Source organism: Nelumbo nucifera, chromosome 5 (assembly GCF_055504915.1).
Source record: "Nelumbo nucifera cultivar China Antique chromosome 5, China Antique-T2T, whole genome shotgun sequence".
Lineage (NCBI taxonomy): Eukaryota > Viridiplantae > Streptophyta > Magnoliopsida > Proteales > Nelumbonaceae > Nelumbo > Nelumbo nucifera.
Genome location: NC_142653.1, coordinates 41,118,916 through 41,191,004, shown reverse-complemented (window position 1 = coordinate 41,191,004; position 72,089 = coordinate 41,118,916). Strand labels below are relative to the sequence as shown.

Here is a 72,089-nt window from a genome sequence, read left to right as displayed (position 1 = left end):
TATAGTATCAACTCAGAAACTATAAGCCTACTTCCAAGTGTACATCATTGTCGTCTTCACTGATCAACCTCTCCGCTAACCGAAGCCAACTGGTTAACCATTTGATTGGTTGAGCTAAAACAAGACGGGATCCGTTTAGGCACACAAGTAAACATGTAATAGCTGTGTGAGAGTAAACATGTAATAGCTGTGTGACATATGTCCCAGTTAATGTGCCTTTCATCCAAACGTTTTTGTTCTGTTAGACAAAAATTATCTATTATCTTATTATCTTTGTCAAAATAATTAAAAATAAAAACAATGAAAAAAAAAAACCTAAACGTGTTAAGAGTTGGGACTCATTTATGTTTTCTTTTTTTATTGTTTTTTATTTTTAATTATTTTGACAAAAATTTGCATCATAAGACTTTATTACAATTGACAAGCCTTTATCATGTTAATTTGACAAAAAACCTTTAGCATGTTAATTTGCAAGGATAGTATAAGAATGGTGAAGAAAATCAAAGCAAGGCTGGATCGTCAGGAGACCCAAAATTAGTCTCATGTAGTAAATTGGTATTAATTAAAAGCATTGATTCATTCATCCAATCAAATTTTCATGTCAACTATGTTGTACCTTTTTATATTTTCTCTCAAATAAATCCTCTTAATTAGTAGAGATTTCTGGTGAGGGTATTTGATAATGTTTTCAACTTGTCTTTGATCGGAATGGTTGAACCGTTTAAAGTGTTACTTAATCCCTTTTTCAGTTCTAGTATTTTGAAAACAAAAAATTGACAAAATCCATTAACCCATTTGACCCCGTTACTTGGTCATGAGTTATATACTATATGTATATCTAAATTTTAGAGTCCATAACTTTGCACTCAATTGTCTAATTGGGTTATTTTAGTTAATGTTTTGAGATCTATACATTCTAAAGATCCTAAGGAACATAGCCTTGCTAATTTTGCTGAAAAAACCTTTTTTAACCTCAAATCCCAATTTCTAGCATTTCTTCATTTAGAAAATAAAAAATTGAAAAAAAAATAAAAGTTAAGACTAAAATAAAAAATAAGTCAGTTCAGCCATAGACCATAGTGGACTGACTTCATGCCATATCATGCTGTGTCAATGCCCATGGGTCGTGCTTGTATGGTCCATTTTGTCATGTCATGCGATACTAGCCTGTAGGCTTCAAAACCCAAGCCTGGAATGGTCCACTCTAAGAAATAGGCATCTCGGTCCAGCCAGTTATGTGCAGCATGTGAAACCACACGCCACTTTAAACATTTCAAAATTCCAAAACTAGTGCCTGATGATTAATAATAATAAAATAGTGCCATTAATAACAAATAATAGATTTTGTTCACTTCTATATATACTATATTATATATTATTCTTTCTAAACCTGATGATTAATAAGAAGTCAGTTTTGTTGTTGTTGTAGTAAAATTTTACTAGACATGGTAACCGTGGTTAACAATAGAGCTGCTCATGGTTTGCTTTAACTGAATTAGTAGCATCGGTTTTTGAAAATCCGCTAACCGAAGCCAACTGGTTAACCATTTGATTGGTTGAGCTAACCACCAGTTTATTAGTTCATCAGTTTTTTGGTTTTTTTATATTTATATTTAATAAATAAATGTATATTCATTTATAATATACATAAATATATATAATATATGAATATATATTTATTAATCGGTGAATTCAATTAATCGCCTATCTTTTATATGAATTAACTAAAATCAAACCGATAATCAAAGTTTTCAGCTTGATCCGGTTTTTCATGATCACCCCTAGTTAACAACATTTGACTAGAGTGTATATTTTTGAGAGTTCAAAATACTCAATTATCGCATTTTGAAGTTCAGGGTACTTATATATCGCTACCCCAAAGTACATGGTAATTGTATGTAATCTACCCAAAAGATAGGAATTGTAGAGGTTTCAATAAATTTTGTAAGATATTTCTACCGAATGGGTTACGTGGCAATTGTTTTTCCACCTAAAGTTGTGTGTGGAGATGAAGTAGTGAATGGCCATGTATGATAGATCCACCGACATCTTGTCTTATTTGTTGGTTGGATTTTTTTTCAACTTAACAAGGACAAGGATGTATTATTGTCTGTGTATGCTTAAAGGAATCTTCAACAAAGTGCTCTAGTTGCCCCAATAATCCTAAGCTATAAGCCATTTGTATATGTCTTGGACATATATAATATAACCTTGCATGAAAACCATTTTGTTTTTTTTTTTTATATTTGAGTTAGGAGTAACAGGATTCACAATAATAATGGGTGGGTTTAACAATAAATGCTGTTAGGTAGGTATTATTTCAGCAATTCCCCTTTCTTATTTTTTCCTAGGCATCTAGAACCGTAAAAGTTGACTTTGGTTTTTGTTCATGCTTAGCATTTGGAAAAGGTTTATAAAGCTTTCACTAATGGTTAGGTATTTTTTCACTATTACGCTGATTTGATGTCTAATGGCGCCTAATTGTCATAAACGATTATAATTATTACCCTTTTCGATTTTACAAACAAATAAAATACAATCATCGAATTAAAAAACATAAATAGAACCAATCGCATACTAAGTTCAAGAATGATATCTAGATTAATATAACTTTTAAAACCATCCAAGATATTTGTTAGAGTCACGCATCATTAATTGATTGTCTATTTTGTTTGTTATTTCGTCCAAAGGTTACACTGTAGAGTATACAAATGATGAATGAGACTCATCATGGGAGATCTAGGTGGTGATATCTCAACTATCGAAGTGAGTCTTCATGCGCACCGATGCTAATCCAATTGACCCTCTTAAACTTTCAAATTCTAACACTTTCCCCCCTCCGTTAACATTCGTTCATGTGTTTGTTAAAAATTTCTAGATCCCCAAATTATCCTTCTTAATTTGTCGGACTATTTTGCCCTTTCTCTTATATATTTGTATACTCTTTACATACATTTCTTTCTTTTTATTCTATCAATCAAATGAGCAAAACAAAAATCAGTTTATCCTCTATTTGAAAACACTTAAAATAATAATTTATTCGAATATGAATTAATTTTAAGTGATGGGTATATATGTGGCCAACCGTTAATTCATAATAGTCCTGAGGGCTTCGACAACATGACAGTTATAACTCAATTAGGAAAAAGAGAAAGCTATTTTGACATTTACACAAGAAGGCTAAAGTATGGATGAGAATTTGGAAAAAAATCTTCATAAAACAACTACCTTTCTGAGTAAAAGTTATAGAACAAATATGATTGTTCTTTGTGTTGAATCTTTCTAAGAAGTTTGTTCTTGAAGTTTCTCTCCTGCAAATCCATTTTGGTTGTAAAGATTCTACAGATGCACCTTCATCACCATCTTGCAATTTGCAAATGATTACTTAATTTTTGCAAAAAGTATTATTCCATCTTGCCTTGAAATTATAGATATTCTGTAAAAATTTGTTGGCGCCTCTGTACAACTCAACGTCCCCAATTGTGTGCCGACTGAGATGTAGTTGCCCGAGGCATAGCTGGTTGGGTTATGCCTTGGCATCCCCAGTCTTGTCACGACCGAGGTGTAGTTGGCTGAGGCATAGCCATATGGGTTATGCCTCAGCATCCCCGCTCTGGTGCCGACCGAGGTGTAGTTGCCCGAGATCTTTCGTTTCCCGAGTTCTCAACCATGGGACGCTTAGTTTCCGGTCTTAGGAGCCTTTGGGGCCCTTCTAGGGCTAGCCGTTTCCCAGCTAGCTCGAACGTTAAGCTGGAGGAAGTGCGGAGTTTCTCAACCGCCCTCAGGCCTAGGTTGGTGGGGGCTTTCTTCCTCCACGTTTAGGCTCAGCCGTTGTCAATTGAGTTGGGTAGCTTAGTCGGTGATACGCTACTGAGCTGGGCGTAATGGGCTCAACCATTCAGGGACAACCGGAGTCAACTCATTTGTAGGTGCGGCTCACCATGTGTATGTGTAGTGTGTGCGGTGGGCTTGTGCGCGCCTTGGGGTCAGAGCTGTAGCTTAAAAGGAAGGAAACTTTTATTACTTGCAAGTCTACTAGTAGTACATCCTGAGATTTCCCGAGTTCCAACTCCTCAATATTGGTCTGCCATCCTGGTCTTCAAGCCTGTAGGTGCTGGGCCCAGGACCATGGTGACTCTATACGGCCCTTTCCAATTTGGTCCAAGCTTTCCTTCTCCGGGCGCGGGTACTATGACTTTGTAGAGGATGAGGTCGCCATCCTCTACTGTTGTGCAACCATCCTGACATATGCTCAGACCCGGGCTTCCTTGATCATGTCTTATTCGGCGCGGAGGTCCTCGTCGTTCTGGTCTCCATCGAAGAGCTCGGTCTGGAGGGTTGGAGAACCTATCTCTACAGGAACCATAACCTTGGCCCCATAGGTCAAGATAAAGAGGGTCTCACTAGTGGTTGCCCACGGAGTAGTCCTGTATTCCCAAAGTATGCTCGGCAGTTCCTCAGCCCACCTCCCCTTGGCTTGGTCTAGCCAAGTCTTCAGGCCATGCAACAAGGTTCGGTTGGTTAACTCGGTTTGCCCATTGCTCTAGGGTAGGTGTACAGCCGTGGTCCGATGATCAATCTTTAGGTCGGAGCAGAGGGCTTCAAACTCTCGGTCGGTGAACTGTGTCTTGTTATCTGTGATGAGGATCCATGGAATACTGAATCGGCAGACAATACTTTGCCAGAAAAAATTTCAAGCATTATGCGCAGTAATGCATGCTAGATCTTTGGCTTCTACCCATTTGGTGAAGTAATCCACCGCCACCAAAAGGAACTTCTTCTATGAAATTGCAGTGGGAAAGGGGCCGAGGATGTTCATCCCCCATTGCGTGAATGACCACGGGCAGGTAAATGGCTTCAGGGGAACTACAAGCTTGTGGTGAAGATTAGAGTGTCGCTAGCAACTATCGCATCTCCAAACCAATTGAGTCGCATCCTATTTCATCATCGGCTAGAAATAACCTTGCCGGAGTGCCTTGTGTGCAAGCGTGCGTGCACCAGGATGGTCTCCGCAAATGCCTTTGTGGATCTCCTTGAGGACGTAGTCTGCCTCGAATAGGGAGAGGCATTTCAGGTAGGGGAGAGTATGTGACCAGCAATAGAGTTGACCCTTGATAAGGCAATACCGGGCCGATGTGTGTTGGAGTTTCTTTGCTTCTGTCCAATCTTTTGGAAGTGTGCCTTTGCAGAGGTACGGTGTTATAGGGTCCACCCAGAATGGGTAATGTTGTACCAGGAGGACGAGGAGAGTTATCTACGTGATGTTCGACTGGGCCAGGGTGTCCAAGTGTGCTGATTTGCCAAGGTCAGTTCTTAGGGAGCTGGCCATCATGGACATTCTCATCTCAAATTGTCTATGGATCTGGTTAACTACTAGTTGAGAGTCACTGAAGGCTTCTATTCTCTAAGCTCCCTGGTCTAGGGCGAGGCGCAGCCCGGCAATCATAACCTCATACTCAACCTCGTTGTTGGATGCTTTAAACTCGAACCTGAGGGCATGCACTAATATCGTGTCATCCGGGCCGAGGAGAATAAGATCGGCTTTGTTGCCTTGTTGATTGGATGAGTCATCCATGTGTAGGGTCCATATTTGCGACGGCGGGGTAGGATCCTCGGTGGTGAATGCACATTCGGCAATGAAGTCAGCTAGGGACTGAGCTTTGATCACAGGCCAGGGTGCATACTCAATGTCGAACTCACTAAACTCCATGCTCCATTTGATCAAGCGGCCATATGCTTCCGGCCTTTGGAGGACCAGCCTAAGCAGCTGGTTAGTGAGCACTCGAATAGTGTGGGCCTGAAAGTATGGTCTGAGCTTTATTGCTGAGGTGAACAAAGCCAGAGCTATTTTCTCCAAATTAGAGTATCGGGTTTTTGCGCCACCAAGGACTCTACTGGTATAGTAAATTGGCTTCTATACCCGGTCTTCCTCCTTAACTAATACTGAGTTGACGACCTCATCCCTGACTGAGAGGTAAAGCAATAGCTCATCCCCTGGGCTCGGCTTGGTGAAGAGAGGCAGCGAACTTAGGTACTGCTTTAGTTCTTGAAAGGACTATTCACATTCCTTGGTCCATTGGAAGTCCTACGGTCGTTTGAGGGCTTTGAAGAAGGGCAGACACCGGTCCACAAATTTGGACATGAACCAGCTAAGGGCAAATGTTCTACCGGTGAGCCGTTGTTTATCTTTGTCGGTTCGAGGGGATTGCATGTCCAGGATGGCCTATATTTTCTCTGGGTTTGCCTCAATCCCCCTTTGTGTCCCCATGAACCCCAGGAATTGACCAGAGCCGACACCGAAAGCACATTTCGGCAAGGTGCTACTCGGCCTTCTTGCTCTTCACTAGCATGTTATCGACGTACGCTTCTACATTTTGGCAGAGTTGATCTTTGAACACCTCATTCACCAGCCTTTGGTAAGTTGCGCTGGCGTTCTTGAGGCCAAAGGGCATGACCTTGTAGCAATACAAACCACGATCGATGATAAAGGCTATTTTCTCCTGGTCATCGGGATGCATTCGAATTTGATTGTACCCTGAGAAGGCATCCATAAAGGTTAGGAGTTCAAGGCCCGCTGTTGCATCAACAAGTTGGTCGATAATTGGTAAAGGAAAGTTGTATTTGGGGTAGGGCTTGTTTAGGTCAGTGAAGTCGATGCATATTCTCCACTTCCTGTTGGCTTTTTTCACCATTACTACATTGGCCAGCCAGTCAAGATACTTGACATCCCGAATGAATCCGGCATCGAGTAGCTTTTGTACTTCGTCTGCAATCACCTTCCACCATTCTGTTGCGAAATTCCTCTTCCTCTACTTGACAAGTCAGTTGGGGGGTCAACATTCAAACGGTGTGTGATGACTTCGGGGTTGATCTCCGACATATCTGCTGTCGTCAGGCAAATACATCGGCGTGGTCTCTTAGTAGCTATACAAGTTCTTCCCATAGGTGGTCATTTAAGAGCGAGCCGACCTGGACTCTCCTCTCGGGGTCTCCTTCATTAAGTGGTACATGGATGATGTCTTCGACAGGTTGAACACGACGTGTCCTCACCTCATCTCGGAAGTCATAAGCTTCTGTCATTCTGTGGCCGGACGTGGTCCTCACCAGGAGAGTAGGTAGAACTGCCACGCAATTATTTGATCTCCATGTTTTACCCCTATATCATATTTGATCGGGAACTTCATAGCAAGATGGAATGTGGAGACTACAGCTTGCAGAGCATTAAGGGTTAGCCTACCAAGGATGGCATTTTACGAAGAGGGGCAACGAACCATAGTGAAGTCCACCATGGTCGTCGTAGTAACGTCACCATCTTCAATCAGTAAGGGAAGAGTTATTCTCCCAATGGGTAGGAGGGACTCCCCAGAGAAGCCCATTAGGGGACTGTTGATGGGGGTGAGGCGCTTTTTGTCCATTCCAAGCTTTTCAAGCGCATCCTCGAAGAGTACATCAGTAGAGCTACCCGTGTCAACCAGGACCCGTCTTATCTCGAAGTTGGTCACCTTGGTCGTGATGACCAAGGCGATGTCATGTGGGGTCTGAACCCCCCAGAGATCATCATCGGTGAATGTGATGATCTGGCCGCGCATCTTCTTGTGCTCCGATTGTCGATCTTGCACAGTCGTGCATACTTCTTGCGCCCTGAGCTACTCTCCCCTCCTGCGGCGATTCCACCTGATATGATGTGAATCACACCAACAGGGGGAGCTCGGGGTGGCGATCAAGCATCCTCCGTGCGCTATTCTTCCTGTGTCGAGTTCTTGCTCTTAACAAATCCGTCGAGGTATCCGTGCCTAATTAGATCTTCAATGTGGTTGCGCAAGTCGAAGAAGTTCTCGATGTCGTGGCCATGATCTCTATGGAACTCGCAATATTTGTTGTGATTCCTCTTGTTGCTTTGCGTTTTCATCTTCTCGGGCCAATGAACATAGTTACGGTCACAGATTTGCCTCAACACTTCAGACCATGGCAAATTGAGCAGTGTGAAGTTCCGATAGGTTGGCAGGGGTGTCTGTGGTTTGTGGTCGGGTCGGCGGTCTTGCCTCTTATAATCTCCTCCTCTTGTCGGGACTCTCTTCCTCAGCCCGTAGTTGTGTCTGTGCTTCTTCTGCAAAGATATACTTCTGTGCATGGCTTGTCAGTGTAGCTAGGGTTTGTGTAGGGTGTTTGGAGATGGAAAAGTTGAATGGGGATAGGCGGAGGCCATGCTAGATAGAGGTGACAGCCACGTACTGGTTCAGGTTCCTAACCTATAGAGCTTCCTTATTGAATTTGGCCAGGTAGTCCTTGAGGGACTCTTTTTTCCTCTATCACACCTGCATGAGGCTGGCTGAGGTCTTCTAATGCTTTTGACTCATTGTGAATTGAGCGCAAAACTGGGTCTCTAGTTGCTCCCACGACGCTATTGAGTGTGGGGGCAAAGAGGAATACCAAATTAGGGCTGGACCTGCGAGAGTGGCCACTAAGGTGTTGCACATCAAGCCCTCGAAGGATCCGTGCAACATTAACTGAGCCTTTAATTCTTCGACATGGTCGGCGGGATCAGTGTTTCCATCGCATTTGTCAAGCGGGGGTTCCCGACATCCTGTGGGAGGTACCTCGTCCACAATTTCTTGGGTGAAGGGTGACTCCTTGGCCATGGGCACGAGTGGTGGCACCGACCGATCTTCAACTCGTGTCGTGCTTCCAAGCTGCGCACTAACTCCTCTAAGCGCTGGCAGAGTTGTTGAATCTTGTCATCCCTTTGGTCTAAAGCCACAATGTGCGTCGCCCTTTCCCTCTTGGGGCGCACTACACAGTCCTTCACGGAGCTGGACTCGGCAACGGAGACCATGTGAAGTGGCGTCAGTCTGTCGAGCCTCTCTTTAGCCAGGATCCACGGATGGAGGGGGCCGACCTTCTTGTTGTATCTTGCTTTTCTTGCTTGGGCCGTGCTATGCCCTTATCTGCTCGGCACACTTTGGGGTCCTCGAGATGAGGACCATCCTTCGTGCATGTCTTGCTAGGGGGTGCTATGGGTCCAAGGTTCTCCGTCATTTTGAAGATCTTGTCAATTTTTTCTTGCATTACTCGGAATTGCTCAGGATCAATCGCAGTTGGGGGCTATGGAATTTCTTGATGTGGAGAACTGCAGTGGCGAGACTCCCAAGATGGGGATCGGCCTGTTGAACGCTCGGACTGGTTCTTGGGCATCTTGGTCTCTTTCTTGATTGCACGGTAAGAAAAGATTTTTGGGGTGGCTTTTTGTACTTTCCCACAAACGGCGCCAATCTAATGCTGCTCAATCCGAGGTGGTGCACAAACTGAGGAGAGCAACCAAATAGTCCTTCCTGACAGGGTGAGGCCGAGCTACAAGGATGAGACCGTGCTTCAAGACCTGTGATCAAGAAAGAAATCAGAGGCCCAAGGAGTTATCTCTGGGTAAGTACTCCGACAGTCAAGTCAGAGTGCACTGCTATTTTGATTGCAACACAAAATTGTTTGCACTAGTATAAAAATGCATGGGAGTGCAAATGAAAACAATGCATATTTTGATTTAATTTTGTTTTGCACTTTATTTTATTCAGCTTCACATCTTATTTTACTTTATTTGAACTACAATCAAAGAAAATAAGGTAAATTTTGAAAAAAAAATCAGAATTTTCACCCAAATCATTTGCATTGCTATAACTTTGCATCAATACAAATTTATTTGCCTTGCAACCAAACACCACCTTAGGAACAGAAACAAAAGTAATCAACTAAAATAGTTTATGAAATAGGACAAAGGGCATGCGTCCAACCACTCATTTGAAGAGACCAAACCCCACTGGGCAAGGAGATGAGAAAGCCTATTCAAGTCTCGTTTAACAAAGAACAAAGAAACTGAAAGAACTTGGGCAAGGTTTAGATAGTCAAGTAACAAAAATATTATTTACGACACTGCCCTTCCTGTTGTCAATACAAATTTCATGCGTAAATTTGGAGCACAAAAGTTAATGTGGATAAATTCAAAGGAATTGAATTTTTTTTTTCAGAAATTTAAATGGGATACAGACTCACTTTTTCTTGGCAAAGAAAACCCTTTGATTCTCTTGCCCTGGACGAAAGCCGAAACTGTGACTAGAACTTGCAATTATGAGAAGCAAGCAACGCCCAACCTTGTGTCAATGAAAATTTACTCATGCTCAATCAATGATTAGAACGTAAACAGCTGAAACAATGTTCTTGCTTGTAGAATTGACAGAAGCCCTTTGAATCATGGGAATTTCACGAGTTGATGTGGCACGAAGTTGTAGCAATTTCGGTGCTTCGGCAATTCAAGAGTTGGGGCCTTTCTTCTTTTTTCCTTGATCCTAGTGCAGCGCATTTCCTCTCCTTTTTCAAGAACAACGGAAGCAGTAGTTGAAAGGGGGGAGCCGAATGGGAGTTTCCTCTTGTTTTCTCCTCTAATTATAGAGGCTCACCCATAGACGATGAGTTGGTTTGAAATATTTGAATTGACTTGAATGGTTTCAATTCAATTCATCACCATTTAATGTTAATTGAAATGGGGGCACTAAATTGACATATCGGTGATCATTTTGTTGACCTAATTAAGGTAATTAAGTCATTTAATTGAAGTTAATTTCAATTCCTAACTATACTTGGAACGAAATGCCATTTGGCACATGGTTGGTTCTACACATAAAAGGAAATCCAATTGATTAATTGTAACATTCCTTCTTAACTTAGATTAAATTGGATGCCATTGAGATCCGATAATTCAATTTAAATGCTCTTCTCTAGACTGAAATGGCAATTGAATCAATCTCCCTTAATTATGGGGCCATGTTCAACTAATTGGGAAATCATTTATGAAGAAGCCACTTGTTAGCAAGGTGTAATAACACCTCATGGGTAATGTGGTCGGTCAAGATCCAACCAGAATTTCTTCCCCCCTCTTTTTGTTTATTATTTATTTTCTTGAATTCATGTTGGGCTCAATGCGATGGAGGGTTTTAGTGGGACCCAATGTATGGGGCCCTCTATCGTACTAGCCCAAGGTGTTGGAGCCCAACACCTTATTTTTGTGCCAAAGATACGTTGGTCCCTCGAGCAAGGAGTGCCTTTTTATAGCCAAAGATACGTATCCTGGCCAGAGGTACACGTGATAGAGTCCCATTTCCTTGTGGAATCATCTTTCCTTACTCCTCCTTATCTGTAATTGTGCTCATCCCTATGACGTGTAGTTGACATGGCTGGAAGGATAAGACGGGGGCCACAATAATAGTATAGCCAGGCCGACGTGGCAAAGCCTGGATGACATGGCAGGGCAATAGCTAGGCAGCCACGTGTCTCGCAGGACCAGCTCAACCATGAACCGAACACCACTCCCCCAGTTCTGAAGTCGAGGAATGAAGTAGTCCAATTCGTTCTCCAGCTGAAGAACTTCAAGTTGATGTCTGGATGGGCATCTGGCCCTTTTGGTGTTCCCCGGTGACTGTCGCAATCTTGAGAACCAGGCAATATGGAGAATGGTCGAGGAATCTTCCCATTGTTGGCTGCAGAACTCTAAAAGCTCTGACTTCGGAATTCGAACGACTCCCCGAAATGTTGTGCGGTTGTGTAGCTTGGTGAAGGGCCAAAGTGTCAAACTGAGCTTCCGAGTCCATCCTGTTGGGGCCGAGGAATGACTTTGGTTCCAAGTGGAAGTCAAGCTTTGGTGCAGTGGTGATGCTCGGCCATGGTGCATCGAGATTTGGAGTTGGATCCGTATTTCGGATTTGGGTTTTGTGTCATGCTCGGCTTTGATATGCCGACCTTCTGAAATCGAGGCTTAGCTCGACCGTATGCCGAGGAAAGGCCTTTTGTTGATGGTTGGAGGCCGAGCTCTGGAATTGAGGTTGTGATGTTTGGCCACGGGGTGCCGGGCTGCGAAGACGGGTTCCTTCGGGGTTTCTGTGCTGTGAAACTAAAGTCATCATGATTCGCCCATGCCATGTTAGTCGTTGTCGAGGAGTCTTTCGCTCGTCGGCTATAGAACTTAAATGAGAACCGATGTTTCGGTTCCCAAACCACTCCCTAGTTCTGCTATCGAGGAGGGGAGTCCTCGGCTAGACTACTGCATGGCCTTCTAGCCTTAAGCAACCTATCCGAGGACTTGAGTGTCCTAGCCGAGGGTTTACGTCGAAAGTTGGACCGGTACTGTGGCTCTCCGCGTCAAAGGTTGGACCGGTAGTGTAGTTGAACTGGTGCAATTAAAAGGCGTAACTGCTGCTTGAGGAGGATGCCACATCGGTTTTCAAGGCTTCCCGTCATACGTTATTGGTCTTCCAAGGCTTTGTTAGAGGTGCTTCATCTGCACCATTGATCTCTTCTCGATCCGCCTCCTGATGGTTATAAAAGGGAAGATAGTGGAGAGCTCGACAACTAACACGACAGATAGCTTGGTGGTCTTCGCTCCTTAGCTCTTGTGAATTGCCCAATATGTACTTTTCATCTCAATAGTCCTCTTCCTCTTCTAGGTCCTTCAGTAGTTCCGGTTCCAGCTTTTCTTACGGCTCGAACTACGAGCCTTAGCAGAGAGATTTTGTGGCTGCCGAAGTTGAGGAGGCTGAGGATGGTCCCTTCGAGATGGAAGCAGAGCTTTCTCTATGGGTAGGTCATCGATTTGGCACAATGTCCTGCGTCTTGGCGCCCGGGGGTATGGCTCGGATCCGAGCAATGTATGCCATTCCCGCGGAATACCAAATGAGGTGTCCACTTCCAGGGGAGATGGCCACTGATTCTTAGCTCACTGAACTATGTGTTTATGAGCACAGTTTGGAGGCTGGACTGAGGTTCCAGTTGAGCGAGGGGTTCACCGAGGTGCTAAATGAAGGGATAGGATATCCATCACATGGACTTCCAAATCTTGCGGAATAAGGGGCGAATTTCAAAAATTTTCCTCTCCCTTCAACTGGGAATCGTATTCCCTATTTTTGAAAAACATATTTTTCAAGGATCAATCTTGAACCATTAACCAAATCAGATATGAACCAAAAGAAGTTGGAGGGAGGATTACCTGATACGAAGAAATAATATCCCCCAATGGAGGTGTTTACGCCCAAGGAAGGATCCAAACTGCTCCCACTGAAAATGGCACAATGCAGGATGGAGCAGAATCAACAATGTTTTTCAAAAGAACTTGACCCTTTGCAAGAATCAACTGGATGGCTTGTGAGTACAACTCCAATCAATCTTTTCCCAAAAGATTGATATCAAGATCAGATCTTGATTTCTCCCAAGAACTGGAGATCGAACTGGAGATAATGGCGGCGACAGGAAGGAGGCGGCAAGAGAGATTTCATAGGGTGCAGAATTCTCCCTTCTTGTGATTTCTGCTCTGAAGACAAGAGTTTTGGGTTGCATGTCTAAAGGCTGCCGCCCCTTCCTCCTTTTATAGATTTAAAGGGATCAGCTCCTAATCCTCTTAGGAACTGCTGATCCAAATTATATTTGGATTAGAAGTCCCTTTAAGTGATAAGGGAAAACCCTTATCTTATCTGCAGATCAGATCAACCATCTCCAAATCTAATTAGGAGGCTTCCAGATCTAAATCTTATTTAGATCTTGGACTCTCTAAGTGGATAGGGTCTAGGCCCAATCCTATGAGCTAATCCACATCAGAATTTGCCCCTTTTAATTGACTGATCAAATCAGCCCAGTTCAAAATGGGCTTAAGGCCCAATTAAGGTTATGTACTCACTTAGTCTTCCAAACAGTTGCCCAGTTGGGCTTCTTTGTATGGCGTGGGACCCAAACATTGATCTACACATCAGCCACATGGGTTCAGCCCAGCCATTGTTACAAGGCCTGGCCGAATACACTGTTATGGACAGTGCACCACTTGAAACCCATCTTATGGGCTCTATGGGCCCAACACTTACCCTAAGTGGTCCCAGGGCCAAGCCACCTTGTAACACCCAAGGATAGTGGACAGATGCAAGATTAGCCCATCAGGTATTATCCTCAATGGTTTTACACTTAACCTCTCAGCCCATAATGATCATACACTGCCCGACAAGAGAGGACCTCTCCCTCGGCTGCAAGGAACAGTGTTGCACTCTCTGCTTACATGGATCTCGGGAATTAAAACCTTTTGCAAATCATTTTGAAACCATAAAATATATATATAAATATATTTTGCAAAAACAAATCTCAACGATTGAAATTGGTTGCCGGCAGTCTTGGTTTCCATCAGAGAAAGTGCATCCCCGATCATTACCATTGTCCGACAAAGGGGCTGATCCTGTCACTATGATCACCACTTAGATGAATTCTCGGACTGTCCCAATATACCCAGGTTTTGACCCCCGCTAAGGATCTTACTGATTGGTATATCAAAGACAGCCCAATTCGACACCTTGTGCAATAACATAATCGAGTCTAGGGGTCAGGTGTAACTTTCGAGTTTTGCCCATCAATCTCCAATGTCCAGGGCAATACTGGAAATCTGGTCCAGTTCAAAGATTCAATTAATCATACATTGTATGTGCCTAGGGTCTCACCCTGGCAGCTGAGACAGGCCACCCCAACCGACTTGGTGGCACCACAGTGTCAGCCTTGTCAGGATAGATCTCCCCAGACCGACCCACTGGCTGCGAACATTCTAAACAAATACGAGTCTCGTTAAGTGTCCAGTTTAAGGGTATTACACAGAAATATACCAAGGGAACATGAATCAAATATGCACTTTTATTCATTTACAATAAAAGGTCGGACGAAGGGGGCCGACCTTCTTGTTGTATCCTGCTTTTCTTGGTTGGACCGCGCTATGCCCTTGTCTGCTTGGTGCGATTTGGGGTCCTCGAGATGAGGACCATCCTTTGTGCACGTCTTTCTAGGTGGTGCTACGGGTCCTAGGTTCTCCATCATTTCGAAGATCTTGTCAATTTTTTCTTGCATTACTTGGAATTGTTCAAGATCAATCGCGGTTGGGGGCTGTGGAATTTCTTGATGCGGAGAACTACGGTGGCGAGACTCCCGAGATGGGGATCGGCCTGTTGAACGCTCGGACTGGTTCTTGGGCATCTTGATGGCTTGCTTGATTCCGCGGTAAGAAAAGATTTTCAGGGTGGCTTTTTTGTACTTTCCCACGGACGACACCAATCTGATGCTGCTCAATCCGAGGTGGTGCACAAACTGAGGAGAGCAACCAGATAGTCCTTCCTGACAGGGCGAGGCTGAGCTACAAGGATGAGGCCGTGCTTCAAGACCTGTGATCAAGAAAGAAGTCAGAGGCCCGAGGAGTTATCCCTGGGTAAGTACTCCGACACTCAAGTCAATAAGAGGTGGTGGGTGGTCGGGCCGAGCTATGAGGATGGTGGTCTGAGATACGTAACAGTATTGGTCTCAAAAGTAGGATCCCTTACCTCAAGCATGGAGTGCCTTTTTATAGCTGAAGATCCGTATCCTAGCCGGATTGAGCTTTCGGGGTTGTCGGGGTGAGGTTAGCTGCCAAGGTACTCGAGATAGAGTCTCATTCCCTAGCGGAGTCACAATAATAGTATAGCTCCTCGAGCATGGAGTACCTTACTCCTCCTTATCTATAATAGTGCTCATCCGCATGATGTGTAGTTGACGTGGCTGGAAGGATAAGACGGGGGGCCACAGTAATAGTATAGCTCAGTCGAGCTAGGCCGACATGGCCTAATTAGGATGACATGGCAGGGCGATAGCTGGGCGGCCACGTGTCTCATAGGACCAGCTCAGCCATGACTTGAACATCTTTAATCATCAATAATCACTTGGAAACCCCAAATCAAGGGAAAGAAGAAGAAAACTGTATGTTGGTGGCCATGCAATTTGCAAGTGCTACAGTGCTTCCTAGGGCCTTGAAAGTCACTACAGAACTAGATGTGTTCGAGATCATATCTAGAGCTGGCCTTGATGCGTACCTCTCGGCTTCAGAGATTGCCTTGCACCTTCACATTGAAAACCCAGATGCAACAACCATGCTCGACTGCGTCATGTCTCTACTAACGAGCTACTATGTTCTGAAATGCTCTCTCGTCAACCGGGACAATGACCAAGTTGAAAGGCGTTATGGCTTGGCTCCTGTCTGCATTTTTTTCACTAACAACCAGGATGGAATGTCGCTTCAACCCCTGCTTCTACTAATTCAGGACAAGTTGATCATCATGGGGACTGATCAAGAGATCATAACAGATATGAACTTTGTGATCATAAACTTGCTTTATTAGGTGTTATACAATGTATTCCCTTATCTCCAATCAGCATGATGTACATTATGACATTTATTGTAAATGAATAAAGTACATATTTGATTCATGTTATTATGGTGTGTTTCTGTGTAATACGCTTAAACAGGACACATATGAGACTCGTGTTAGTTCAGAATCTTCAAAACCGTTGGATAGATCTGGGAAAATTTATCCTACCAAGGCTGAAACTGATGTATCACCAAGTTGGTTGGGGTGACTTGTCTCAGCTGCCAGGGTGAGGTTGCAAATCCCATAGGGCTACAAGGTCATAAATCTGACAAGGCTGCATGGCATTCATCCGACAAGGCTATGAAGTCGTGGATCCTATAGGGTTGAAAATGACAAACTCAACCTCCTTTTGAGAGAAAACCCAACAAATAATACTATTGTCAACCCATTTTAGGGTCATTTACTAAGACACCCCCTATATTTTAACTGATGTGTTTACTGAGACCAGCCCTTTAGTTTGCCTCGATTACTAAGATATCCATTATAGTTTTAGTTTGTAATTGCATTAGTTATTAATGATTCTTTTAGATGAAAGTCAAAAACCATGCTAGAAGCTCCCAAAGTTCCTAAAGCAGCATCAACAGCAAATGGGTATATATGTGGCCAACCGTTAATTCATAATAGTCCTGAGGGCTTCGACAACATGACAATTATAACTCAATTAGGAAAAAGAGAAAGCTATTTTGACATTTACATAGCCAAGTGTAAAATCCTCACAAGAATGCTAAAGTATGGGTGAGAATTTGGAAAAAAATCTTCATAAAACAACCTTTCTGAGTAAAAGTTATAGAACATATATGATTGTTCTTTGTGTTGAATCTTTCTAAGAAGTTTGTTCTTGAAGTTTCTCTCCTGCAAATCCATTTTGGTTGTAAAGATTCTACAGATGCACCTTCATCACCATCTTGCAATTTGCAAATGATTACTTAAGTTTTGCAAAAAGTACTATTCCATCTTGCCTTTAAATTATAGATATTCTATAAAAATTTGTTGGTGCCTCTGTACAATGTCCAAATTTTTCTGAATCTACGCTCAAATCAGAGTATTTAGATTTACCTAATTCATATGAATTAAAATATCTATGGAATATAAATTCACACTCTTTTTAAGAATTTAAACCTCCACCCATGGAGATGTTTTAATTTGCAATTCTCTTAGAGATGATTTGCAGTTTTATTTCAGTCAAAAGGCATTATGGCTATTGAAGTGGAGTGATAATAATTATGGCATTCGTTGATATCCTCCTTGAGAAATGAGAAGTTTGCTATACCTTAGATTCTTGAAAGATCATCATTTTCATTTTTCCAAATTAAAAGAATGGGACAGGCTAGGCCTTTTAATTTTTGTCACACTCTAAGGGGACGTTCTTTTTTTAGATTTTGAGAGGGGGGAAAGTTGGTCAATGGGAATCCCCTTGATCAATAATCCCATGTTCTTTTGTCAGCTTTATGTGAGGACCCGGGAAATTATATTTTCCTGGGTATCATTTATACAGAAAAGTGATACCCATCTCTTAGATGGGTAAATATCTTTCCCACACAAGGGGAAAGCTGCCAACACTTGAATGGGACAAAAATGCCCCTTTTAATAATGAATTTCTATGGCTAAAATGGACATTCCCTTATTTTCCTAGGGAATAAAAGAAAATGAATAAAAGCACTTACCCGGATAAGTGTTTTCCAAGAAAAACTTACCCAGGTAATTGCATTTACCTGAGTAACTTACCAAAAAGTGAACGGGGCCTAAGAAGGAAACTGTGTTGCAAACTGCTCCACTAATAAAGGTATTGATCAATGGAACTTTTTCACCTATACCTCGATGCATCCAATTCCAAATGACATTGCAAAGCTTCTTAGAGAAGACTACCAACAACTTCTCATTCTTTGAATGGGGTAGTGCTTTTGTTTCTCTTAACCTTATGTATTAACTAGTCGGGACCCGTGCACTACATGGGTTTTTTTTATAAGAAAATTTGATGATGGAATTCTATGACATTTCCAATTAACTGGTAGTCATCTATGTTCAATTCAAGTATTATTTATTGGGTTATGTCTAGTTTATCCAATCACAATATAAATTACGCTTTTGTGAGAATGGTCAATTTCCTATTCTCTAGATAAATTTCTTTTCCTTTTTGTCTTAATGCTAATTTATTATTATTATTTTGAAAAAACTATTAATTTTATTGGTTTAATTTATTATTATTTTTTCATTAGTTTTAGGTAAAATAATATTGGAAACTTCAAAAGAAAACACCAAACTTATCAGACTGTCAATTCATCTTTGTATTCAAAACATGGAAAAAAAAGGAAGAATGACGGTTCAATACAGGGTCAGAATTTGTAGGACCAAAGCACTGTTGGGGTTGGTGCCAACTTGAGATTGATGCCTATTCACGGGTGAGCATGGGTGCATAGAGTGTGGTCTATTTTCACCAGCTTAATGATAATTAATTTGTCCTTTCCTCTCAAATATTGTTTGTTTGGTCTATTTTCAAAGAGAAGACCAAGGATAGGTGATAGGTCTTCCAAAATGATAAGCTTTTTATTTCGTCCGGAGATTGGAACCTAAGCTTATCCACGTGGTCATCATGAGAGAAGCACATTTTCAGGTGATGTTTTCAATTGATTTCCGTCACTGGCGTGTTGGTGTTTCATCGCGGGTAAGAGTGTCAATTGGACTGAATTTGGTCCAATCTGATCCAGTTCAATGTAAGTCCATTATAAATGAATCAGTAGGTGTCAATGGATTAAATTTGGATCATTTTGGACTGGACTGGGCCATCTAGTAACCTGTTCAAATTTGTTTTAATTATCCAAATTTGGTCCATTGACACCTATATTCTTACCTTTTGCCAATGGATCAGATATTGACTCAATCCAACCCAATCTAATATAAATTCAATATGGATGGACCATATCCAATCCAATCCAATAAATACTTTGGACTGGTCTAATTCATATATCTTATTGGTCTGTCCAATCCACACAAATTGAATTTGGTTTGAATGGGTCCAATCCAAAACTGGTCCATTGACACCCCTAATCATGGGGACTCGGGAGATAGCAGGAAATATGAACATTGTGATCATAGACATGCTTTAGGAACAAGAGAATATATGTCCAGTGTTTTTGGAATTTAGGAAAAATTATACCAGATTGAAGCATGTGTTTTTGGAAAATAAAATATGCACACCATAAAGATCAAACTGCATTTCATTCTTATTCGGATGCATAATTTAAAAAAGTCACAAACAAGTTCAAAAGTAAAAAAGAAAAAAAAAGGAACTAATTATTTGTGGAACTCCATAACCCAAGTATGGTAAGCATTGCAAACAATTTCACAACCAGCAAAGCCCGAGTCTATTGCCAAGGCCTCAAACTCCTTTTGTGTCCTCTCTTTTCCTCCAGGGCAATGAGTTAGCATGACTAAATCATGTGTGAAGGCAATATTAGAGCGGTAACTAGCTTCTAGAGCCATTGGAAGAATTGATTCAACAATTCTAGAATTGAGGTTGTGACGTTTGGCCACGGGGTGCCGGGATGCAAAGACGAGTTCCTTCGGGGTTTCCAAGCTGTGCAACTAAAGTCATCATGATTTGTCCATGCCATGTCAGTCGTTGTCGAGGAGTCTTTCGCTCGTCGGCTGCAAAACTTAAATGAGAACCGAAGTTTCGGTTCGAAAACTACTCCCCCAGTTCTGTTGTCGAGGAGGGGAGTCCTCGGCTAGACTACTGCGTGGCCTTGTAGCCTTAAGCAGCCTATCCGAGGACTTGAGTGCCCTATCCGAGGGTCTACGTCGAAGGTTGGACCGGTACTGTGGGTCTCCGCATCAAAGGTTGGACCGGTAGTGTAGTTGAACTGGTGCAATTAATAGGCGTAACTACTGCCTGCGGAGGATGCCACATCGGTTTTCAAGGCTTCCCATCATACGTTATTGGTCTTCTGAGGCATTGTTAGAGATGCTTCATCTACACCGTTGATCTCTTCTCAATCCGTGCCCCTGATGGTTATAAAAGGGAAGACAGTGGATAGCTCGACAACTAACACGATAGATAGCTTGGTGGCCTTCGCTCCTCAACTCTTGTGAATTGCCCAGTATGTCCATTTCATCTCATCAGTCCTCTTCCTCTTCCGGGTCCTTCAGTAGTTCTGGTTCCAACTCTTCTTACGGTTCGAACTACGAGCCTCAACTGAGATATTTTGTGGCTGCTGAAGTTGAGGAGGCTGAGGCTGGTCCCTCCGAGATGGAAGCAGAGCTTTCTCTACGGGTAGGTCGTCAGTTTGGCACAACATCCTGTGTCTTGGCGCCCGGGGATATGGCTCAGATCCGAGCTATTTACGCCATTCCCGCGGAATACCAAATGAGGTGTCCACTTCCCGGGGAAATGGCCACTGATGCTCAGCTCAGTGAACTATGTGTTTATGAGCATAGTTTGGAGGCTAGACTGAGGTTCCAGTTGAGTGAGGGGTTCGCCGAGGTGCTAAACTGGTACACGGTGTGTCCGGTGCAGCTGATGTCGAACTCCTTTAGGTTCCTGCTTGAACTTATGTCCTACTGTGTCGTCTGTGATGTCGAACTGACCCTGGTGATGGTGAACTTTTATTCTCCAGCTGAAACACCACCAGCAGGGGTACTATTACTTCTCCACTCGGTGGAATATTTGGTCGTTAGTCGGGGCCCCTTCCTCCATGAGAAACTGGAAGGAGTCGTTCTTCTTCGTGCGCATTCCCAAGGGTCCCCCTTTTCCTGCCCAGTTGCGGGAGTCGAGGATGACTCTGCTACAGCCCCAATGGTTAGCACTCACTTGGGAGGAGAGGTCGGCCCTGAGCATGATTCATGAAATCGGCGTTATCGCGTACACATCCTCGAAGATGTTGATTCTCGTCGGGCTGATGGAGAGGGTGGCTGGTCTGTTTCCTTTACTATTCGTTCGTCGAGTTAAATTTATCTTGCCTGCCTTTTACTTACATTGGGTATCCTGTGTTGTAGGTATAAGTATGGTTAGCGAGGAAGAGATTGTTCACCGAATGAAGGCACTTCGACAAAGATAGGAGCAAGCTGGTGTGCAACCAGAAGCTTGCTCCAAGGCAGGATAACGGCCACGTTCTACGAACAGGGGGGACTCTTCGGCAACAGAGAGTCTGGCAGTAGGAGGATGAGAAGGACGATGTTGTCGTGGTCGACCCTGAAGGGGTTCGTCGTCCCATAGGCGCGTCGGTAACTAAGGCAGGTGGTAGCTTGGGTCTGCACGTGCCGAGGTGGTTGGTTCATTTGGATGACAATCTGGAGATAACTGGGGTTCCCGAGCAGTTATTGCGGGGAATCATGACAATGTCAATAGCTTGGGAATCAATTGGAGTCGGCAGTGGAGCACTGGAGTGTGCGCTGCTATGGTCTGTGGCACAGGTAAGTCTCCTCTTCTTATTCCTTGTGTTTCGTTCTCTTTCTTGGTATACTTATCGTGTTTGTCTACAGAATGGGAACACTCTGAGTATCTACAGCAGAAGGCCCAGTTGGCTGAGCTGCAGGCTGAGCTGCAGGCAGTAGGGCTATGCCTCGGCATCTTATTATACAATTTTCTATTGGCCTTATTGTACCATTTTCTGTTAGTTGGGGTAGGTTGTGCCTTGGGCGACCTCTTTGTACTCCTATGATTTTAGTTCGTTGGTCGAGGCATAGCCAGTCGGGCAACAACTTAGCGTCCCCAGTCTTGTGCCGACTAAGATGTAGTTGGTCGAGGCATAGCAAGCTGGGAAATGCCTTGGCATCCCCAGTCTTGTCGCGGCCGAGGTGTAGTTGGTCGAGGCATAGTCAGTCGGGTTATGCCTCAGCATCCCCGCTCTTGTGCTGACCGAGGTGTAGTTGCCCGAGATCTTTCGTTTCCCGAGTTCTCAACCATGGGACGCTTAGTTTCCTGTCTCAGAAGCCTATGGGGCCTTTCTAGGGCTAGCCCTTTCCCAGCTAGCTCGGTCGTTAAGCCGGAGGATGTGCGGAGTTTCTCGACCGCCCTCAGGCCTTGGTGGGCGGGGGCGTTCTTCATCCATCATATCCACGTGGTTATCATGAGAGAAGCACACTTTTAGGTGATGTTTTCAATTGATTTCCGTCACCAGCGTGTTGGTGTTTCATCGTGGGTAGGAGTGTCAATTGTACTGGATTTGGTCCAATCTGATCCAGTCCAAGTGAGTTCATTACAAATGTATCAGGTCCAATCCAATATAATGAATATTTTGTACTGATTCAATTTAATGTGTCTGGACCATTTAACCTGTTCAAATTTGTTTTAATTTATTCAAATTTGGTCCACTGACACTTATATTCTTATCTTCTATCAATGGACTAGATATTGGCTCAATCGGACCCATTCAAATATAATTTTTTTATAGATGGACAATGTCCAATCCAATCGAGTAAATACTTTGGACCATCAAGTCTGGACTGTTCTAATTCAATATGTCTTATTGGTATGTCCAATTCATTCAAATTGATTTTGGTTTAGACAGGGTCCAATCCAAAACCGGTCCATTGACACTCCTAATCATCGGGACTCAGGAGATAGCAGCAGATATAAACTTTGTGATCATAGACTTGCTTTAGGAATGAGAGAATATCTGTCCAGTGCTTTTGGAATTTGGGAAAGATTATACGAGCTTAAAGCATGTTTTTGGGAAAGATTCTACTTGTAAGCCATAGCATCCCACTAGGGCTGTTCACGGGTCAGGTTGGGTCGGTTTACTAGCATTTTTCTAACCGATCTGACCTGGTTGGTTTACCTAGAAATGAACCCGAAACCGACCCAATACTAAGTAAAACCGACATGATCAGTTTGAATCGGTTTGGGTCGGTTTTGTGAATGATTCTCTCGGTGTGAACGGTAAAGGATTCAAGTTTAACAAAGCAAAGGCTGGATGCCTAAAAATTAAAAATGATTTGATGGATTAAAACTAATATTTTATATATCAGAAATTTTATATATAATATGTATATTTTTGAAATAAATCTGAAATATATATATTTTCACAAATATATATCTGAAATATATATAGTAAAACTGAAACATATCAGATATATATATATATCTGAAATATATTATATATAATATATATCTAAGTTGATTTGTGTCAGTTCGGTTTCGATCAAAACCGAACTGAACTATCGATTTATATTTTTTTATAACCCAAAACCGACCGATACTAAAGAAAAACCGACCAACATGGATTGGATCGAACCGGGTTGATTGGATGTAATCATTTTAAGTGAGTCCATTCTACGACATGAAGCAAATCAAAATTCATACCTTTGATTTGAGGATACCTAGATGTAATCATTTTTAGTGTGAGTCCATTCCCACCTCCCACGTCAACCACATCTTTGAGACCTTCAAATCCCTTATATGTGTCCAGAATCTTCTTCAAAACCATTACCGTTGTGGTGTGACCTGACATTCCCCTAATAAAGAATTTGTTATACTTTGAATCTTTTTCACAGTACTTAAATATGGTCATTCCCTGTGCCTTATCAAAAGGAATTCCACCTTCCAAGATAGCATCTCTCAGGTGGTACCTGCAGCAAGCAGTGATAATGTTCAGATAGGATATGTAATTTTTTCTCCTGGAGATAGATACAGAATGCATGTCACATAAGGAGTGATGTTGGTGATGGAATGTACCCAAATCAGAGATTATATATAGTTCGGCAAGTAAGCTCATACCAGCTATCCATGAGCAACTTGTCTGATCCAGTAGAAACATGGGTCGAAGCGACATTCCATCCTGGTTGCTGGTGAAAAATTTGCAGACAGGAGTCAAGCCATAACGCCTTTAAGAACAGAATAGCTCGTCATCAGTAGAGACAAGACACAGTCGAGCATGGTAGCTGCATCTGGGTTTTCAGTGTGAAGGTGCAAGGCCATCTCTGAAGCCGAGAGGTACGCACCAGGGCCAGCTCTAGATATGATATCGAGTACGTCTAGCTCTGTAGCTACTTTCGAAGCCATAGGAAGCACTGAAGCACTTTGCCAATGCCGCCGCCAACATACAGTTTTCTTCTTCTTTCTCTTCATTTGGGGTTTCAAAGTTATTACTGATTAAAGTCATATTTAGGGGTGTAAATAGATCGAATTCAAATCTGATCAAGCAATATTCAAATTCGAATTCGATTAGAAAATCCGATATCCGAATTTGATTCAATATCTGATGGATGTTGAAATTAATATCTGAATTTAAATCCGATTAAATATTCGAATATCTGATTCGATTCGAATTCGATTAAGTAACTATTTTAGATAATTAATAAATATATAAAATAAATATTTTATTGATATAAATTATTTATATAACTTAATTATTATATATATTATATAAAATATTTTATATATTATATATAAGAATTAAATAATCGGTCGAATTCGGATATTTATCGAATCGAATTAGGTCATATCTAAATTCGAATTCGATTAATAATTTGATAAAAATAAAATATCTGAATTTGACCAATTAAATATTCGAATTATCCAAATTTAATTCGATTATATTAAATATCGAATTTAAAATCGGATTTTCGAATACCTTTACACCCCTAATCATATTCATTGTGGAAGAGAAAACAGTTATCTTCTTCCTTTTAAGCTTGGAGCTTCAGAGCTTATGAAATATATAGTGACTCCATTCTGATTTGTTAAACAATAGGCTGCTAGTATCTGATTAAAAATTCAAATGCTAATAATATAAAATTTTATTTGAGTGACATGCACTTACGTGCATAAGAGAAGAATATACAGGGAAAACATCTGCTGCAGCGTGGTCGCATTCGATGAAGTGTCTATATTGGTGAGACCACAGCAATAAATACAAGGCCAAGATTCTCGGTTTTAGCCCGGCATTCAGCTGGCACTTTTATGACAGAGGTGCATTCATAGGCTTATGACCCTTGATCAATGATATTAAGGGCATCAATGGACCGGTTTTTGGATTAGACTCGTTCAGTCCAAAATTAATTTCGGATTGGAATTAGATTGGGTCTGGTCCATTGATATAAAATAAAAATATCGGTGTTAGTAGATCCAGTTTTCAGGTTTGAATTGAAATCAATTTAAAATAAAATGAATTTGAACAGATTGAATGGTCTAAAGATTGAATTGAATTGGTCCAAATTGATCTAAAATATTTATTGGATTGAATTGGACTTGATTCATTTATAATGAAATCACATTGGACCGGATCGATTTGGACCAAATCCAGTCCAATTGACACCGCTGCTTGAGGTGGCTGACATCCTAATAGTTGGAAGTGTATATTAATGGAGCCAGAGCAATAAATCAAAGCCCATGATTCTTGGTTTTTTCCCAGCGCCACGACACTCTAATAAAAGTGAATTGGTTGATGTCGCATGAACAGTAAACCCCACATCCCCCTTTATTGGCATGCCTGACACTTTTACTATATAACCCTCAGGTCCAGGTCTGGATCCCCTACCAACAAAAAGCTCTAACAAATTATTGTAAGTATACATTGAAAACATCTCCCTTGTCATTTATGGAGAGGGGATAGGATCAGCTGCCCACAGAGAATATCCCACAAATGCTATACACAGCGCTACAGGAGATGTTTTGGTGCCAGAAGAGATGGGCAATGGCTTGTTGGAAGAGAGTTGGGAGTATATCTTAATTACCCAAGTTCCACTTTCTAACCCCATGTCCCACATTTTGCAATATCAGCAATGTTAATTCTTGTAATAGTAAATTTATGCCTAAAGAATTGTTTTTAGTGGCTACTGATGTAGTGGATTATCTCCTTTAAGAAGTAGCCAAGAAGCAAAGATGTGGCATATTTTTAGGGCTCTATAGTTTGCAAAAGTTCAAGGATTTTTATTTTATTTATTTATTTATTTTTTATAAATCTTACCTGGATCTTCTAAAAGGGGACAATGACAATTGCACTTCAAAACTAGGGAAAATCTATGATACTAGAGAGATATGGTATGTATTGAAAGAGTTTCGACCAATCAAAGCAGTCCCATGAATTTTGATGAATACCACCCAATTGGTGACATCTTTTATGTAACCTAGGCCCGGCCTTAAGAATTTGACTTACGGCCTGAGTCCGAACAGTCCAACCTAGGCCTGACCTGAATTGAAATTTGATGCACTTAGGTTGGGCCCAAATTGGGTTGTCCTAGTATTGGTCAATGAACCCATGTTAAAATTTAATATTAATGTGTATGTATCATGTAAGCATATATGTATGGTTTACCAAAATTATGCATAATGTATGTTGATAGGCAGGTCAGGTTCGGGTTAGGATAAGGAAGGACTTGTCTCGAACCAGGTTTAGATTATCTAATGACTAAGCTCGAGTCCATCCCAAAATTATGGGCCCAAGCCCAATAGAGGCCCAAAATCCAAGGCCTGCTCGTGTCAAATTGCAGGATGAGTCGGCTCAGGCTCAGGTTGAGCTGCCCAAAATCCAAGGCCACTCCAATCCTCCTCCTCCTCTGCATGATTCATACTCGGTCCTTAGAGTCAGTGGTGCTATGTTTTTGTTCGGGATCAAGGTTGAAATAGGACAAGTGATGAAAGGAGGGGAATTGAAAGGAAGAAGAACAGCAAGAACAAGAACTGAAGAAGAAAGAGAGGGAGTGGACGAGGTGAGTTAAATTGCCCATGCTCTGATTCGTTAAGGAATTCCAAGGCTTGAGGTGGGGTGCAGGCGCCGGTGGTCACTGACGCATGGACGGCCAATGCAATTGCAATCTTTTCTACTAGCTCCATCTGACGTCACTGCAGCAGAGCCACTATTAGCTAATTGGTCTAGTGGTGTTAAGATTAGGGCGTCAATGGCAATGGTGGCCACCATCGTTGTTGTCCCCGCCATCATCGTCGGATGTGGGCGAGTAGGAAAAGCGTTGCAAAGCATGGGGGACGGTTCCGATGTGCTTGTGAAGAGAAGGGAATCTATGCCACTCGATTTCCTCAAATCCATCTTGGTTTACACCAGAAACGATGATCTCGAAGTTGTTCTTCAATCCACTCCTCAATCCTAGTGCAACGACTTGGTTTTCTTGAACAACGGGATGCTTGAGCCATGACTTGAGAGCAAAGGTTTTTGTTAAAAGAACGTTATATCAGAATTTCCTTTCCTTTTGGTGGTTACATGAGGGAGATGAGTATGATAATTATGTATGGGTACTATTACCCAACGTTTTAAAAAACAACCCCGAAATGGAATAGTTCTGGCCACTGGTTTTTAGGTCGATGATAAAAAATAAAAAACGGTCAAAAACTGTTGAATGGGTTGATGGTTTGATTGTTCGGATCAATGGGTTATTGACTTTTTCAACGGTTTTTGAATAAAATTTGGGTTTTGGATTAAATGGAACCAATTGCCTAGACAGTTCCCGGGCCAAATGATCCGACCTTCTGGGTCAATGACGGTTCAAAAATCTTGCTATTACCCAATGTTTTAAAAAAATGACCCAGAAACAAAACCGTTCTGGCCACCAGTTTTTGAGTCGACGGTCCGACCATCCAGTTCGAACGGACAACCCGTTCTGACAAACAAAATAAAAAATAAAAATAAATAAAAACTGTTAAAAACCATTGAATGGATTGACGGTTCAACCACCCACGCCAATGGGTTGTTGACTTTTTCAACAGTTTTTTACAAAAAGCAAAGTTTTGGGTTAAATGGAACCGGTTGCTTGAACAGTTCCCAGGCCGAACAGTCCGACCATTCGAGTCAATGACAGTTCAAAAACCTTGCTATTACCTTCACTGCCAAGTTGTGACTAGCATTTCCCCTACATAATTTTTTATCCTTTTTAACATTATTGTTAATTTTTTATTAATTTTTTTTGTGTCTAATTTTTTTGCTTTTAAAATATTTTTATTATTTTATTGTTTAATATTATTTTTTATTTCTATCAATATTTTTGTTTATCTTTTTAATATTATTTATTATTTTTAATTTCTTTATTTTATCATTTCTTAAAATTGTATTTGTATTATTTTATAATATTTTAATCATTTCCATTTTTTATTCTTTAAATAATAGTTTGAAGAGTAAACTTGTAATATGTACATTTTCCAAACATCACAACATTTAAACTACCAAACAACTCCTCCACATCCTTCAAACTTCAGAAGTGGTCTGGATTGGGTCAAAGTAGACTACATTAGTAGTTAATAATCTAAGAAAAAAAAAGAAAAAAAAAACTGTATTATTAGACTAGCTTATACACCCATAAGACTTTATTACAATTGGCACGCCTTTCGCATGTTAATTTGACACCCAACATCATCAAGACTTCATTTGGAAGGAGTACATACAAAATACAAGTACAAATACTGTAACGATTTTGGGTTAACATGTAATTGGTATTGTGAATATTTGTATTTGCATTCTTTTCAAACTAAGCCTAAGCTTCTGCAAGTGGACCATTTACATCTACTGTAACGATTTTGGGTTAACAACTGACCCATCTCCAAACCTCATTTTACCTGGGTTAATGTCAATTATGTCCTTAAAAATTTTAACAAGGTAGTGCATGTTTTCGCCAAAATATAATATCTTTCTCTCATCCAAGCTAAAACAAGACGGGATCCGTTTAGGCACACTAAGTAAACATGTAATAGCTGTGTGAGAGTAAACATGTAATAGTTGTGTGACATATGTCCCAGTTAATGTGCCTTTCATCCAAACGTTTTTGTTCCGTTAGACAAAAATTATCTATTATCTTATTATCTTTGTCAAAATAATTAAAAATAAAAACAATGAAAAAGAAAAACCTAAACGTGTTAGGAGTTGGGACTCATTTATGTTTTCTTTTTTTTGTTTTTTATTTTTAATTATTTTGACAAAGATAATAAAATAATAGATAATTTCTATTTAATGGAACAAAAAAGTTTGGATAAAAGGCACATTAACTAGGACATGTGTCACACAGCTATTACGTGCTCACTCATTGCGCTTACCTAACGTGCCTACTACATCCAGACCCTACTACTACAGCTATTTACCGGCGAAAACAAAGTTACATATTAAACAAATTTTTAAAATAACACGTGCTTTAAGCTTTAATATTTTGAACAAATTTATTATAGGCTTTTTCTAATTGATACTATATCGATTACAATTTTGAATAAGAAATAAAATAATTAATTAATCAATGTAATAAGTACATTTTCTAATTTAAACCATATTTTAAATCTTCTACAATTTTCAAATGTTTCCCAAATATGTATCCAGATAGTTTGCACTACACATAATTTATTAAAATATGTAATTTCTATAGTATTTTTTTTTTTTTTTTGAAAAGCGTAAGGTAAAAAAAGCATTAAAAGAATATGAAAAATGGTACAAAACACAAAGGCCAAGTTCCATAGGACCAACAAAGAACAAACTGTAGGCTAATAGACAAAAGAACCATTAAAACCCAAACAAAACCAGCTGAAACAAACAAGCCATGTCAAAAGACTCGAACTAGTTATGTATCGCACAAGTCATGATCGACATGATATATATATATACCTCCATATTGGGTTGTATTGTGCCATCTTTGAATAGTACAATACAGACTAATAGAGAAGTGTACCAATGCCGAATTTGACAAAACTGTATGTTGTCAACTTTTGGATTGTTTCTGAACTTTAATAAAAATTATAAATTATAAATATAAGAACTAAAATAAATGATTTATATGTTTTATTTTACCAATAAATTACATGTTAAAAATGAAAGTATAGCTATTATTTAAAAAATAGAATTACTATATAAATAATAATTTTCAACAAAACTATTAAAAGTTGAAAATTCTGATTATGAAAACTAAAAGTAAAGTTATAATTATAGAAACTGAATTAAATAATTTAAGATTTAATTTCCCCCTAAAATTTAATAATAACTTAAAGTTAGTAATAATTTATTTTTTCTTACTTAAATGATTTATATGTTTTGTTTTACAAAAATATGTACAATAAAACAATTGTTTGTTAAAATTGAAGGTTGGTGTTGGCTCTCATAAGGCTAACAATGGTTTCCTCCTCCATAGCCCGAAATAGATCTCTAGCAAATTCTTCATCGTTGAGGAAAAACAACCTTATTGTCTTGGAAACCAATTTTACCCAATGATCCTTCAAGCCATCTTCCTCTGATGACCCAACAATCAATTGACCGAAGGTCCCCTCATTAATTGGAGAAGTCTATTCATTATCCATTAACTGGCAATTTTCAACCTCAACCTCCCTAACTTCAAAGAGCACTAATCACTCTTAACCCTTTGAACTCTTAGGCAGCTCTAGTCTTTTCCATCTAGAGAAACCAAACCAAAAGCCCCAAGGGACAAGCTTTCCAAGGGAAGCTTGGAAATCCAAAGAAAAACCAAACCAAAAACATATTCTTCTCCTTCATGCCTTGCGTTCAAGTGCAAAGAGAGGGAATCTAACTTTAATTCCAAAAATCTTTCTTTTTCATCGATCTTCGCAGATGAAGCCACTGATTTCGAACAATCTTTCTTCTTTGTCTCTCTTGCACAAGGGAAGACAGTCGTCCATTTAGAAACCCCATTTCAAGTTTCTTCAAGAATAACCCATTTCATCGGCCATTCCCTTCCAAATGATAAAGATTCTTCTTGCTCAAGACCTTGAAGCCATGCCTTACTGGGAGATTCTGAAGAGGGTCAAACGACTGAAACCGCATGAGCCATCACTAGGGACTCTTGGGTTTTTATTTCTTACAACCTTGTGCTTTATGTGTTGCTTCTTTTACTTTGAGTACACTATTGTCACTAGAGGGCTTTGCATTTGTGGACAGTTGAAGAAGTTCATGTGGTTGGGTTTTGATGTTATTGCTCGGGATGAAAGGGCAGGGTTCCTAGGAGAGGATGGGGACAGATCGACCCATGAGGCCATGACCCATTGACCAAACGTTTATCCCGTTTAAGTGTCACAACATTTTTTGGCCCTTTTGGTCTTATTGGGTCTTTGGGGGAACTGATCAACCCAAGCCCAATGCACTCTACAGCTAAGTTCTTTGTTAAGTTCAAACTATATATTGGCATCCAATGCACTCTACAGTTCATGCTTGAAGTGGCATGTAAATGAAGCATATTCTGAAATTCATAGTATGTATATTGGGTTTGAGACTTTAGGTCATAAGTATTTGGTTGTGAGCATTACAATAATAGCTTGGAAAATCTGTAGATGTTGTTGATCATAGTGGCTTCATTAGTTTTTGAGCTGGGTAAAATCGACTTGAGGTAAATATGGGTTCATCTTATCCTCTTTCAAGAGCAACTGATGGATAGATATTGCTGCAGCCCAACAGAGCCAATACATAATACATTCTTCTCATCATCTTCCATGACTTCAACATGATTATCCAACGCTCTGTGTTTAGACTCCAAGTGCCAGCCATTCCCATATGTTCCAAGGAGTGGCAGCCTCAGGTTCCACGGAAGAATTAATGGCGGCCAATGGTAGAGTGGCCTCACCAAGCACCCCAATCGTGACCAGAAGACTACAATCCCTTAGATTCAAAGCCAACTTTGCAGACCAGACAACAACCCCTTTGATTCAATCTTCTTTACTCGCGAATATAGAAAGGATACAAGAAAAACTTTACCAAATTCATTTTCGAACAAAACCCAAAATTACACTCTGTTTCACAGCCGTAAAAGCATGGATTTCTGGATGATAAGAACAATATTAACGACACGAATAGAAAGAAGAAAACTTACCCAAATTCCTTCTTGAACAAAACCCATAACAACCCGTGTGCCATTTTGCTGTACCAGGCCGCTAGTGGCACAATCCGATTTACACCTCTACTCACTAGTGGGGCGTCCCAAGAGATTACAGCTGATTTGGATTCTGCGATCATTGGGCTTGCGCTAGGAATGGCAGAGTCTGTCCATATAGTTTGGACTTCGGAAAAAAGGTTCTATCAGGGCGAGGCATGTGTTTTGGGAAAGATTCTACTTGTATACTCTAACACCCCACAAATTAGAAAAGTATTTGTAAATATGACTCAATGAACAAAATGAAGTTTAGACATGACAGAATATGCACACCATAAGATCAAACAGACTACTTTCTTATAATGGTGAAAATTTAAAAACCACAATATCTTTCAAAGGTAAAAATATGTGATCATTTGTGGAACTCCATAAGCCAAGTGTGGTAAGCACAACAAACAATTTCACATTTAGCAAAACCAGAGCTTATTGCCAAGGCCTCAAACTCCTTATGCGTCCTCTCTTTTCCTCCGGAGCAAAAAGCTAGCATGACTAAATCATATTGGAAGGCAACCTTAGAGGCGTTACTATTCTCTGGAGCCATTGGAAGAATTGATTCCACAACAATCACTTTTCCCGATTTTGGTAGGGCTTTCCAACAGTTGTTCAAAAGCTTCAAGCAATGTTCATCACTCCAATTGTGAAGTATCCACTACAAATATCAAGAAAACTAGAATAGTATTTCATTAAATAGAACAACAGAAAACAGATATTTGAAACAAAATGTAAAGGACTGATTCATCCCCTATTCTGAATTAGTAATGAACCAATATTATGGAGCCATTAAATCACAAAAGAATAGAACAGAAAGTACCCTGGCATAACCCTGTGCATTTTAATTTCCTAAATATATACCCTGTCTATAATTTGTTACCTATGATTGAAGGGCCAATGAAGTAATGGTCTTCTAGAGATCATGGATTATTATTATTATTTCTTTTGATAAGTGATTAAATATGGCTAATCTGCCTAATATGATGAATAACCCTACAATTTAGTTAATAAATAAACAAAAGAGCTAATTTACCTTCATAAAAATGGCTTCTCCTCTTGGGACACATTCAAACATATCCCCTCCAACATGTTCCACACCTGCCGCATAGTTATAATTATTCTATTAGAAATCTATAAACAGAAGTTATATTTATTTTTTCTAATATAATAATAATTAAATCAAGACAAAGAAAGCTCTTACCAGCATAGGATGGAGCTTCTGCTATGACATGAGGCAAATCAAAATTGATACCTTTGATCTGAGGATACTTGGATGTAATCATTTCTAGGGTGGTTCCAGTCCCACCCCCCACATCAACCACCTCTTCGAGACTCTCAAATCCATTGTATGTGTCAAGAATCTGGTCCATGACTATTATGCTATGAACTGACATTGCCTTGTTAAATAACTTGTTATACCTGGAATCTGTCTCACAGTACTCAAAGAAGGTCATTCCACGGGCCTTACTAAAAGGAATTCCACTTTCCAAAATAGCATCTTTCAGGTGGCACCTACAAGTAGTGATATTGATAACTTTCGTTTTAGTTCAGATCAACAAAGTAAAACACACAAATTCAACAAAAAATGTGGGAAAGCTCAACTCCATTTCTTACATGAAACATGTGAAATGATTGTTAGTCACCAGGTTGGAAAGAGTTCAAGTCAAGGTGAAAGAATCTAATTTTTCATACGTTACAATGAAAAAAAAAAAAAGAACATTACTTCATAGAGAGATGAAAATAAGTTCATTAGAATTTGAACGCCATATTAATTTCTGCAGCTTTAATTGTTTCTAATTAGCTGCATATCCAAACTGAGAAGATAGAAGGGAAGTGATTTCGGCACATCACATTTATCATAAAATGGGGCGCACCCTTCATTATGAAACCAAGTGATGAATGTTTGAAACGAAAAATGTACAAGAGCGCTGAGCGCTGTGAGAAATTTACAGAGTAAGCTCATACCAGGAATCCAGGATCAGCTTGTCATGATTTATTAGCAGCAGAGGTACAAGAGAAATTCCATTCGGATTGCGAGTGAGGAATTTACAGACAGGAGCCAAGCCATAACGCCTTTCAACTTGGTCATTGTCCCGTTTGACGAGAGAGCATTTAAGAACAGAGTAGCTCGTCAGTAGAGACAAGACACGATCGAGCATGGTAGCTGCATCTGGGTTTTCAGTGCGCAGGTGGAAGGCGATCTCTGAAGCCGAGAGGTAGGCATCAGGGCCAGCTCTAGATATGATCTCAAACACGTCTAGCTCCGTAGCCACTTTCAGAGCCATAGGAAACACTACAGCAGTTGCCAATTGCATGGCCACCAACATACAGTTCTCTTCATTTGAGGGTTCAAAGTGATTACTGCCCCTGGTTAGAGCCATATTCACTATATATTGGAACAGAAAATAGTTAAAAGTGAGAGCTATCTTCTCCCTTTTAGCTGGGAGCCTCAGAGGTTATGAAATAATATATAGAGGCTCCATGATACTAATGAGGTGTACGTATACGTATGATCTGATTTGTTTGATTTTATGACAAACAATAGGCTGCTAGTATCTGATTGAAAGTTCAAATGCTAATAACATTAGTTGGATGACATGTACATAAGAGAAGAGATAAGAGAGTAGAACTGAATAATAAAGTAGGAGAAGAGAAAGATTACAGGGAGAACATCTGTCACATTAGATGAAATGTCTGTCTATATTGGTGGGGCCACAACAAATAAATCTAAGGCCACGATTCTTGGTTTTAGCCCTGTGCCAGGACCCCTTGTATTGGCATGCAGCTCACACTTTAGCTGAGGTAGATGTGGCATGAACAAAAGCCACACAACCCCTTGTATCGGCATGAACAAAAGCCACACACCGGAGCTAGAATCACAACCGACCTGTCACCCCACTATAGAACCGGCGTCAACCTCACAATGCCTCAGTAGATTTCGCCAAGACCCATACCTCAGAAGAGTGAGATCCTAACTACGTCCCAGACGAGGAGGTGAGTAGTGTAACCACCTCAGTCAAGTCTCACAACTCACTTCTACAGCAGGATCCCAATGGAGTAGGTATAAGAGGCATCCTTGGCCTGAGCCCCCAAGAGTGGGCTCAACCCGAAGAAGAAGATCACGAAATGAGCCCGAACAAAGACCAAAAAGTTAGCCGGTTTGACACCTTGAGATCCGTGTTGAGCCTCAGCCCTAGGACTTCAAGGCTCTGAACCTGGAGTCAAATGATGGGTTGGATTAACTCCTCGATCACATGGAGAGCTTCCAACCACATTCTATCAAATAACTCAGGTGTGGTACTCGGGTTTGGCACCGGGCTCAATTAAAAGCTGGAAGTAGTTTATGGATCTCCTGACCACCCATTATGCTGATTTGATGTCTAATGGTGCCTAATTGTCATAAACGATTATAATTATTACCCTTTTCGATTTTACAAACAAATAAAATACAATTATCGAATTAAAAAACATAAATAGAACCAATTGCATACTAAGTTCAAGAATGATATCTAGATTAATATAACTTTTAAAACCATCCAAGATATTTGTTAGAGTCACGCATCATTAATTGATTGTCTATTTTGTTTGTTATTTCGTCCAAAGGTTACACTGTAGAGTATACAAATGATGAATGAGACTCATCATGGGAGATCTTGGTGGTGATATCTCAACTATCGAAGTGAGTCTTCATGCGCACCGATGCTAATCCAATTGATTTTGTGAATAATTAAGATCACCCAATTGCAAAGATTTTTTTCTCTTGGACATAAGGATTCTTAAAAATTGTATCATCATGATCAATCACATCTATATGTTGGGAAGCTGAAAGTGACACTTTGCCTCCTGAATTTTCACTAGGAACAAAGACCCTCTTAAACTTTCAAATTCTAACACTTTCCCCCCTCCGTTAACATTCGTTCATGTGTTTGTTAAAAATTTCTAGATCCCCAAATTATCCTTCTTAATTTGTCGGACTATTTTGCCCTTTCTCTTATATATTTGTATACTCTTTACATACATTTCTTTCTTTTTATTCTATCAATCAAATGAGCAAAACAAAACTCAGTTTATCCTCTATTTGAAAACACTTAAAATAATAATTTATTCGAATATGAATTAATTTTAAGTGGTGGGACCCCACAATAAGCGAAAAATAAACACTTATTTATGATCGACAAAATAACGTAAAATAAGTGATTATTTTGATAATAAACACTTAAAGAATAAGCCAGAATTGGTTGGCTTTTTTAAGTGCTTGTTCCATTTTAGCTTCGGATTTTAAGTGCTTTAAGCTCACCCAATGTGCCTAATCGTATCCCGTCTTGTCTTATCTTGGATGAGAGAAACATCTTATTTTGGCGAAAGGATGCTCTACCTTGTTTTGATTTTTAAGGACATATTTGAGATTAACCCAGGTAAAATGGTCCACTTGCAGAAGCTTAGACTGAGTTTGGAAAGAGTGTAAATATAAATTTTCACCTTTCATTGTATAAAAACATACAAAATACAAGGTTTTACACTCTACATTTTTGTAATTTCCATCTACTCCTTCCAAACTGAACCTTAGTGATAATTTGTGGGTCGTTCTCAAGTATAAATTGCTTGGTCAATTTTGAAGGAATGACCGAAAAGCCCGAGTCTATTAGAGCATTGCAAACAATTTCACAACCAGCAAAGCCCGAGTCTATTAGAGCGGTAACTAGCTTCTGGAGCCATTGGAAGAATTGATTCAACAATGATCACTTTTCCTGACTTTGTAGGGCTTTCCAACAGTTTCTCAAAATCTTTAAGCAATCTTCATCATTCCAGTCATGAAGTATCCACTACAAAAATCACGAAAATTAAAAAATATATATATATATATGTATATATATATATCTATATATATATATATATTTGGAGACATTAAATCACGAAAGAACATATCGAAAATGTACCCTATAATACTGTGGATTTTAATTTCCTAAATACTCTCTGTCTATGTTTTATCACTTCCTTGATTTGAGGACTAATAGACATTATGACTTTCTTGATTTGTAAACTTTATTTGCTTTAAATGACTTGATACTACAAAGAGATTCTTGGTGAATGTAATTCTCTTCTAGATATCGTGGGACATATCCAGTCTACCCCTCTCAAGACCTAAAAGAAGAACTAACCTTCATAAAAATGGCTTCTCCTTTGGGGACATATTCAAACATATCTCCTCCAACATGTTTCACACCTGTCCCATGGTTACAAATACTTTCTGAGTTTCTGTTAGCTGTTAGAAATTAAAGGAAGTGAAAAGCAGACACGGAGTAGAGCAAGGGTTGCGGGATTTTGACCTCTGTGTCAACTTGATTTGCAGGTGACGTCAAAATTCGTCTCTTTTATTTTACTTTATTTTAACTATTTTAATCAGACCAGCTAAACTCCTGGAGATCTCCGTTTCTGTAGCCTGAGCTCGAATCTGCTAAGCTCCGCCGGTCGAAGACTACATAAAGAACAGGGTTTAGTGGTTTAGGACTCCGTTATCCCGTTTAGGGCTGATTCTTGCAGTAGGTCCAGATGTCTACTTGTATTATTGCTTTTTTTTTCTTTTTTTTTGTTTTTTATGTATTTTTCTCACCAGTTAGGGTTTGTTTGTTTTGTGGGTTTTTTTTATAAGTATGCATGTGTGTATCTTTGATGATGACTATGTATGTTATTGTGGCAAGAACGACTGTTTTTGGGATAATTTTTACTGTTTAGAGAGAAATTTAGTTATTGTCGGGTTTTCATACAAGTGTATAAACTTATGTTGTGCTTTGTCAGTGTTGATACTTGGAGTTTTAATCATGTTTACGTGCAATGTAGCTGTAAAGAGATCTATTTTAGTGTTTCAAATTGGAATGCCAAACCTGAAATTGTAATCTATCAACTTAGAGTCTGTGGTGAAGTCATTTCTCGAATTGGCTGGTCTTTTTTGAGATCTACTCAGTGTTGTGTATCTTTTAGATTGGAAGTTTGCTTTTTCCGGTGGCCAATTTGGGAGGTGATGGAGCTTACGAGTCTTAATTTATTTTTACTGAACCAGAAACTACAGATTTTGACTTTGGTCTGGAAACGGTAGGATTAGGAAGAAAGAGTACACCTTTTTCATTCATTTTGTAATGCTTGTTTTAAGCTAGTTTGATTTTGAGAGGAATATGCCTTTTGTGATTCTTAGAGATTTTTTGGGTGCATTTTCTAATGCGTATTTGAAGTGGTTTAGAGTTCTTGTCTAAACAACTCAACCGTTAAAAGTTAGCTACTTGAGCCATTTGGCAAGCTTTCCTAAGCACCCACAAAAGTTCCAAATAGCACTTAGTATGTGGCATGAAGGGAGACATTGTTTGTTCGTGGTAAAAAATTTCAGTCCAAAAGAACTCTCTACATTTTTGGATAGACCCTGTACTATTGGCAAGTTGTATATGATTAAGCAATTAAAAGTGTGAATGGCTATTATCCATTGGGAGAACTCCCATACAAGGTTGGTTATAGCAATATAAGGCTCAAATGGAATGTGGGATTGAACAATGACCAATGCAATAGTAATCATATCTAATGAACCGTCTATCCAATTTGAGGCGGTTTCCAAATGCTCTATTAATGGTAATTCCTATCAACATTTGATAACCTAAAACCTGTATCTATGGTTATGATCAAACTAGCCATCCATTCGTCTACTACTGGACCATTAAAACAGGAGTGACAAGAAGCTGACAAGAAAGGCTTATCAGTTGCACTCAATTCTATGGGCCTTAAGGCTTGGCATTTATTATTACTCTTAGTTCAAGTGGTTGTGCCCATCAGATAAACAATATTGGTGTTTGTTGCCATTTGCTATTTTCTGCTACCTTTAGTAGACTTGCTGAATGTAAGGTTAAGTAAAGCTAAGTGTTAATTCTAGGACACCAGCGCACATAAGACATTAGTGATAAGGAGTGGCAATTGGGTGGGCTGGGTTGGACATTGGTTGAAGTGCAATCCTTCCACTAACCACCCATACCCATTACACACCCATTGCCCAGCCTAATCCTTATCCAACCCTATGGACCTTATCCATTCACTCAAACTCATTTAAATTGAAAAAGTTCTCTTTTTCTCCACCTATCCACATCAAGCATGGAGATCAACTGTTATTAGAAAGATAAGGCCATGTATTATGTGTTGACAAATGTTTGTATATCTTGGTTGTTCATTTGCACTCGCCCCTTTGTGTAGACTTTTGCTTGAAAGCTCAGCAAGATGTAAGGTGGTGGTTGTTTCATGGGATTGGAAACACTTTAAAGAACTTGCCATTGTTGATTTGAACTGTTCAATTGATCTTATTGATTCCAGTGACGATCCCAACACTTCAAAGAAATGATTCTTATCAAAATATCCAGTTATTTTTTCTTTTCTTGGCAAACTATAGCGTTCATCTCTTCCAAATGGACTAAAGAATAACAGCTCCAATACACCTCAATCAAACTTCACTTTTAGTTGGAGAAGAAGAGAGTGTTTGCAATTCTTAGAAGCATAAGAACATGAAACAAATGGGCAGTAAATAGAATCATTTTTAGAATTGCAATAAGGGGCCCTTACTTGGTGTAATAGTAAAATCTTGGGTTGGCAAGCATGATATTGTGGGTTTGAATCTGAGGATGTCCACTTTGTGCTGACAAAAAGGCCAAAGTTCAGGCCCATACCTGGTCCACCCCTCCCAAGACCCCAGATAGCTGTGACCAACATTGGATTATGGCCTATTTTTATTCTTAGAATTTCAAGAAACATATATTACAGGGGGGCATACCTCAATTTGTTTTGTTTGTCTTTCTGAATTTTCTATCAGATGAGTAAACATATGGGACCCTTGCAATGAAAGTGAGTGCTCTCATCTGATAACTAGACTAGAAAAGTTACCATTCAATGTGGTCCCTCTTCCATGAGAGACATTTTGACTAGTTAATTGTATTAGACAATATTTTGGTGCGGAAGCTAAATAACTAAAATCAGAAATATCTGTGAATTTTATATATTTTCTATTCTTGGATAATAGGGATATTTGTCCATTTTACATCTCATTTGGGGTTGGTTTAGTATTTATTTTTGTCTACTCATATATTATTTTCATATTTTAGGAGTTTTGAGTTTTTGTCAAGTATGATAGTGGAAATTTTGTCACTTCTGTTTTTCTTAGTTCTAGTAGAATTAACTACCTTTGTACAATTCATCCATGTGTCCCTCAAAACATCAAATATTGGTTTCAATCATAGTCATATATCACTCAATCCTTCAACCAGTGTAACACAAAACAATAACCATGATCAGTGTTGCCAGAATTTGCTTAGCTTGATATGGTCAGACAGGCTAAATGGTTTAATGCCAGCTGCAAGTGGAGACATAAGTGTAATTAAGAAAGGAACACAAACAATAATTTTTTTTTGATCAATAACTTTGAAACTTTTATTGATTGAAATACTTTAGGATACAACAATAAGTTACAAAAGAAATCAGCATAGTAAGCTGACCCAGTATAGAATTACAAGTGTGCCCAAAACATATCTGTTCTGTGAACCCCTGGCTTTGCTAAGCTATCTGCCAAACTGTTGGCAGATCTCCTTACCCATCCCACCTGAATTGACAAGTTCCTTGACATCCATTTAAATCTTCTGAATTCATTCTTCAACTGCCATGTCACCCCTTCCCCTTTCTGCAACCATTTTATCACAGTTTTTGAAATTCCCTCGATGTTCAGTCTATTGATCCCCAACTTTTTAGCCTTCTCAACCCCATATACTGCAGCTAGAAACTCTGCCCTTGTCACATCACCTACCTCCACAGGACCGGAATAAAGGGCAATGATGGAACCATTTTCGTCTCTAATGCCCCCCCAATACCTGAAGGGCCTGGGTTACCCACACAACTCCCATCAAAATTTCTTCCAACCCTCTGTTGGGAGGGGACCAAGTCTCAACAAACTGTCATCTCATAGATGATGAAGCAGCAATGAGTCCCCACACCCTGAAAAAATCTTCAACCTTGAAAGCTGAAAACAGCTTCAAACTTTTTACCCAGTGAGCCACCCTCAATGTTATTGTTTCAACTAAAGCTTCCTTGAATTTTTCTTTACTTTCGAAAATCCTATTGTTTCTTTCCTCCCAGATGGTCCAAAGTATTGCTGCTCTAGTGCATCTCCAAAGAATCCTTCCCCTCCTTGTCATACCACTGATACCATTATGGTTGAATAAGCCTTTCACCCTGTCAGGAGGGACCACCTGCACCCAAAAAGGGAAGTAAACCAATTCCAAATAAAACTGACAAAAGGGCAAGATATAAGAAGGTGGAAAACAGTCTCACCATTCAATTTACACACAACACACCAGTTAGGGGACAAGCACCAGTTTGGTCTTTTCCTTTGAATTACATCAAAGGTGTTAATACAACCATGAGAAACTTCCCAACAAAAAGCACCGACTTTAGGGGGGATAGGAGGGCACCAAATTTTTTTGACTGGAAAATGAAAAGATTGTGTGGCAACCATCGAATGTAGAAAGGATTTACAAGAAAAGGACCCTTCGGTATTAGGACCCCAAATTCTAGAATCTGACCCACCCTCCCCCAAACAAACTGAACTCAACAATCCTAACAGCTCAGACACTGCAAGAAGTTCAGACTCTCTAATAATTTTTAATGTACTGTTTTTGTACCCTTCTATCAACTATTGGATAAGAAGGAATATTTTTGATTGTCTAATGAAAAACTTTTTACTGTTGCTTATAAAAAGTAGAAATAGAGATATTTTTAATGCATTCTTTCTTCTTGTATTTGTTAAAATTGCACCTCCTTAATTGTCATGTGTGATTGGAAGAAATAGCTGTATACAATAGAGATCAGTATTTGCACTTTTTTAGATGGCCATGCTAAAGAATAATTGAAATTGACTATCTGATTAAGTTTGGGAAATCAAGAAATGTACTTTGTGTCTTTTGCAACGGGATATGAACATTTACTGCTTTGAGATAGTTCTTGCTAAAACGAACTCAACACAAAATTTGATTCTGTGCAAGCCCAATCTGATAAAGATGAAATAAACTGAATTTTCCTTTGTTTATAATTTAATATGGCCATTAACTTGTGATGCCTTACATTGATGCTAGACATGAAGCAATCTTGTATTACAGGATTTAAAATAAATGGGTGACTGCATTGTGAACTCTTGATGTGCTTTATTGCTCAAGCAGTTGATTTTCCTTTTTCTATTTCTTTGTGTAGACCCTTCGGCTGCATTAATACATCACGTTGGGCATAAATTCCATGATTTATTTCAGTTGAAACAAAGATGCTATGCCAATCTCCCTGCCACTAAGATTTCAGAAATGTTGAAATCTACCAGTTTAGAGGTAATTTCCTGTACCTATTGTAAAATGGCCTCAGTAATTGATCAAGTTGGTTTCATCATTAGATAATAAACATTCTGTTTTTTATGCCTCTCCAAGTTATTATCATGTTCCCCCTTATCCTCACATTTGTTTATATTGTTTATTTATTTATTTATTTATTGCAGAATGCTCCAACTCAGTCACTATTGAGTGTTGTGAAGGGGATTTTAGATGAAAGCATTGAAAGGAAGAATGGGGAAATAGCTCATGTATGCCCAATGATAAGACATTTTGATGTTATAATAAACCACCAGTGGATCAATAACAGAATCTCTAATGTGAAAAATTGTTTTTTTTTCCTTGTTTTGCACAGCGTGTGGCATGTCTTTTGAAAAAAGTAGTGCAGGAGATTGAACGGCGGATTGCTACACAGGCAGAACACTTGGGAACTGTAATATAATTTCAGGAATTGGTTGTTTTGAAGATAATTTTTTTTGTCTATTCCTTATTATTGTTCTCATATCTGCAGCAAAATAGTCTCTACAAGGCTCGCGAAGAGAAGTACCAATCTAGGATCAGAGTACTTGAAACCCTTGCAACTGGTGCTCATGAGGAGACGAAGGTGCATTAACAATTGACAATCATACATTTTGATGGCATGAACATTTTTCTAATTCTTTATTATACCACTAGTGTTCGCTCATATAAGTTGAAAAGGTTCCTTTTTTTGTTACAGATTGTTATGAACCAACTGCAGCAGATGAAGGTCTGATTTTAACCTATCATCATTTTTTTGCTTTTCATGGCTATTTGAGCACTTTTTCCTCATGTCTATCTTCAATTTCATTGTCTTTTTTTGAAATATATATTTTTTCATAAATCCTTTCTCTTCTTTATCCACTACTAGTGTTTTTTTTTTGTCTCACAATTTTATCCACTGCTCTTTTTAAAACATTTGCATGTTATATCCATAGTTTTCAAGGCACTTAAGGGAGGCTAGGCAACCATGGGGTGCTAGGTGATGGAATTTGAAAATATTAAATTTATTGAATTCCTATACGCTTTTAAGTTATTTTATTGGTTTTGTATGCTAACTTGCAAGAATGTACACTAACCATTAACACTAGAATCCTTCAAATGAGTATAAATTTCATATAAACTAATTAAGGGGTGGAGCGTTGGGATTTGGGAGAGAGCTAGTAATTATACATCTTTAATTTGCTGATGACATAATCTTACTTAACGACAGGGGTGATGAAGAGAATATAAGGGATCATTTGGTTAAATGGAGAATAGTTTGTAAAGGCAAGAGCAATGGGGTTGGTTATTTGTTGTTCGCAAATCAGAATAAGGGCCTTATTAGGTAAATGGCTGTGGAGATTGGCAATAGAGGCTGATAAACCATGACACAAAGTGATGGTGAACATTCATGGTTTGTAGGTTAATGGATGGGATGAAGGTGTGGTTGTAAGGACCTCCTAGCATCTCCTTGTAAAGTTATATGTATTCTCTCTGTATTTTTATCTTACATCAGGTATGATGCAAGTTCTGTTCACAGAATTTTGTTTTGGGAAGACTTGTGGATAGGTTACTCCCCATTGAAAGACATCTTCCCTTCTCTTTATGCCATTCAAACCTACAAACTTGAGCTTGTGTTTAAATCTGTTTCCTTTTCTATTCATGGGCTGGATTGGGATCTCTATTTTCATAGGGGTTTTAGAGACTTGAAAGCCCCTATTAAAATCTTAGATGGTGTCTTCTTTGATTTCTGTAGACCAGATTGTCATGTTTGGATTACCCACCCTTGTGGAACCTTTTCTTGTGCCTCTTTCTTTTGTGCTCTGTCCAAACCTAACTCATTGGTGCGCTTCTTTTCCATCTAAAGAGATTTGGAGCAATTCCATGCCTCTTAAAATAAGGGCTTTCTGTTGGGAGGTGTATCATGAGGTAATCAACATGTGCAAAAGACATCAGAAGAAGAGACCTGGCTGGTATCTCTCTCTACATGTTTGTATCTTGTGTTTAGCTAGTGTGTAATCTTTCCATTCACTAATCTCCTTTCTATTTATTTCTTGTGTTTAGGAGTGGTGTTTCTTGCTTTTTGGTCGCAGGTGGACCCCTCCAAATTATGTAACAGAGAGGTTTGTTTAGTCTAACAACATTTCTTCAACAAAAAAAAGAGGTGGAATCATGTAGAGATGCTTTAAGAGCAGTTACTGTTTGGACGATTTGGGAGAAGAGGAATGCAAGGACATTAATGGAAAGTGTCACTCCAAGGAAGTTTTATTTGGTTGCACCAAAAGTAATGTGGAGTGGATATCTTTGGCCTGTTTTTCATGATGACGTCCTTGGAGGTTGGAGAATGGTAGCCAGTTCATTTACTAAAGTGGCAGTGCTTCAAAAAATGGTGTGAACCACTTCGAGGTGAACCATAAAACTAACTATTATTGGAATCAGCGTCAACAATCCTGCCCCATCAGGGGTGGGAGGGGTCTTTAGAGTTTTAATGGTTCTGTAATAGCACTATTTTTTCATGACCTATTGGTAATGTGAACAAAATAAGAGCTGAGGTATTAACTGTTGCATAGGGTTCAACAGCAAGGTAATGTGGCTTTATAGACTAGTAATCAAGGGGATAAATTGGCTGGTTAGAGAAGTAGTTGTAACTTTTCAATAGGTTCAAAGATCTGTAAATGCAATGGCTAAACAAGGGGTTTGTCGTGAACAAATGTTTTAGGCTTGATTGTAATATTACGAAGATGGGGTAGGTGGCTAGTCTGGCCTATTTTTGGGTTCTAAGCCTTGTATGTACTTTATTCTTTCTTAATTTTAATAAAGTTTTGTTACCTATAAAAAAAAGTTAGAACATTGTCTTATTAACACAAACATTGAAAATTAGAAACACAACGAAATAAGGGATTCTTAGAGATTGAGGTGCAAGGAGTGGAACACCCCTGGTGAAGTGAGACAATAACTTTTGAAAAAAAGAAACTTTATTATGAAACAATGTGCAAATATAAATTTGAAGAAATAAAATATTTCAAAATACCTACTAGAAGAACTGGTTAAAGCATTGTGTTATTAACACAAATAACATCCATGTACATGCAAGTCCCTGATAGGAAAAAATGTTTAAACATGAAGATAAATTTTGATAAGAGCTATATAGTGGGGATCAACATGGAGGAGAGGGCTGAGGTTTTGGGATGTGTGGTTTCACAATGGCCTTTGAAGTATTTGGGGATGCCTTTAAACATTCCGAATGTCCCCATTGGTCTCCATGAACCCAAGGATTTGTAAGTTAAACTTTGACGAGAGCAGTGAGGGTAACCTAGGACCTTCAGGTGTAGGAGGTGCATTCAGAGACGGAAATGGGAAAGTGTTTGCATTGTTCTTAGGTCCCATTGGGAGGGGTGACTCTCTTAGAGCTGAAATGTATGCCTTTCTAGAAGGTTTAAGGAAGGCAAAAGAGTTGAATGTTCATAAAGCTGATTGTTGAAGGAGGCTCCCAACTAGTATTAAATTGGTTAAGGAAGGATTGTGGACTTTGGATGTATGCTATGAGAGGAGAGAGGTTAAGTGGTTATCTAGGGGCTTGAAAATTCAATTTCAATAGGTGACGAGAACTCTACTAATGCCTTTGCAGATAACTTGGCAAAGTAGGGGGTGGGAAGGAGTCAATTATTTTGGGCTGTTCTGTAATTTTCTTTTCGGGTTCTCTGGGGAGCTAAGTCATTTTATCTCCCTTGAGTTCTGTATGCAATTCTATTTATTTTATTAATATAAGTTTTTGTTATTGATAAAAAAATTGTTTAAGCATCATAGCTACAATACACAGTCGGTAAATGTCTGTTAAACATCAAATCCATGTTTTGATTAATCAAAATGTGGAACAATCTGGGTGAGGTGTACTTGGGTTCAAAGTGTACCAATCTCACCAAGCCTAGACATGCCTTTTGAAACATTGGTCCATACTTCCAGATATTGTATAATGGTGGATGCGAATACCAAAAGTTATGGTAAATTCACAATACATCTTGAATATGCTTCAAATATATAGTTGATTGATTATTGTCCTATATGTATTATGTTACATGTAATGTGGGAAGGACCTTGGTGTTTAGGGGGTGATTTTAATGTTGCTAGATTCATTGAAGAGACTATCAACCCAAGGTAGAGAATTAACACAAGTATGAGAAAGTTCAATCAATTTATTGAAAGGTGTGAGCTTAAACAGTTGTAGTTGACCTATAGTAATTTTACTTGGTCAAATTTGCAATCAATCATAGTGACGAGCATTCATGGGTTGGAGGAAAACGGATGGGTTGCTAGAATTTGGGCAAGGACTACAAGTGTATAACCTTGGAAAGCCATCCATGACTTGCCGGTTTTCTCCTCTCTTATTAGGTATGACTTAAATTCAGGCAACCTTATAAAATTTTGGGGACAAACTTGGGTGGGGAATGCCCCTTTGAAGGATCAATTTCCATCCTTGTACATCTTTTCTGACTTGAAAAATGAGCTAGTTTCTTCCTTCATTATCCCTTCTTCTTCCAACTCTGGGACTGGGTGGAATTTGGGATTGAGGAGGGCTGTTAGAAATACAGACCTAAATAGCATTCTATGTCTCCTAGGTCTTCTTGAAAGTATCTTCTTGGACCCCACAAAAGAAGACACTAGAATTTGGACCCCCACCCCCCTTGGCTTTCTCTTGTGCCTCTTTCTTCAAAGTTGTAACACAACCAACCAATCCCTTGGGTCTTCCTTTCCCTGTCAAAGAGATTTGGTACAAACCAATTCCTCATAAGGTTGGTAGTTTTTGTTGGGAAGCATTTATGGAAAGAATCAACACTAGTGATTTGATCCAAAAGAAGAGACCCAAGACATGTTTATCCCCTCACAGGTGTTTTCTTTGTAAAGCTGATAGGGAGACTGGTTTTCACCTATTGGTGCCATGCCAGTTTGCAAAGACTATTTGGGAATGGGATTCTTCCCTCTTTGGGTGTAATTAGACCCCTTCGTTGAACTTGCAGAGCCTTTTTTCTTCTTCTTTTTTCTAGTGGCATTTGAAAAAGGGGTAGGACTATATAGAGATGCCTAAGGGCTGCGGTATGTTGGTCTTTATGGGAAGAAAGAAACTCTAGGATTTTCTCCGAAGCAAAGAGAAGTGCTGAAGATACGAGAGAAATGATCCATATAAGGGCGGTGTAGTGGCTAAAATTATTAGAGCTGTTCACAAATTATATAGTCGATGATCTGTTAAGGAAATGGGGAGAGATTGCTAGATGCACCCAAGTCAAAATAGGATTGAGTTTGTCTTGGATCCCTCCCCCCTCTGGTTTTTGAAACAAAACTTTGATGGTAGTAGTAGAGGGAACCCTGGGCATTCAGGGGTTGGGGGTATGTTTAGGGATGAGAATGGGAATGTTTCAGCCCTATTCTTAGGTCCAATTGGGGTTGGTTATTCTCTCAGAGCCAAGATCTATGCATTTATGGAAGGTGTTCAAAATGCAAAGGAGATGAATATAAGAAGACTTGTAATTGAAGGGGATCAAAGGTGGTTGTAGGGTGGCTAAATAAAGACAATACTGGGTTATGGAATTACAACAATGAAAGGAGAAAGTTTAGATGGCTGGTTAAAGACATGGAAGTCAAGATCAATTGGGTGAAGAAATCAACTAACTCGTTTGTTGATGGATTTGCTAAGCAAGGGGTGGCGAGGGCATCTATGTTCTGGGCTTAGTTGTAACTCTAACTTCTATTCATGGGGCTCAAGCCTCAGTTGGGGAGATAAGAAAGTTTATCTCCTCCTTTGTAATTAATATTTTTGATTGATTAATGAAATGTGTTATTGATAAAAAATTGAATCCAATCTGATTTGTTCTACATTAGACAGGTTTTTATTCACCTTGTATTGGGAGGAGCATCGGGGTAAAGAAAAGCTTGCTTGAAGAAAGGTGGTCTTTAAGGAAACAACTGGAACATATATAATTCAAAAAAGAGATAAGTTGGAGACAAAAATCAAGGAATAGCCATAGTCTTCAAGGCGCCAAGGCAGGTGATAGGGGGTGCTTTGCCTAGGTTCCATAACCATATTTCCTTAATAATTATCCTTAATTTTTATAAGTAAATTATAACTGTCATGTTAAAGTATAGAAAATCAATATATTCATGAGAAGAAAAAGAAGAAGAAAAGAAAACTAAAAAAAACATAGGGGCTGAATCCCTATTTTTGTTTTAGGAAAAGTATAAAAGAAAAGGCGGAAGAAGAAGTGTTGGTTAGATAAAATTTTAAGTTCTTCTCTATTGGTTTAGGTTTTGAAGTCTTTGAGGGTTCACTAAACAATTAGCAATGTTTATGTTGATTAAACCCTAACAAATAAGAAAATAATAAAAAGAAATTAATAATTAATATATAAACACACAAAATGAATATTTTAGTTTAATAATGTCTATTTTATATTATAATCTCAAAAAATTAAGAATATACAAGAATTTTATTACATAACATAAAAAACTACTTGGCAATTAGGTGAGGCGAGCCTTTAAGGGTGCTTGTCACATAGGCGTTGCCTTGACAATAGATATACCAAAGTTTTCAATGCTCTGGCTAATGGAAGGAGGAGAAACTTTGTCTCCAAATTGGTGGTGGGGGATGCCACTTTGACTGATCAAAATGGGATTGCCCAAGCTTTTGTGGATCATTTTAAGTCGATCTTTGGGAGATCCTTGGATAGAAGAATGTGGATTGATTGTTTAGAATGGTCTAAGTTAACTGAAAACTCTAAGGTTTGTTTGGAAAGGAGATTTGAGATTGAGTTGATCAAAGAGGTTGTTTCCTCTATGGGTAGATCTAAAGCCCCTGGTCCGGTTGGTTTTACAATTTCTTTCCACCAAGATTGTTAAGAAGTATTAAAAAATGATTTTTGGAAAGTCTTTAACTAATTTTTCAGGAGAGGTGTAATAAAAAATCTGATGCTGTGCACCCAAAAGATTACATGCCAATTAGTTTGATTAATAGTTTGTACAAAATCATTGCTAAGGTTCTTTCTCAGAGAATTGGGGCTATGTTTTTGATCTCATTGGCTCAAGGGGCCTTTATTATCGATAGACAAATGATTAATCAGATTTTGATTGCCAATGAATGTGCTAAAGAAATGAAGAAATCAAGAAGGAAGTGATTGATTTGTAAACTAGACTTAGAAAAGGCATATGATCTTGTCGGTTGGGGTTTCTTGATTGAAGTGATAAAAAATTTTGGGTTTGGCGATAAATGGTGCAGGAGGATCTTAGGATGTGTTAGGACATGCCATTATTCAATTTTGGTCAATGGAACCATGGCTGATCATTTCCAAGCTATTAGGGGAATTAGGAAAGGGAGCCTTTTTTTTCCATTCTTGCTCACTCTAATTGCGGAAGTTCTTGGAAGATTGATCCTTAGGGCTGATGCTAGGAACATAGTGAGGGCTGGAGAATTGGTAAAGAGGAGATTCTTGTCACTCACCTTCAATTTGTTGATGATACAATCTTGTTTTGTGATGGAAATGACTTATGATGGGTGGGAAATTTAATGATGATAGTCTTGATCTTTGAGAAAATATCGATTTTGAAAGTGAATTAGGACAAAAGTTGTCTTGTGGGATTGAACATGGAAGATAGACAAATTGCTGAAGGAGTTGAGGTGTTGGATTGTAAGGTGGATAATTTGCCTGTGAACTATTTAGGTTTACCCTTGAGGTTTTGGAAACCAATTGTTGAAGGATTTTCCAATAGGTTGGCTTCGTGGACGAAGTGTTACTTGTCCTTAGGGGGTATGATAACCCTAATTAGGTCCACTCTTGCAAATTTTCCAATTTATTTTTTGTATGTCTTCAGGGTTCCAAGAGGGATTAACAAGCAACTAGAAAAAAATGATGAGAGATTTCTTATGGGAGCAAGGGGAGGAGAAAAAAAGACCACAGAGTCAGTTGGGAGGTGGTTAAAAGAAGTAAGAAGTTTGGTGGGCTAGGGTTATTCAGGATAAGAATGTGGCTCTACTTGCAAAATGGCTTTGGAGATTGCCAAAGGGACAAGCTGCGGGTGAAGGTGATTATCAGTATTCATGGTCTCGTGGCTGATGATTAGGATGCTGGTGTGTTGGCCAGGGCTACAAGAGCTTCCCCTTGGAAGTCTATTCATGCCATCCTTCATTCTTACCATTTGTTAGATATGATCCTTGTTCTGGTAATCTTGTTAAATTATGGGTGCATTTATGGTTGGGTAATGTAACTCTCAAAGAGCAATTTCCCTCAACTTATGCAATTTCTAATCGGAAGGTTGAACCTATTGCCTCATTTGTGACCCATTCCATCTTCTCCTTTGGATATGTTTGGGATAGGGGTGATCATGGGCCGGGTCGGGAAAGCCCGGGCCCGGCCCGGCCCAGGGTTCCGAGCTTGTAACATAAGCCTTAGCCCTGGTCTACAATGGTCCGGGCCGGGCTGGGCCTGATTTTGGGCCAATGTCTTTCATATATAAAACATTACATATCTATAATATTTTATATTAAATGACAACATGCATATAAACTTTTATTTTATATATTATATAATATAAAATATTACATATAATATAAATTATGCATGCCATTTATACGTTATACACAAAATGTGCAAGTTTAAATATATGCGGGCCGGGCTTGAAGTATTAAGCCCAAGCCCGACCCTAAAATTTGTGGGCCTGATGTGGGCCCAGGCCTGAACACAAATCCCAGGCCCAAGCCCGGGTTTTCCGGGCCGGGCTGAAATGATCACCCCTAGTTTGGGAGCTAGGCCTTAGGATAGGTCTTAGAGACTGTGAGGTCAACAATGTTCTTACCTTGATCCAACATCTTGAGAGTGTATTTGGACCCTTCAAGAAGGGATTGCAGAATCTGGACTCTCTCTCCATCAGGTACTTTCACTTGTTCTTCTTTCTTTCTATCTCCAATCCAGTCCAATTATAGCCAGGTTCAACTTTTCCCAATTAATGAGTTTTGGAGTAAGCCTATTCCGCCTAGGATAGGTGGCTTCTGTTGGGAAGTGATTCTTGGTAGTGCTAATACTTGTGATTTTCTCCAACGGAAAAGACCTAACTGGTGCTTATCTCCTCATTGATGTCTTCTTTGTAAGGCTAATGGTGAGTCTTCCTTTCGCTTTTTAATCTCTTGTCCTTTTGTATTTCCAATTTGGGATTGGTTTCTTTCTTATTTGGGTCAAGGTGGAATCCCCCATCAACTATACAAAGCCTATTCGACCCCACCTTTGCTAGTTGGAAGAACAGAAGAGGCAAAATTTTGTGGAGATGTACGAGAGCTGTTGTGTGCTGGGCAGAAGAAAGAAATCAAAGATTATTTGCAGAAAAGGAAAGAAGTCGGGAAGCCCTTATTGAAGCAATTACAACCTGGGTGATCCATTGGGTGTAGACTTCAAAAATATTTGAAGGAGTTTCTTCTGCTGATTGATGAGAAAGTGGAGGGAAGTGGCTGACTCTGCTCCATTGGAAACTGTCCTTAATCCATCCTGGACCCCTTCATCTGATGGGTTTCTCAAACTGAATTTTGATGGTGGTGAGGGTAATCCTGGACCTACAGGCACAGGGGGTGCCTTCAGAGATGAGGATGGCACTATTAGAGCTATATTCTCTGGCCCTATTTGTGTAGGTTACTCATTGAGAGCTGAAATCCTTGCTGTGATGGAAGGAATACAGAAAGTCAAGGAGCTAAATGTTACCAAACTGATAATTGAAGTGGACTCAAAGCTTGTTCTTGGTTGGCTTCAAAAGGAGGAGGAGATGGGCTAGTGGGAGTATATATAAATGAAAAAAGGAAGTTCAGAGATATGGCTCAAGGAGTGGAAATTCAGTTTCATTGGATATTTGGATTAAGAGGGATGTTAAATGCTTAGCTGATGCTTTGGCTAAGCAAGGGGTGGGAAGAAACGATTTATTCTGGGCTATGGTGTAATATTTTATTTTTTCTTTTTGGGAGAGGGGAGCTAAGAGAGTTTATCTCCCTCTCCTCTTTGTATTTGCTTAGTTAATACTTAATGAAATCATCCAGTTATTGATAGAAAGAATAATGTGAAATTGCATATTTAGTTGCTGGATTACTATTTTCATACTCATTTGTTCATCACAGAAAGAGAAGATTGAAATGGAAGAGAGAAAGAAACTCCAGGAGCAGGATGCACTTAGACTGATGAAAGAGAAGGACCTCACTGATCATGAAATTTCTTCACTGAAGGAGGAATTGCAAATAGCCAAAAGGACTTATGAAGAACGCTGCTTGCAATTGGAAGAAGAGGCCAAGGGAACTAAAGTTGGCCTGGAGGAGAGATTAAAAGAACTTGAATGCCTTTTAGATGCTTCACAGAAGGAAGTTAAAGAACTTGAGGCATTTACTGACTCTAAATCTGAGAATTGGAAGAAAAAAGAACGCAACTACCAGAATTTTATTGAGTCTCAGTGTGAAGCTGTGCTGGTTCGCTTAGCAAACCATGTTCTGAATATTTTCACCTTTTTCTTTGTGATATTTATAGTTTACGTTTTTTATTTATATTTTGGAACTTTCCAGGAACTGAGGATGGCTTCTGAATCCATCAAGCAAGAGGTTATAAACTCAAAAAGGAACTATTTAGCAGAAGTTAGTCGCTTGGGTAGGATTTGTTGTTCTATTAGTTTTTTTTCTTAGAGTTATGCTGGTATATTTCAATTTGTTATTCAAGATTTACTTTGTGCAGGTAGAAAGCTTAAAGGCTTAGTTGATGCAGCTGAAAATTATCATATGGTTCTTGCTGAAAACCGGAGGCTGTATAATGAAGTTCAGGACTTAAAAGGTGCCATTGGTTTGTGTATCACAATCAAGTGGCTATGTTGTATATCTTTGTCCTTCAATTCATTTTTGTGTTTCTTGGATAGGTAATATTAGGGTGTATTGTCGGATAAGGCCATTCCTTCCTGGACAGAACAGAAAACAGACAACCATAGAATATATTGGTGAGAATGGTGAGTTAGTTGTTGTAAATCCCTCCAAGCAAGGAAAAGACAGCCATCGATTATTTAAGTTCAACAAGGTCTTTGGCCCAACTGCTACGCAAGGTTTGCATCTTTGTCTTTGTCAATTTCAGAAATCATTTAAATTTTGTTTCTATCCACATAGGGGCTGCTTGATAACAGCTGAAAATGCTGAACTGAAAAGCTTATCACTTTGTCCTTTAACTAAGATTTTAGGGAGGTTGTGAGTTCCTTGATGGCTGAAACTAAAGTTAGGTAGGCCACTAAATCCTTAAAAATTTTATTATTTAATTAATTTAACAACTGAAAGACAAAATAATTAGTCTTTCAGTTCAGCGACTTCATCCATTATCAAACAGCCCCTTAGAGCCTTTTATATACATTATTTATTTATTATTGATGATGATCCATGTGAATATAGAATTATAAACTATTATTTTAACAACTAAAAGACAAAACAATTAGTCTTTTAGTTCATTAACTTCATCCATTATCAGACAGTCCCTTAGAGCCGTTTATTTACATTATTTGTTTATTTTTGATGATGATGCATGGACCTAGGCCCATACATACATACATACATCTATTGTAGAGACAGTGAGAAGATCTAGCAGCAGGGCTCTTTTTGTACTTTTACTTCTTTCGTTGTATATCTGTTTTCTGTACTCTTTCTTTTGTACACTAAGGGCAGATTTGTCTTTTTACTTTCTTTAATATAAATATCACTTTTAGGGTGTCGACAGTTGTAAAGTGACACACCCACCAATTTGTTTGTTTTTTTCTCTTTTCTCTTTTCTATTTGTCTTTTTGACTTGACTTTTGACATATACATATACATGCATACATATACATATATATATATATATATATATGATTTGATACATAAATTATACAACATGTATAATTTTTCTTGGGGGTTGAAGTGAGCCGAAACTCTCGGCGCTATTTTGTTAACCAACAAAAGTATCAGGCTGATCTAGTTAAACTAGCCAATCTCAGTGACTCCAAGATTGTGGATGCCCCACTAGAACTGAATTTGAAATTCAGCAAAGATGATGGTTCTCTTCTGGAAGATCCTACTCTTTGTCATTAACTAGTGGGGAGTTTAATCTATCTCACCATGACTTGGCTAGATATATCATATGCAGTTCATTTGGTGAGCCGGTTCGTGTCTTCTCCAAGACAACCTCATTTATCTACAGTTCATCGGATCATTAGATATGTACGAGTTACTTTATCACATGGGATATTTTTATCCTCTTCATTCCCATTAACCTTATGGCTTATGCGGGTGTTGATTGGGCTGGAGCCTTGATACCCGATGGTCCACTACTGGCTGGTGTCCATGTCTCGTGGAAGTGCAAGAAATAACCTATTGTATCAAAATCTTCCATTGGAGCTGAGTACAGAGGAGCTATGTCTTCCATGTGTAGTGAAATCATATGGATCCGAGCTATTCTACTTGAAATACTTAATGAACCATCACCATTTGTTCCTCTCTATGCAGACAATGTCAGTGCAATCAAAATCACCTGCAACCTTAACTTCCATGAGTGCACCAAACACATAGAAGTTGATTGCCACTTCATCTGCAATCTCCTTATTGAGGGTGTTATATCTCTTCCTCATGTCTCCTCCGGGCTCCAATTGGCAGGCCTATTGACAAAAGCAATGACTCGGGATCAATATCTATTTCTCATGGACAAACTGATGCTTATTCCTAGGCATCAGTTTGAGGGGGAGTGTAGAGAAAGTGAGAAGATCTAGTCACAGGGCTATTTTTGTACTTTTACTTTTTGTTGTACATCTATTTTTTTGTACTCTTTCTTTTGTACACTAAGGGCAGATTTGTCCTTTTACTTTCTTTAATATAAATATCTCTTTTAGGGTGTCAACAATCATAAGGTGACACCCACCAAACTGTTTGTTCTTTTCTCTCTTCTATCTTTGTTTTTTTGACATGACTGACATGTATACGATTTGATACATAAATTATACAACATGTATAATATTTAAGATACTTTTGAAGTTGTAGTCTTAGAAATGCTGCCTGTCCAAGGCTTGGGCTATGCCCCTTATAATGGGTGCTTAGCCCAGTTTAGCTTGGCCCATGATCATCCCAAATGCTTAACTTGCTATGACTGCCTATAACTTAGGTTCATATTCCCCTTTTGCAAAGACAACAACTAGCTGATTTTTTTTTTCTGATAGATAATAGAAATGACTTCATTAAATAAACAATTGTGCACACAAAGAACAATAGGCTGTAGGCTTGCAAAGTACATTGTAAGGACAACCAAAGACTACAAAAGCAACCAAAACAAAAACTTTACAAATTATAGCTAGCTGAATTTTTGACTTCACAATGGTAGATACATTTTCCTTGTGGTCACCCTTTCTCTAATAAAGTGATAGTTGACTTTGTTGAGATTGTTTGGGTGCAATGATGTTCATGTCCTTTTTGTTCTTTTGTATTTGGGCCCTCAAATGAGGGCTTACTTGTAATTTCTCTCAATAGTATAAAATCCCAAGTTTGAGAGAGTGAACAGTAACTCTCTCATCTCCATTCGAACCTTTCTCTCCTTATCTTCTCCTCTTCTTCTTTTCTTTCTCAATAAAACCTAGATATTGTAACTTGGCATGAAAGCAACTAGGAGGTCGTGGGAGAGTCTTTCTTTACTGGTTTTTGCTCAAAGGGTGAGTTGCTAATGTTAGACCACCATTGGATGATGTTAGCAGTCCGTATAGGTGGCGGTGACAATCTCTAAAAATTGTATGGCCTGATTCATCCTGATTTTAGATGAATTTTGGTATGTCTCGTTGTGGTTTGTTGCTTCTATGATTTGTTGTGAAAATTTCAAGTGAAAAATCGCAGAAATTCTTGTTTGATGGGTTTTTGTTTTGCACAACCTGGTTCTTCTAGGTCGTTTTCTATTTTGGGAATGATGGGAAGTGGTCCCGTATTTTTCTGAACCTTAAAAAATTTTTGGGAGTTTTTCTTTTGCCTCTATTTTACTGCTAGCTAGCTTTTTGGCCTCTTTTCTAGCCTTTAATTGAGTTTGGACCTTTCTTTTGGGTTTGTTTGTATTTCGGTTGGGTGTTCGGGTGCTCTTTGGTTGTCGATATAGTTGTTTGTGAGGTATGGAATCACCAAAAGATGTATAAATGGGTTCTAGTATGTTTCTTGGAAATGTTGATGTTTCTGGTGGTATGATAGCCATTGTAAAACATGATGGGAAATGTTTGGACCTTCCTAATTGACTAAACTTATTATCACAAGGAGAGGTAAGTAGGGATTCATTACAAGCAAGGAGGTGAAGTTGAAAGTTGAAGACCTTAAGCTTACAAAGTGGGAACAGGATAATTCACTAGTAATGTCTTGGCTGGTCTATTCGATGCAACCTCACATTTCTCGTAACTACATGTTCCTCTCAACTGCTAAAGATATTTGGGACAAAGTTGTCACCACTTGTTAACAATACTTCTAGAGTATATCGGTTTATGAGAGAAGCTTGTAGTATGCGTAAGGGAGAGAGAACAATGGCTTAATGGCTATGTATTTCTCTCTACAATCTCTTTGGGAAGAAATGGACCATTTGAGAACTTGAGTGGAAGGATCCTATTATGCCTATATTTTTTCCATCTCCTCTGTTTCTATTTCTTGTAGTGTTACAAAGGTAGTGCAGACTCCTCACTGGAAGGAAGCTATAAATCAAGAGATGGAGGCCTTGATAAAGAACCAAACTTGGGAGATTATGCCTTGTCCCAAGGATAAGGTTCCTGTTGGGTGTAAGTGGGTGTACACTTTTAAGTACAGATTTGATGGTTCAATTGAAAGGTATAAAGCTTGCCTTGTAGCCAAAGGGTACACCTAAATCTATGGCATTGACTATCTAGAAACCTTTGCTTCTGTTACTAAGATGAATTCTATTCATGTGATTATGTCACTTGCTGCCCATCTCTCTTGGCCTTTATGCTAGATGGATGTGAAGAATGCATTTCTTAATGGGGATTTGCAAGAAGTGTATATGGACTTACCTCTTGGGTAAGCTTCCCTAATAGTAAAGGGAAAGTTTGTTGTTTGAAGAAATCTTTGTATGGCCTCAAGCAGCCATAAACATTGCCCACAATCTTGTGCAACATGACCGTACAAGACATATTGAAGTGGATAGACATTTTATCAGAGAGAGGGTAATAAGTAGAGAGATTTGCCTACCCTATGTAAGGTCAAAAGACCAACTGGCTGATTGTCTCACTAAAGGCCTTCATTATCCAAATTTTTCCAAGAACTTAGACAAGCTAGGCATGATTGACACATATACTCAGTTTGAGGGGGAGTGTTGAGATTGTTTGGGTGCAAGGGTATTCTTGTCCTTCTTGTTCTTTTGCATTTGGGGGCCCATATGAGGGCTTACTTGTAATTTCTCTCAATAGTATAGAATCCCAAGTTTGAGAGTGTGAACAATAACTCTCTTCTCCATTCGAACCTTTCTTCTCTTCTCTTCTTCTTGTTTTCTTTCTCAATAAAACCTAGATATTGTAACTGACTTCATTATGTTTTGTCCTATTAATTCTGAGTTTGATTATGAGTAAACATGGATGGCAATCTCACTTTTTTTTTTGAGAATTTAAACTATGGTTTTATTAGATCAGTAAAAGAGTAGATATGGAGGCCTTTTGTACGAAGAGAATCTGTACAAAACAATATTAGGGATGAACATCATATACTAGGTAGTCTGAGTATTACACCATAGCTTTATGGGACTAAACAATCTTCATTTTTCTCAAGAGAGTGTTTAACCAAAGTTGGTTTGGAACACTATGATCCATAGCTTGCTACTTGCCTTTAGTCTTGGATCTTACAACGCATCAACAACTATTTTTTTCCTTGTCCAGGAGGCTGAATTACCACTAATAAAGGTATAGTATCCAGGGGTAAATTGTTGGTCATTAATTGTATTTCCCAATCTGCAATTGCATAGGCCATAATATAAAGATGATTATGGCTGGCATTAGAGAGTTCCTCTTCTTGGTCACCTCTTCAAGTTGCACAAAATTCTATCCGTCACATGAGCTGTCTTTGACTGATGTATATAGCGATTGATCACACAATGTATATGTGCTATCTGGTCTAGTGAAACATAAGTGCATGAGGCTATCATGAGTCTTTGGAAGATTCCCTAGTTTGGAAGGATCTCACTCTTTGCACATGGATTGTTATTTAGATCTGTGGGAGTATCATTGGTTTTGCTTCCAATTTTCTCATTTCTTGTAACAGGTTTAGCATGTACTTCCTTCAGTAATATATATGCCTTTAACTGAGCTACAATTTCTAGTAAATATTTGGGATTTTCCAGGTCAATGGATGTTTAGTGCCAATGAAGAGAGAACTGTTAGAGCCATATGATCCACTTTTTCCCCTTTTCTCTTATTAAACAACCCAATGGAGATATTGGATTTGTTCAGAAATAATTTCATCATTTTAGCTTTGGAAAATTGAAGCTTCTTTGGAAAGTTAAAAGGGCTTCTATTCTTTTCTGTGTCTAGATTGAAAGGAACTTGAAAGTATTCAATGACAAAAAGCAAGATATTAATATAACCATTGGCTTGGTAACAACGAGAATTGCTTACTTGGGTAGTGGGTCTTCATGAGGCAGGTGTTTGGACTTTGGAGGGATTTATATAGATTCTATCCTAGGTTAAAAATTACAATTTGATGCCAAAAAAGGGTTTTTTTTTTGCGAAAATAGAGGCCGGGTCTTCATGAGGCAGGTGTTTGGACTTTGGAGGGATTTATATAGATTCTATCCTAGGTTAAAAATTACAATTTGATGCCAAAAAAGGGTTTTTTTTTTGCGAAAATAGAGGCCAAGGCACCTACGGCTCCTTGGGACGTATAGATCTTGTAAAGTTACCCCCCCAAAAAAAAAACACCGCAAAGTTATGGCCTTCGAAAGTTTTGCATGCATTGAGTGTGCAACCTGCGACCTGGTCACCAGGTCAATGGTTGAACCAGCCTGGTCAAACGTTTCTTGACCAAGTCAATGGTTTTTGACCATCTGATGGGTCTTGACTTAACCGAACCCGGAATCCTGGCCAGGTGACAGTTTGACCAGTCAGGTCAACGGCAGGTTGAAAACATTGCTTCTGTTACCATGTTTTTCCTGCGTCATAGATGTTCTATATATATATATATATAGGCTTATAGAGAAGACAGCCCATTTTCACCGTAAAAACTGCTATTTTTCTCCTGATACATTTGTCATTACAGGTTAAAAGTAGATATCAATTGTCTTATTGGATCAGACGTGACAGTCCCTGATTACAGACTATGGGGATTGGTTCAGAACTGGTTCTGCACATTTACTTGTCAGGTTGCGACGGGGTCTACTCCTCACCCAACCTGATCCATTGACAGCACTAAAATTTCCTAATTGCTTCTCCTGTTTTTAGATTTTGTTCGATACCTTAATGGGTTGTGAATTGGTTTTTATGGGTATTAATCTTGTAGTGGGGGCACAGTTCTAAACTTATTTCTTGTAAAAGATTTTTTTTGTTATGCCTGATTGAATGTCTTTGTTTGCATTACTTTCTTGCATTTTTTGGTTGTCAAGCTTTCTGGGTTATATTAGTGTGTATCATGCATGGTCTCTTAGTTTCCTTTGCAAAATATTTTACCTGTTTTGGATTTTGATAAAGTTAGATAGTTCTTGTTATTTTCTTGCTCACTTTTTAAAATTACAATCTGTTCCTTTTAGTAGAAAGGGTGTTACTTTTGTACTGATAGTTTTGGCTTTGTTATTGTTTTTCAGAGGAAGTATTCTTAGACACCCAACCCTTAATACGCTCTGTTCTTGATGGTTACAACATATGCATTTTTGCCTATGGTCAAACTGGCTCGGGAAAGACCTATACAATGGTATGCACTCTCTTTATACCTTTCCCTATGAGAACTACCTTTGGAGTAATCTAGATATTGCTAGGTACTATTTGGTAAAAAGATATTTATTTTGAAGTTCCGAAGACCTTATAAACTGAAGTTTTGTTTCTCCCAGAGTGGTCCAGATGCATCATGTAAGGAGGATTGGGGTGTCAACTATAGAGCTTTAAATGACCTTTTTCAGATCTCTCAGAAAAGGAGAGGCTCCTTTTCATATGAAGTTGGTGTTCAAATGGTTGAGATATATAATGAACAAGTGCGTGATTTACTTTCAAGCGATGGTTCCCAAAAGAGATATCCTTAATATCTTTCCTTCAATTCTCTTGCATGATTTGTGTTCCGTAATTAAGTTTTTATTTATCTTAGCTTACAACTGCATTTCTGCAAATATAGTATGACATTTGGTTTCTATGTTCTTTGTTCTGGTCCTTGCACTTGTGTTTTTGCTAGGTAGGTAATACTAGTCTTCTTTTATGTTTTAGCACAATGTGGTTACTCTCAGACATGAACCCACGCTCTCAAGCTTGTCAGACTGAGATTTTACCATTATAGCAAGTAATGACCCCACCAAGACCCCAGATAGCTGGGACCAACATCGAGTAATGCCTTCTTTTTCCTTTTTAAATCTTGGTAAGCCCAAAACCCATACATGGGTCTGGGGCCTCTTTAACCTGGTCACATTTCCTGTCTTTGGAGGATCATGAGTAACCACTAAATGGTCTCGATGAAATTGCCTACTCCGTTGATTGGGGAGCTGATTACTAAATTTTTCTCTTTGCTGGACTTCATTAATCCTTGGGGAATTTGTGAGAGGAGATTCTTGGACATACAAGGTTGATCCTGGTGGGTATAATTGCAGGCCTTTAGATCAATCGGGGATCTGGCCAGACTAATGGAAAATTCCAATAGCATTCTGGGATGTAGAGTGAAGAAGTGGCCAATTAAGCAAGGTGGATGTTTTAAAATGAGCCTTGCCTGTGCACTTAGGCATTCCTGTGGTTTGCCTTTTTAAACAGTGGCCCAACCTAATTGCTTTCATGGGATCCATTCGGTCCTGAGTCTGATCTATGGAATTCAAATTGTAAACAGTTATGGAGGCCAGTTTATTCTTTGGATCATGTTGTCCTTGTGTAAAACACTATCATCTTTTTCTTCCCTTTTTTCTCAAAAAATCTTTGTTGCCTTTGACTTGCACACGCTTGGAATTTGGACTACTGCACAACCCAATGGACTATCTGTCCCTGATGCTAGCATGCATCCTGTCAAATCAACCACAGATGTGCTGGATTTGATGCAAATTGGACTTATGAACAGGGCTGTAGGTGCCACTGCTCTAAATGAAAGAAGCAGCCGGTCCCACAGGTTTTTGTCTATTATCTTTAACATGTGCATCTCCATATGAATTTATTTCTTTCTTTTGGTGTCTGGTGTCTGGCTTACATTTAGATTTGCCTATGCAGTGTTCTCACTGTTCATGTTCATGGGACGGACGTGGCTACTGGTGCCACTTTGCGTGGTAATCTACATTTGGTAGATCTTGCTGGAAGTGAAAGAGTTGATCGGTCTGAAGCTACTGGAGAAAGACTTAGGGAGGCACAACACATAAACAAATCTCTATCTGCTCTTGGAGATGTCATCTTTGCTTTAGCACAAAAGAGCTCTCATGTACCCTATAGAAATAGCAAATTAACTCAAGTCCTTCAAAGTTCTCTGGGTACCATTTTTCTTGCTGGTCCTTCGCTCATATGAAGTGGTATTTACATTACACTGTTCTTCATATGTCATCCACTGATTTTCATTTCTTTTCTGTGTGCTTTTACATGTTTCCTAAGGTGGTCAGGCCAAGACCCTCATGTTTGTGCAGCTTAATCCAGACTTGGATTCTTACTCTGAGACTATAAGTACCTTGAAGTTAGCTGAAAGGGTCTCTGGAGTTGAGTTAGGTGCTGCACGGAGCCACAAAGAGGGAAGAGATGTTAGAGAATTACTGGAACAGGTATTTTCTTTTATATTTATATCTTATATATGTTTTATACACATATGGAATTAGTATATTCATTTATGGAATACACACACATGGAATTTATACATATATGGAATATACTTGTATACATTTGTATCGCAATTTCCTGGCTGGGTTATACAGTCTCGGGCTAATATGGTCACCTCTATTGGGGGAGACCACTTGAGATTAGCTAATTGTCAAACAAATAGGAGATTAGTTAATGAGGAGTTAGTTCACAATTGGCCTTCCCGTTCATCTCACCTATGAGAAAGGGGCCAGTTAGACCTTCTAGATTGAAAAACGTGAAAGTGTTGTTTTCTAAGTGTGTCACGTCCCAAGAAAAAAATGAGGTTGTATGTTGAGAGGGTGATAGGATACAATGTTGTCAAAATCATATGATTTATGATGCGATTCACGATTTGAATCGTGAATCCCAGGGGTTTTGTTTGAATCTTATGTCCAAATCCTTTTTTGCAAAAATCTTACGATTTTTGTTTGAATCCTACGATTTGATTCATAAATCTTACGATTTCTATGATTCAAATAAATTCAATTAAGAATTAGTTCTCTACTTTGTTATGTTTTTGTTTATATTTAGTTATGCCAAGAGAGATTTTCTTTTAAGCCCTTACTAGAAAATGATTTATTTACGTTATTTAAGACTAGAAATTGAGTTTATTTTCCATCATATATAGGTTAATAAAGAGCCATTGTATGTGGATTTGTTTGACTTTCTAGTCAAACTTGATCATATTATCTCAGGCTTCTATTGTATAAGTGGTAAATTCTATTATTTTAGGTACATATATGGTATATATAGATTAAAAACAGGGTAAAGTCACTTTCCTATCTATATTTAGGCTTTTAATATATCTATATTTAATTTTTTCACAAGTTTATAAAAAATAGAAATAATCTTACGATTCACAATTTGATTTGATTCAACTTTCTCTACTATTACAATTTCCAAAACAGTGGTAGGATCTACCCCAATTTTCTTTCACAAAAGCACTTGTGTACTTGGTGATAGGTTTAAAGTTGTGAAGAATGAAGCACAAGAAAAAAATTCCAATTGGATTATATACAGCCTCACTTGATTCATGATCCTTCAAACCTCTCCCGAAGTGAAAGTCCAAATAAATGCCAGAGGAGGATATGGTCATGTTTGGTTCAACTTTCATTCTTGCTCATTTTTTCCAATAATAAAATGAAAAAATGAAAAAAAAAACGGTAGAAACGAGTAGAATGAGAAAATGTTTCTACAAACCAAACACTTTTTTTCCAAAAAAATGAATTCTTTTTATGGCAAGAATGAAAATAGATTTTGAACCCATTTGGTTACAAATTTGATTTTCATTCTTTTTTTATGGAAGCAATTAGCACCTATTTAAAATTAATTAAAAAGAATTTAGTTTGTTGTATTGAGTAGGGCGTTATGCAAATGAAGAAAAGAGCTTGGAACTTCAAAATAGAAATGGAATCTACAATTTGTAAAATTAAAAATAAATTTAATAACATGAAGTACAAAATATCTAGCAATTTCATGAAATTGATAATAGTATATTCAATAAAAACAATATATTAATAAAGTCCTAAAATATAATAAAGCATATAAAATCATGCTTCATACTGTGTAATTTTCATCTTTCAAAGAAGCTCTTGTGCTGGTGGTCATAAACCACTAGCCTAGGTCTCAAAAACCACTGGCATAGATTTTTACCTGCAGATGGCCGGTGTTCAATATCTGTCAGCATATGTTTTCACAACAGATTGCTGACCATCCGCCTGTAAAAATCTATGCCACTGGTATTTTAAGAAGTAGGTCAGCGGTTTATGACTGCTGGCGTAGAATGTTTTTTAAAGAATGACAATGTGCAATATGAGGCACCATTATTTTCAATGCTGCAATTTAGCATAATTTTTATGCCATGAACTCCTTTTTCATTTTAAAATGAATATAGCCCATGCAAGAATTTTGTAACCAAATACTCATGTGATTCATTCTTGCTCATTCTTTCCCAGAATGGGTAAGAATTGAAAGAATGAGGCTTGCAGCAGTGAATCGACATGGCATATAGAAACACAAACAAAGATGTGAAATTTCCAAGCTGGAAATAAGATCAAGTGTTGGAATACTCCTACTAGAGGGAAATCCCTCAGCAAAGTAACTTTCAAAACTTTATTATGTCTCCGTGAAGATCATGCCTCATGAAATGAGAAAAGAAGTTTAGAATTGCACAGGTTAATTTCCAAGGAGGGTTTTCTGCTTCTCATGTTGGCAGTCCAGAATTTAAACCATTGGTTGAAAGTGCATTAGTGCTCTAAATGCTCTTTAAAGAAGAGTTCAAAACTCAAAAGCTTATCAAAGTCAAGATGGAATCCTGGAGCATTGTCATCCATTTTCCAAACATGGTAAAACCTCTCATTCTCATCCTCCCTATCCCTAAACATCCTTCCTTAAATTTGTTGATAGTGCCCCAATTCGATTAGGTGTTTTTTCTTTTTCTTGGTTTTCACTCTGTTCTATAGGTGTAATGTGAGCTGTGCCGGGCTGGCATGACCCACTTTTGTTGTGTTGCTGCATTGTAGTGGGCTGTGCTGGCACTGTGATTTTTCTTTTTTTATGAAGGAAAAATACATATTTATATACTTATATATTACTAATGTATTATACATATTATTATTTATTTATATCTGTAATTCTATATATATTATTAATGTGGGCTGTTCTGGTACGGGTGCGGCCCACGGGTCTCAACCTCCTGGCCCAGCCCAGCCTGGGGTTGTGGGCCCATGCATGACATAGCACATGTCCATGTTGTGCTGGGCCTTGCAGGCCCACGGGCAGCCCACCCCCGTTTTACACCTATACTCTGTTCCTAGGAAAGTCTTGTGAGTTTTTCCTGTATCCTGGCGATCACTTCTTGCTCTTATCCTCCTTAAATTCCATTGTTTTCTTTGAGTTAGATACTATGTTAAATCATCTAACTCCATTGGATCAATGTCAAGCTCTACAAATTATTCTCTCATTAATGGATTTTATATCCTTCAGGTACTGTAACAATCAAAGAAGCTTTAGGTGACTACTGATGTGCAAAAAGTATGTTCAGTGTTTTAGAAGGGATGCCTCTAATGCGCCTAAACTCACAATCAAGGTTCATATTGTGGGGGTGATCCTTGCATTAACCCAGATGCACTTTATCTATGGCTTGTTTCTAAGTTTTGATGAATTAATCCTTATTCCTCTCATATTAATGAAATTTCACAGTTATTGATAAAAAACTTGATTTGATTCTAAATAGGTAATTACCTGTATTTTAGGTTGAAATGTGATGTTTAAATATAAATAGTTTGTCTTATGTAGGACTTCAAACATACCAGATTAAAACCTTCATCTTAATAACAGTGTGCTCAAACCAGTTAAGCTAATTTTCAAAATATTGTATTTCTTCAAATTAAATTTGCATATTCTTGTATGTTGGGTTTACCTTTCTTTTTCAAAGGGGCACCTCACTTCATTCAAGTGTATCATCAGGCTTTAGGGACCACATCTGTTGCTTCTCACTTTTAATACGTTGTGTAAGCAAGAAATGTGTTGGCACAGAAAAGAAAAGGGAATACACAAATAAATGGGACATTTCTTTAATATGCATGTGTTCTTTCATGTTCGGATATGAGTGCTTTATTAATAATAAAAGAACTGTTCTTTCATGTTCTTTTGAAGTCCATTTTTTCATTACCTTCTCTCTGGCCTTGCAGGTGGCATCACTTAAGGACACAATTGCAAAGAAAGATGAGGAAATTGAGCGGTTACAGTTGCTAAAAGATCAAAGAACTGTGTCTTCTGGTGCCAATGGCGAGAAGCAGCGCACAAGAGTTCTGGGGCATGGATCTCCCTCTCCAAGCAGACACTCTCTCAATGGGGCTCCTTTGCGAAACCGGAGACTGTCAAGAGGGAAAGGCTCAGGGCATGGTAAAGTAGCCTCTGATCAGGATAACTGCTCAGAGTGCAGCGATAAGCATTCTGAAGCTGGTTCTCTGCAATCTATGGATGACTTCAGGCACCATAAAGAATTTTTCACTCAGTTAAAGCATGCTACAGGGGATGCAGGAGAAAATTTTCCTGCAGATATTGAACTCTTAGGTTTTGGGGATGCAGATTCTGAGGAGAGGTTAAGTGACATATCAGATGGTGTTCTTTCCTTGGGTACTGAAACTGATGGCTCAATATGCAGTGTTGTTGAGTTCACCCTTTTCCCTGAAAGTTCAAAGACAATAGAGAATGCAGACAAGTGAGTATTTTTACTTGAGGCTTTGGATTTTTGCAAATATAATTCTTACCTTAGTAGTTGTAGAAAAGTATAACCGTGAGTGTCTGTTTTCTCTAAGCACCCAGATGGATTAACGGTCACAAAGGGTAGTGGTTAAGTCATCATACCTTAGTAACCAGAATAGGCCCTAAGGTGGGTGCCTGGATTGGGAGTTGAAATGCATGGTATTGCACTACATGAAAATTTGAAAATTAGGAGTTTGGGGTGTATACATTTTAGAACAATGAAACAGTTACGTGAATACTGATTTGATTATGGAGCTTCTCAAATTTGTTTATCTTACTTTCCAACTCTGGTCAATGATCTGATTAAGTGCCATGAAGAAATAATCATTTCAATTAATATGTCTAAATGTAACAAAATACTTCTCATATTATCTTGGATGGCTATTGTCTGTAAATGTTCCAAATCATGAAGTGCTTCAAACTCAGAAACTCTTCTCTTCTTTAAAGTCTTTTGCCTTTGTTTTATAAAATATCCGAGTAGCTACTTAGTGCCAAAAAGAAAGGTCAAAAGTTGGGTGTGTATCCAGTCTCCCCCTTCCAAAATCCCTGGTATCTGGGCGACTGGGCATCATTGGTTAATGTCCTTTTTTATTTTCTCAAATATAGGGTTATGAGTTTTCACATATTCACCAATGTCGGCGTGGAATTAGCTTTTGGTTTGATAGTATGACTTACTCTAGTAGTACTTCTATGAGCTTTTGAATCTGGGTGTTTCTTTTCTCTGAAATAGCTATGCGGGTTCTGTATAAAAGATGACATGATTGCAAATGATAGGAGTACAAGTAAGCGGGCTCTGTATGATAGAAGACATGATTGCAAATGATAAATGATAGGAGTACAAGTAATATTCCATTCTTGTTAATTGTTATTTATCTTTTAGAAAATCAGTATCATATTTAGGTTATATAGGCATCTTCATGTTTGTGTCGTATATTAACCAGTGTCTTGAAAAACATGGAAATAGAACTGCTTTTTTCTGCAACTGGCAGGTCGGTGTTACATCTTTCTTGGTCAAATGGGTTAGCTGGTGATATCACAAATCAAATAATAGAAATAAAAAATAGATAAAATTCAGAAAATGCAGAAAATTATAGAAAAAAACTTTGATAGTGTAATTGTCGGTTGAAAACTTTGATGTTAAGTTCATCCACAAAAGACATGACCTTAGGGATCTATATTTTGGAAAAAAGCTGTGTACCATGAAGAGTTGTCTTTTACCTTCAAGCCACGTAATATCCATTTTCAGATCTGTTAGCTCTGCAATTGGTATTCAGGTGGTGTAATGAATGTAAACATTTTCATATCATGTCACCTTTGCTGTCCTGATAATGCCTCTATAGGGCGTGGGATATACGATACATGGCCATGGTTCTAAATATTGCTGCAGCATTATATACTGGACCTTGATTATGTTTGGTTAATATTTCAAAAAATATGATGTAGGGATAGAGCACCACCTAAAATCCCTCGACCGCCACCAAAGCAGGGACAAGCAGCATTAGTTCAGCCATCATCATCTTCATCATCCAAGCACTTGTCCAAGTTGTCAACAGGTATGTATAGTTTGATATCTTGCGGATTAGTTTATATTCTTTAATCTTCATTATCATTTAAGCCTTTCACCCCTCAAAAAAATAAATAAACAAGAAAAATCATTTAAACCTTGTCCCAACTATATTCTGGTGGTGTAATGAGCTCTTATTCTTTTCATATCTATATCTTTCCCAGGTTCAAAGAAAACCACAGCCAGCTCGTCTTCAGCCAAATCCTCCAAACGACGGCTGTAAGATTACAAGGCATTTAGATGGAAAGTAATTCTTTTATAGTTAGTTTTCTTTTTCTTTTATCGGGTGATTTTTTATGCCATCTAACTGGTATTTTCAATTGTAGAGCGGTTTCTTACCTCTCTTACTATTTATTGTTTGCCACGTTTGTTACATATTGGCATCATGTATGGCTTAAATCTAAATATCAACGCCCAATGTGCAATATATGTTTTAAATTCTCCTCTGAAATCACTTTCTAACTCATGTTTTCCAATGATCTGTTTCAGTTTGTGGGAGGCTTTTATAGCAATATTTGCACCGGTTTATTCTGTGATGTCTTGTGCATTACGAGTTTGGATCTGATGACCACAACACATGTACAACAGATGTTCTCGATGTGTGGTTGGGTGAACGTGGCCAGGAATGTGTTGTGATCAGCAGATCCGGACTCTGCATTACACACTTGTGCTAGCACGGTTACATTCCACTCTCATTGTTAATACTTAATAGTCTAGTATCAATTATTACAACTACTGTTTGTATTTTATTTCTGAAAAAACAATTTACTGATGAAATCCTTACTCATTTGTTCTGCTAAATCTTGGTGTCTTGGTTTTAAGGATCTATTTTTGTTATTATCAATATCCGAAAATAAAAGAATGTGGTTTCCTACATAGTTTCAACTACCCGTCTACGGTTTGTTGGTTTGGTGAGGTTATCAATTTAACTTTGAGCTCGTGTAAATTGTTGAAACCTACTCCGAAGTTTTTGACCATTGCTACCTCCCCTAAAGTTTGGTAATTGCAAACACTTTGGTAATTCCAAAATATCCATACAATTTTTATTGAGGCTGGTTTCTACGAAACCTATAAAAATTTTATAAACAACAAAAATATAGAGAATTTAAAGTTCCAACTTTATCTTTAAGGTTCAGATTGGAAGGAGTACAAATATAAATATATAGAGATTAAAACCTTATATTTTATATGTATTTGTATTGTACATATTTGCATTCGTACTCTTTTCAAATTGAGCCTACACCATTGATATGGGGGGAAAATTTGATAAATAAACATTTTGGTCAAAGGTAACTAAATGCATAGGTATTTTGGACATTTTACCAAACTTCATGAGAGGTTTCAGCAACATCATTAACTTCAAGAAGGTTAGCGTAATATGGAAACAAACCCTAGCTACTCTATATAAACTTATGCCCTTATGACTCCTACAAGAAGTTTTCTAAAATATGGTAACACTCTTTAATAGGATTTTACTAAAAATCTTTAAAAAGAAAGTCCTAATTGAACAAAAATTTAGAAATCATGATTTAACACTAACTTGGTAATTATGAATTAAGGTAAAAGTTTCACATTGATGCTAATTTGGTAAATTCGAACTAAGATAGAAGTTCTGGCATTAACTTGGTAATTGATTATTAGGTTGGATCAATAACGTTACTGCAATTTCTTATTGGTTGTGGAGTGTTCTTAACATGCATAGAACTTATTGGCATTCTCCTGTATTACATCATCCTCATTGGGTTGGAGAGAATATAACATTGGATTTAAGTAATCATTTGAATGATCGCCAACATACGATACCAAGTGTTTGACATTGAAGACATTATGGTTATATATATGGTTGAATAGTTTTAGTGGTGTCTAACTTTCCACGTGCTCAACTAGTTGATGGTGTTCTGTTAAAATGGCCCAAAGATAGTCTCATGCATTAAATACTATTTTCATTCTCTTTCCATCATGTTGTTTGTAGTTAGCATTAGCTACCTCTAGCAAAAGTTTAAAAAATCAACACGTATCGGTCGATACGTATCGTATCGAGAGCAGCCTGATATGTTTCCATAGAGGGTGTATTGGGGTTCTGACCTATTCAGGGGGTGGAGGAACCTTAAATTGGCTCCCCCTAAACCAAATTTGAATAATAAATTAAGAAAAATAAAAAAAGGTATCGATACGCCCTTATCGACGTATTGGGATTTATAACATTGACTCTAGCTTGTTGTGGATTTCTTTTTGGAGGTTCTTAAGCTTCTACATCACATCATTAGCCTTGTCATGAATTTGGCCTTGCCAAGTATTGATAGCAATATCAACGACGCTATAAGGATTGGCCCCATATATTACCTCAAATGATCTGAATTTGATGCTCCTGGTTTTGGACCTATTGTAGGCAAACTTAGTTTGTGTTAATGAGAGATATCACTGTTGATCATGGCTAATTGTAAGGGTTCTAAAAAGATTTCCAAAACTCTTATTGACTATTTCTGTTTCGCCAATAGTTTGAGGATTATATGAACTATTGAATAGAAAGACATAGAGTTTGGTAATCTCGTTAAATAATAAATCAGCAATAAGTGAGTCATCCAATTTCTTCCTACAAGCCACCATTTTACGATCTACTTGTCACTTAGGAACTAGGGGGCATGTATAGTCCAACATTGGTTACTATCCCCTTAGGTACTTGGCATATATGATCGCTTAACAAATCTCGTGATATCCCTTTTCATCTTGGACCAAAAGTAACTTGTTGAAACGATATGAATTCGTGCTTCACTAAGTGTCCTTGGGGTGGGCCACTCAACAATGGCATGAACCTTTTATAGGTCCATAGAAACTCATTCCCTTGATATAGCATGTCCAATGAATAAGACCCGATCTGTTGCAATAGTACACTTCTTTATAGTTGCATAAATTTGCTTGCTATGCAAAGTCATAATTATGTCTTGAAGATGCATTAAATGAGAGTTCATATCAGTGCTATATATGAGAATATCATCAAAGTGTACCATAACACACTAACCAATAAAAGGATTGAGAACTTGGTTCAGGACCCTCATGAATGTGTTTGGTGCTTTAGACAAACCGAATGGCATCACTAGCCATTCATATAAGTCATTTCGTGTTTTGAATGTTGTCTTCCACTCAACATTAGGATGAATTCTATTTTGATGGTAGCCTGATTTCAAGTGCAATTTAATGAATACATTGGCCCCAGAAAGTTGATCCAACATGTCACCGAAACGTGGAATTGAAAACTAATACTTGATAGTTATTTTATAAATTGCTTGATTGTCAACACACATTCTCTAAGTGTCGTCCCTCTTTAGCACTAACAAAGTGGGCACCATGCATGGGCTCATGCTATCTCGTATGGACCTCTTAGGAAGTAATTCATCTACTGGCCTATGTAACTTTTCATATTTAGTGGGATTCATTTTATAATGGGCCTCGTTGGAGATGATAGCACGTAGTGTTAAATCTATGCAATGTTAGATATCCCTTAGTGGTGGTAATCTTGTAGATAAGTCATCAGGAAACGCATTACTAAATTCATAAAGCAAAGGTCTCACCTCTTCTAGAACCCCCATACCCATGGTTCAAAGTATCGATACGATACACCCCATATCAGGGGGGTATCATATCGTATCTTTTGTGAATGATACGGTCTGAAACGCCTGTTTCGGACCCCCAATTTTTTTAATACTAAAAAGCATGATTAAAGCTTCCCAAAAAACCAAAATTTGAAAAAAACTAAAAAAAATAGAGTTTCAACTGTTTATAAGTACTCAGACGATACAGTCAAAACTTATATCGTATCGATACTTT

General features: G+C 38.6%; 2 protein-coding genes and 1 pseudogene across 7 annotated transcripts; 1 reads left to right on the top strand and 2 right to left on the bottom strand.

The window, feature by feature from the left end:
• Positions 1–21,645: 21,645 nt before the first annotated feature.
• Positions 21,646–24,334, bottom strand: LOC148791449 (caffeic acid 3-O-methyltransferase-like; annotated as a pseudogene).
• Positions 24,335–32,307: 7,973 nt separating this feature from the next.
• On the bottom strand, positions 32,308–35,275 carry LOC148791448 (caffeic acid 3-O-methyltransferase-like). Its single transcript, XM_088888986.1, has 4 exons — positions 33,987–35,275; positions 33,223–33,533; positions 33,055–33,119; positions 32,308–32,679 (listed from the first exon to the last, which is right to left on the bottom strand). Exons 1-4 carry the CDS (start codon positions 34,400–34,402, stop codon positions 32,383–32,385), a joined length of 1,089 nt encoding a protein of 362 aa, XP_088745112.1. The 5' UTR covers positions 34,403–35,275; the 3' UTR covers positions 32,308–32,382.
• A 1,715-nt stretch (positions 35,276–36,990) lies between these two features.
• Positions 36,991–68,715, top strand: LOC104587564 (kinesin-like protein KIN-14K). 6 transcript variants are annotated; one of them, XM_088887694.1, is made up of 20 exons: positions 37,231–37,371; positions 37,461–37,561; positions 42,282–42,409; positions 42,574–42,657; positions 42,762–42,839; positions 42,918–43,010; positions 43,125–43,154; positions 52,545–52,886; positions 52,980–53,061; positions 53,146–53,241; positions 53,324–53,503; positions 60,232–60,338; positions 60,475–60,653; positions 61,557–61,721; positions 61,820–62,073; positions 62,192–62,355; positions 66,124–66,217; positions 66,575–66,656; positions 68,144–68,253; positions 68,429–68,715. In XM_088887694.1, exons 3-20 carry the CDS (start codon positions 42,386–42,388, stop codon positions 68,485–68,487), a joined length of 2,223 nt encoding a protein of 740 aa, XP_088743820.1. In that variant the 5' UTR covers positions 37,231–37,371; positions 37,461–37,561; positions 42,282–42,385; the 3' UTR covers positions 68,488–68,715. The 6 variants fall into 6 exon arrangements, with proteins under 6 accessions (XP_088743816.1, XP_088743815.1, XP_088743819.1 ...); XM_088887689.1 differs by having other exon boundaries at positions 37,105–37,371; positions 66,124–66,656; XM_088887691.1 differs by having other exon boundaries at positions 37,212–37,371; positions 37,461–37,565; positions 66,124–66,656.
• The last annotated feature ends 3,374 nt before the right edge of the window (positions 68,716–72,089 follow it).

Excerpts from the sequence above, each read along its gene's own strand:
- LOC148791448 (XM_088888986.1), bottom strand. The coding sequence starts at position 34,402 with ATGGCTCTAACCAGGGGCAGTAATCACTTTGAACCCTCAAATGAAGAG. Across the intron at positions 33,534-33,986 it reads AAGCTGATCCTGGATTCCTG|GTGCCACCTGAAAGATGCTA; the intron begins GTATGAGCTTAC and ends CACTACTTGTAG. Across the intron at positions 32,680-33,054 it reads GAGAAGCCATTTTTATGAAG|TGGATACTTCACAATTGGAG; the intron begins GTAAATTAGCTC and ends TGATATTTGTAG.
- LOC104587564 (XM_088887690.1), top strand. The coding sequence starts at position 42,386 with ATGTTGAAATCTACCAGTTTAGAG. Across the intron at positions 52,887-52,979 it reads CTCAGTGTGAAGCTGTGCTG|GAACTGAGGATGGCTTCTGA; the intron begins GTTCGCTTAGCA and ends GGAACTTTCCAG. Across the intron at positions 53,242-53,323 it reads TGAAGTTCAGGACTTAAAAG|GTAATATTAGGGTGTATTGT; the intron begins GTGCCATTGGTT and ends TTTCTTGGATAG.